Genomic DNA, 72,089 nt, shown 5'->3' on the forward strand with positions numbered 1-72,089 from the left:
TTTTACAACTATTCGTATATAAAACAACATGGCATTTCAAAACATTGTTGTAATAGAAAACAGACCAGGTGCATAAAATAAATACAATTATAATATAACCAAAACAAAACAATAATAATATATATTTTTTAAATAAACAAATGATAATTAATTAAACAAGGGGCTATGGTTTTTCTTGTAAGTCATATTTTAGAATACGTCACACCATATATCAAAGGCCATATGCCGTTTCCGGATCCAAATGCTCTGATTGCATAGGCAAAAAAACAAAAAAATGCGAATATACACTAATTGTTTGCTGTAAAACCACGATATTAAGCCTTATCACCACAACGAAATTCTAGAAGTGCAGACAGCGGTTACTTTTCACAATTCGACTTTACAAGAGGATCGTTACCGTACAACCCCGTGTAGAGCCGCAGTATATTTTTAAGCGTAGATAGCGTGACCGCACTTATCCGAACCGCAGATGGCGTGACTCCAGTAGATTACGCAGCCCGCGCTATCGTTGTCTGCAGCCTGTGTAGTGCTAGAATGCTACTTCCCATTACATTTTAAATACGTTAATGTGTTCTTCAAGAACCTTGTTTTTTACTGACAATGTACATCATATAACACGGATTTGTTGTATTTGCTTTGTTTGCGTTATATTTCTGGTTCATGTAGTGCTAATTATAAATGAAAAGCCTTTGAGGGTTCTCAGCGTAACGTTACCAGAGAGTGATTGACAGCACGACGTGATAATGTCCCACCACTTATAACAATGTATTAAAATATGGGTGCATTACTAAAAAGCACAAATCTCAGGACATGACAAAATTTCTCCAGGATTTAAAACCCACTCGGACCCCAGGGGGGATGCAGCATCATTGCTGCATCTTTGAATTGTCTGACATTAAATTGATAGCATGTAGAGTACTCATTTGTGCTGTAAACTATGATGCTGGACATATCAAATAACTGTATTTGTGTTCTTCTGTTACAGGTGTGGACTGAAACCACTGGAGCATGAGACAGGGGTGGAAAAAGAGCCCTTAACGCAGTCTGGACTGTCAGCAGTTTAAGCGTTCAAAATATTTTTTGTTCAGTTGAGTTTAAAGTACCCTTTCTAATCTGAAATCTATCAAAATATTTTTAATTAATTTAACATTTAAGACTGTTTTTAAGGTTGAGTTAAATATTCTGTGTTAAGGATCAGAAAATTATAATAAATTTGATATTGAACATCCATGTGTTTTTCATTTTCAGAATGCACCTATTATGTTTATGATGTACAGGCAAATATAAAGTAGTAGATTATTCATTTTGAAGACTAACATCTAACAAAGCAACATCCAAATGCTGCAGTTATCATGTAATCAGTAAAAATTGCATTGTATTTGGTAGAGCATAAGAATGGGAAAGGTCAATTACAATTTAGCAATAACAAAAATTGTACTGTCCAGGTAGGAAACCTCAAAAAACATAATCTAGAACCACTCAAGTATACACTATGCAGGGATCCTCCATTAAACATACAGGGCCTTGGTTTAATCCACATGGGCTTTATAAAGTGGGACCAATATGGGGCTTATGCATGTTGCCCACTTGGGTCCCACATGGGCCCCACTCAGATTCTATGTAGGATTCATATGGGCTAATTCACATAGGGCCGACATGGAACCCGTGGACAAACCCACTTGGGGCCCATGCCTCAAGCCCATATGGGGCCTACATTGGCCCCACAAAAAAATGTTGGCTGGGAAATTACTACACTTAGTAGGCAATGTGAAAGCTTACTATCTCTTTACTTCTTTTTTTTCCATCGCATTAACGTGTGGTTTAGATGTGAATTAAAATAATCGGATTAATTTGTGTAATAAAGTTCGGCCTAGGTTAGCGTATCTGTCCTTTTTTTATTCGTATATATCAGTCATCGTCAACTGGCGGACCGCGGCCGGATCCGGACCTTTGCTTCGTTTCATCCGGACCGCGAGACATTTAACATTTTGACTCTTTCAGTTGTTTAAATTGTTCCGCGCGTCTACACAACGGAGAATCACATCACGCGTACTCTCAGGAACATTTATGTAATTGATCTTTTATCACAGGATATAGCGACATCTTTTAGCTATAAACGCGCTTCATTTGAACCCTTTTCCTTTCTCCCGCCAAAGACGCGCCGCATGAAGAGCAGCAGACACGTGCTTATTTTAACAACACTAGTGCAGACACGCAGAGCAGATAAATGGAGACAACAGTAAACAAAATGCAGCAATATTAAAGTATTTGTTTCTGTCAGTCTGTTTACTGTTTGCTATATGTCTTCAACCTTTCAACCAGATTTGCGATATTTTATGAACCATAACGTTTTTATCTAGCCTACATTTAGCATTAGCATTATTGATCAGCATGTAAACATTTGTGTCCCTGTGAAAACCCAGGCTAAAGTCTCATAAACGAATTAATTATTAAATAACAAGCATCAAAGATTAATTTCAAGCATTAACAAAACTTTTAATCTTTGAAATGACATTATTAAGTCAATATTGAAGATATTGTATTTTCACAGAATTTTCTGTAGGATGATTTTATGTAGAAAACAGTAAAAAGACTCGCTGGGTTTTCACCAGCAGGATCACATTTTGTTCTAATTGGGAATTTAAAGATAGAAGTAGTTCTGGTATGAAAGGCATGAAAGGCTAATTTAGTAAGTAACTTTGTTTTCTGTTTATAATGAGAGCAATTTAATTCTTACATTAAATTTGTTGTTTGTAGCATTTTTGTTTACAAATATTAATGATCAGACTTAAGAGGGCATCCCCCTAAAGCCACAGAGCCTACAATACATATACTGTGGATATCAAAATATTAAATAAATGGCCTGATAAAAGATCATACCTTATATATATATATATACACTCACCTAAAGGATTATTAGGAACACCTGTTCAATTTCTCATTAATGCAATTATCTAATCAACCAATCACATGGCAGTTGCTTCAATGCATTTAGGGGTGTGGTCCTGGTCAAGACAATCTCCTGAACTCCAAACTGAATGTCAGAATGGGAAAGAAAGGTGATTTAAGCAATTTTGAGCGTGGCATGGTTGTTGGTGCCAGACGGGCCGGTCTGAGTATTTCACAATCTGCTCAGTTACTGGGATTTTCACGCACAACCATTTCTAGGGTTTACAAAGAAGGTGTGAAAAGGGAAAAACATCCAGTATGCGGCAGTCCTGTGGGCGAAAATGCCTTGTTGAGGCTAGAGGTCAGAGGAGAATGGGCCGACGGATTCAAGCTGATAGAAGAGCAACTTTGACTGAAATAACCACTCGTTACAACCGAGGTATGCAGCAAAGCATTTGTGAAGCCACAACACGCACAACCTTGAGGCAGATGGGCTAACAACAGCAGAAGACCCCACCGGGACCACTCACATCTCCACTAACAATAGAGAAAAAGAGGCTACAATTTGCACGAGCTCACCAAAATTGGACATGTGAAGACTGGAAAAAGTTGCCTGGCTCGATGAGTCTCGATTTCTGTTGAGACATCAAATGGTAGAGTCAGAATTTGGCGTAACACAATGAGAACATGGATCCTCATGCTTGTTACACTGTGCAGGCTGGTGGTGTGGTGTAATGGTGTGGGGATGTTTTCTTGGCCACCTTTAGGCCCCTTAGTGCCAATTGGGCATCCGGTGTAAATAGGGCCATAGCCCATGGCCCGGAGGGCACGTGGGTTTCATCGACGCAGGGTCCACAGTGGGGGGCTACCCTTATATGACGCACACATCTGACCATTTCAAATTGGTTTCTTGAACATGACAATGAGTTCACTGTACTAGAATGGCCCCCACAGTCACCAGATCTCAACCCGATAGAACATCTTTGGGATGTGGTGGAACGGGAGCTTCGTGCCCTGGATGTGCATCCCACAAATCTCCATCAACTGCAAGATGCTATCCTATCAATATGGGCCAACATTTCTAAAGAATGCTTTCAGCACCTTGTTGAATCAATGCCACGTAGAATTAAGGCAGTTCTGAAGGCGAAAGGGGGTCAAACACCGTATTAGTATGGTGTTCCTAATAATCCTTTAGGTGAGTGTATATACAGTATATATATATATCCAAGTGGGCTAAATTGATTAAATATTATTTTTTTGTTATTTAATATATAACAAAACAAAACATATTGAAGAAAGTGTAAAGACTGGACCTCTTGGAACTTTAATTGAATACCCCTGGTATATATGAACGCACGTACTACAAAAATCTTGTAAATATAATCATTGGAATGGATTATATTACTGTAATCGAGGATAGACTCAGCCTTCACGTGGTAGGCTATGCATTATGCTATTTCAATATATAACCAGTCAAAGCAAAGTAGTCTGAAACCAGCCTTGTGATTTGCCAGGATGAACATTGTAAAAGGTGTGCTCAGAGACAAGGCATCCAATCCACGACATTTGGGAGTTGTATAATTTAATAGTCACATATTCCACTGTCCTGCAGGTGTTGCTGGATTTATTTGTTTCTATTAACCTTACTTAGCAAATTGTGCATCTAACATAAAATAAATATGTACATAAAATATAATAAATATAATATAATACAAAATCTATAAAAATATAAATATTTTTCAAGAATACAACACTTATTTTCACACAGAATTTTTATGTTATTTTACGAAAACAAAACGATATTTACATACAATGTTAACATTTATAATATTTACAACATCCCACAATATTCACAAGTCAGGGTTGAAGAAACAAGACACACAGATATTTCTTTTGTCTCGTATTTCCTGCAAATTCCATGTCCTCTGAAAAGTGAATAAGAAAGGAGCCCGGATTTCTTCTTCGTCCATGTCACCTTCATATAATGTGTTTATAAATAAGTCACAAATTGTGATAGCCAACAAGGCATCATCCTCCTTCATTCTTAAAATCTTTGGCAGTTCAATCTTCCCAGCAAAGTGGCGTTGGTTCTCCTCCACCCACTCACAGGCCAGATGAATATTTCTCATGACCGCTGAATCCTTTGTGTAATATAAGAAATTCCAATAATAATGTAATTAATCAAGTGCTGCTCATAAACACTTAAACAAAAAAAGTATACAGAAACAAACAATAGTCAAGTAATAAATAAAGATGTCGTCTACATACAGAGATAGATTCTTGGTGTTTGGATAATCTCAATGACTTCTGACTCAGGTGGAATGACTTCTGTTTCATCTGGTTTTGCTAGTTTTCTTTCTTGGGCAACTGGCTGTGGGATTTGACTGTGGAAAGTGACGGACATTACAATGTTTTTAGGCGTGCATTATTTTATTTGTATATACTGCATGCATACTGGAAATGCACATTATGGAGGTTTTAACCAAAAATATAGTTATAAATATCATACCTTGTCAGAGGAAATGCCTGAATTAACTGATAGCACTACCACTTTCTGATTGTATGTCAGATTGATTAAAGATAGCAACTGAACATCTGAATCATTTTTTAATTCTTTTGATGGTGTTCTCAGTCCTTCTTGCTTAACAAATAACCATAAATGGATGCAAACTTACCAAAGCAAAATCAAATGGCCTTGAGAGCATAACAGTGTGCATACAGAAATACAAAACCAAAACTATATTAAGAAATGTTTGTGGTTAGCACACAACAAGACAAATGTACAGCAATTATAAGACCACTTACCATCAACATGAATACCTTTGACTAATAATGACTTTTGGTAATGACTTTTTGTTCCATGTTCAGGCAAACCTTTATGTTTGCTCATAGTTTTGTTAAAAAAATATGTACTATATTCTTTCACAACTCTCCACTACAGATATTAAAGAGGTACCTGTACATGCAAAGAAGTTAAAAAGCTGTACCTCAAAATCTGTCAGTACAGACATGTTCCAATGGCCTGGAGAAATGGAATTCACCAATTTTTTTAAGAAATACAACAAAACAATACATTCTAGATTAAATAACAATATGGGCATCCAAATCCAAATAAAGACATAATTGATCTTATTGCAATAAAAATGTTATGGTTTTAAAGAGAACTTCCCCTTCTTATGTTCACTATGACTGAATTATACAATACTGAAAATCACGGCTGGCTGAAAAAGGTATGATCTCAAACAGATCTGCCATACATTTCATAATGCATGACACAGTAATTGTGTCCATCACAAGTATTGTTCCATCACTCCTCACACCTGTAAAAAAATACATTTTGTAGCTAGTTCATTTAAAAATAAATACAGGATAAAACAAGGTGGTTTTCATAAGAACACAGACATTCATTTGTGTTAGTATAAACTAGTATAAACATATGCATGTTATTAGAGTGAATGCAGATGAATTCAAGTGCATGCGAACTTGCGAAGCTCGAAATGGAAATGAACGCATTTGCATATGCTTTGTTTGCACTTTTCACTCCCACTGAAAGAGTCACACTGAGAGAGGAGGCCATGACTGTGGAAAATATTTCAAAAATATATATTGAACAATGCCTAACGTTCACATACAATACTTTCCAGAGCTTACAGTCGACGTTTGTTAGCATTATTTCTTTTAATATGTGACATTTAAGTAAACAATTAAGTAGCTGGCTTGATGTGTAAATCCATAAATTACTTTTGTAATTTATAAATTATGTTATGCGAACATCCCCTAACCCCCCCGTAACCTCACTCAACCGAGTTCATTAGGTTCCCCCAGCTAAAACTATTGTCCTGCTATAGAGTAATTCATAAAAGATGTTCAGTTTGTGTTGAAACTGTGAGGTTTTTATGTAGTCATTTGCACTATTACATTACATCAGTTTAGGCTACTGTTTTTAGGTAACATGCCAGAACCTGTACCTCACGGAGGGACCATAATAATGTTGCAGTGTTCCCCAGAGAGCCTCTTTTCCGATATCTCGTGATATGTCATATTATTTAAAAACATTTTATGAATATGAAACATGTACAGCTCGAGCGAAGCGATTGTAAATGATAACTGATGGATCGCGAGATTCGCGAAGAGCTCTAGGCGCGCTGCCGCGCTCGCGCGCGCAGAAATCCGTGCAACATCACCAAAAAATTAGAAGAACAGTAATTATTTCGTTTTGGTTTATTTATTTATTGGATTTCCCGTTTCAAGATGAAATGAGAAGAAAAACATCGTTTTTTTTATTTTTGTGCATACAGAAAAACGGAAAAACGAAATATCGACTGTTTTTTTCTTTTTCCGTTTGTTATATTGAATGGTATAATCAAATGATCAGATGATACACGGACCTTATCTTTAATGGGCGCTTTTTTTTACCGTGCGATGCAAATTGTGTAAGTTCCGATGGCCTGTACAGAGTACAGAGTAGACTACAGAGTAGCTCAAGCTCCGCCCACTATGTCCCACGAGGCGGAGCTGGAGCTTTGCTCCACGCCCTTGGCTCTGCAGCGAGCACCCTCTCATGTCGCCCCGCCAACTTAAACTTTCATTGGTTCTTGATTAGGAACAGCTTATTGGTTTAATTAAGTGTTACGCTTTGGACGGGTTGAAATGAGGAAGTAGACAATAAACAACATAATAACAACAAGAGAACGAACGAGGATAATATGGAAAGTTCCATTTAGTAGAAATGTCAACAATAAAGCAAAGTTTGGGTTCCTAGCAAACATTAAAGAAATTCATACTCACGAACACAAACAGTGATCTGGTTATATCAACGAGCTACCGCAACGAAAGTGATACTAGAGCGGAAGAGTCTCCGTTTAAAAAATCATATTTTTTTATTATCATGTTTTTATTGTGTTAGTTAGCTGTATTTTCTGAGTTGTTATGGCTTAAATCAAAACAAACCAACTGCAGTTTAATTCATATTATTTGGAATGCACAATAAAAAAACATGAATTTTGAACATTTTTAAAAACGGAGTTACAAACTCTTCATATGTTCTTCATCTAGGAATCTGCATTTGACAGCAACTTCTGCTTTGTGTCTAGCCAAACTTAAGTTTTTGGCTCAATACGTTATGATACACAAATAAAGAGATGCAGAATTGAATTAGTTGTAGTCGTTTATTATATTACTTGTGATATACATCATGAATAACGGTGATATTGCAGGATATGTTGTTCATATACTGTACACGCAGTTAACAGGATTTGTGTGTTCCTGTGGCACAGTGATTGAGCAAATTTGATCGTGGGTTCGATTCCATGAACATACAAACTGTTAAAAACGTATAGCTTGGATAAGCTATATGGATTCTGCTAAATGCATTTAAATGTAAAAAATTTAAATGGCTTACGGTTTTATAACAACACGTATTATTAATAGGCACCGCATACGGTCACAATGTTGTCAATAAATGTAATGTCCGTGCCTTAAATAGGAGTAATGTGAAAAAAAACGTGAACAAAAAAACGGGTGTAAAATGTTAAAGCGGAAGTCCGTAGGATTGGCCTCTTTGTCGCCATCTCAGTTTGTAATTGCTACTGCAGGTGATGTGCGGAGGTATTTCTTTAAGTGAGTTAATGTGATTCGGCACTGCTCAACTGCGCTGATGAGTCTGATGTTTTGAGTCGTGGCCTGTGACAGTGCTCCGGTGAGAATCTTCACTGTACACCAGTAGCGCATAATAAACACAGATAACATGGCAGATGATATAACACGAAACAAATAAGAACATAAACAGACACAAATAGCGCAAATGGAGGCTGTGTTGAAGTGTTTTAATATTATTTCGGGTGCTGGGTCATTTCCATACCTGCCAACACTGCCGTTTTGACCGGGAGTCTCCAGTTTTGTTATTTCTCATGGAAACTCCCGTAACGCGAACCGGACAGAAGATCCCCGAACGCGGGTCTCAAATGCTGACAGGCACGGTCATAAATCATTATACTTCATACAACTATATATACTATATGCAAAGCCTTGCCATCATGTCCGGGATATAAGTCCGTAAGTTTGAGTAAAATCACAGGCTTCACTTGTCCGTGCTAATTCGCGCCACGGGAAATACAGATGTGGGGAGGTCATTTCTAAATCACACGAGGTCCCCAGATAATACCAATCCCGTGCCAAGAGGTGTTAAATTACATTTGTCATAATGACCATAACAAAGAGAGAAAGAACAACCGAAGAAACTACCCGTCTGTATTAACACAACAAGTGCGCTACGGGTGTCTTACCTGTTCAGAAGAAATAAAGCGATGTCTGCATCCGTTTACAATCCTTTCAGATCACGGAGTTCACGCCACCTTTGAAATGCCTTGCCAATATTAATTCTTGTTTTCGCACGAGTCCGATCACATTCCCCGTTTCTTTGTAAACTGTCATCAGTTCGTTCTTTCTTGTTTCTCACAAATGACGAATCCCCAGATTTAAACAGTGCTTGGCGTTTAAAAGTAAAAGTACTAAACGCCGCTATAAATAATACTAAACGTTGTATGAAATCCTACCCAGCAGTTGTGAGTACACGCTATCCTGTCACTCGCAGTATCTACGCGCGGGCTAGCAGCCGGATCCTCTTCGTTCTGTGTACGAATGTGACGAAATGACGCATAGACGAAAGACACCATATAAGGATCTCCGGGAAAGACGACCGGACAGGGCAAATTACAAACCATTATTACAAGCTTTCAGTGGTGAATCCAGCAAGGGTAATGACACAGTTTTAAACACAGTTCTTTCATGTACTTGCTTAATAATTGTTTTTAGCTAATTTTTACTCAAAAGAACTTGCGGACTGCCGCTTTAAAGAAGGTGATGTTTTCTCCGTCTTCTACAGATGTGTTATTTCCAAACAGGCTGCAAAAACCGGCAACGAGCGGCATATAGGCTGGCACCGAGCGGCATTGACTCGGAATCTTTCAACTGAACGAACATGGATAAGAATCCGAGAAATACAACACAGAAGCCTACGCAATGTCTCGTTCCCTACTTTCAGGGAACCGAGGTTACGTACGTAACCGGAGACGTTCCCTTTCAAGTTCCCTCGTTCACTCTCATTGCGTACCTATGCTAGGGGAATATGGAATTTAAATGGACCCAAAACTCACGCGCATGGAATCCGCGCGCGCACGCGCTATGCAAACGCGCATAATGATAACAACGCGCGGAAAGCTGCTCCGCGAGGGCGCATTTAAACTCCGCGAGCGAGCAGAACAGTATCCGCAAGCGGAAAAGAATCCTCGCGCGGGCGCATTTCTGCTCCGCGAGCAAAAACTCAGTCCGCAAGCAGAGGCTTTGACGAGCGCGCGCGCGATTCTCTCTATGCTCTCGCAACTGCTCAACACTTGCTCGCTCGTTGAGTTGACTTCTGAGACTTTGGAGGCGGGACAATGGCAGACTTCTCTGATCCTTTGATTGGTCACTTTTAACATGCACTCACCTACAGTCTCCGAGATGTACCCGTTGTACAGACGTCTTAATTTGGCATAACACGATACTTTTTTCCGTTTTTAAACTTGGGTTACAGTGTTATGTATGCCCTTGGCTTTGGATTTATATATTTGGCATCTTGACAGGAAGTTAGAAATAAATAGTTTGGTATGTGTATTCATAATTGCTTTTGTAGTGTTAATATTTTCTTATAATTTTAAGATGTACTCTCTAAAATTTAATTTAAATAATTTATTTGTTTTGCTTTATTTGTTTTGAAAATATTAAAACGGGCTATGCCAGTAAACAGATATTAGATAACTCAAATTTAATGACTACAGGAGACATTTAATTATATTATTATAGTATGTTTTAAATAGGTCATACATGACATGTAAGATTAACTGCTATATTATATAGCATAATTTTTGTTGACAGATGTAAGAAATCAAAATGTCACTAGTTAAAACACGAACACATAGCTAAGGCAAGGTAATACACTAATCATTCGGTAGTAAAACATGTAATCTGTAGGTGACTGCATGTAGGTGAGTGCATGTTAAAAGTTACCAATCAAATGCGCGGAGACCTCATTTGATTGGTAACTTTTAACATGCATTGTCCCGCCTCCAAAGTCTCAGAAGTCAACTCACCGTCGAGCAAGTGTTGAGCAGTTGCGAGAGCATAGAGAGAATCGCGCGCGCGCTCGTCAAAGCCTCTGCTCGCGGACTGAGTTTTTGCTCGCGGAGCAGAAATGCGCCCGCGCGAGGATTCTTTTCCGCTTGCGGATACTGTTCTGCTCGCTCGCGGAGTTTAAATGCGCCCTCGCGGAGCAGCTTTCCGCGCGTGGTTATCATTATGCGCGTTTGCATAGCGCGTGCACGCGCGGATTCCATGCGCGTGAGTTTTGGGTCCATTTAAATTCCATAGGGGAACGTTTAAAATCCCGCTGTGCTGTATCTCCACCTGCAAAAGACAGCCTAAAAGAGCCAGACTCGATACCGTTGAGCCAGTTGACTGCTTTTCCTGTAGATAAGTCTTTAAAATTGCGTGGAAAGAGAGTGCAAACTGTTATAAAAAGGCACTAAAAGCAGCAAAGGCTAAGCACCTCCGTAACCTCATAGAAACTAACAAAAACAATCCAAGGTTTTTATTTAGTACAGTTGCTAAACTAACAAATAAACAGACTTCACCTGACCTGGGTATTCCGCCGCACCTTGGTAGCAATGATTTCATTAATTTTTTTACAGAGAAAATTGAAAACATACGAGACAAAATAGTAAAAACTCAACCTCCAAGTCTGTCCTATAAATTAGTACCAACCATCGCCCAAAAAGAAAGGCTACAGTGTTTTTCACCTATAAAACAGGAAGATTTAATTAAACTTATTGCAACATCTAAACCTACAACTTGCTTATTAGATCCCATACCAACTAAATTATTAAAAGAGTTATTACCCGTTGCAATTGAGCCCATTTATAACATTATCAACTCGTCAATTAATCTAGGCCATGTCCCAGGAGCCTTTAAACTGGCCGTCATTAAGCCTCTTATCAAGAAACCAAACTTAGACCCCAATGAACTAGGAAACTATAGACCGATTTCAAATCTCCCTTTCCTGTCTAAAATACTAGAAAAAGTAGTGTCCACTCAGTTGTGCTCTTTCTTACAAAATAATGACATACACGAAAAATTCCAGTCAGGCTTTAGACCGCATCATAGTACTGAAACTGCGCTCGTTAAAATTACAAACGACCTGCTTATAGCATCAGATAAAGGTAACATCTCACTCCTAGTCCTGCTCGACCTTAGTGCTGCGTTCGATACTGTAGACCATAAAATACTTCTAGATCGCTTACACAATTATACCGGTATTCAGGGACAGGCACTACAATGGTTCAGATCTTACTTATCAGACAGACATCAATTTGTCCATTTAAATGGGGAATCATCAAATCTAACGCAAGTAAATTATGGATTACCTCAGGGATCGGTTTTAGGACCCTTGCTATTCTCCATATACATGCTGCCCCTTGGAAACATTATTAGAAAACATGGAATTAGCTTCCACTGTTATGCAGATGATACTCAGCTATATATCTCATCAAGACCAGATGATTCCTTCCAACTATCCAAATTGGCAGAGTGCATCGACGATATAAAACATTGGATGACTTGTAATTTCCTTCTTTTAAATTCTAATAAAACAGAAATATTACTTATCGGACCAAAGACACGTGAGCAGAATATTTCGGATTATAACCTGCAAATTGAAGGCTGCACTGTTACTCCAACAAATACAGTTAAAGACCTTGGCGTTATATTAGACAGCAACCTGTCATTTAAAAATCACATCTCAAATGTCACAAAAACAGCCTTCTTCCACCTTAGAAATGTTGCCAAATTGCGAAATATTTTATGTGTGGCTGATGCAGAGAAGCTTATTCATGCATTTGTGACCTCAAGACTTGACTACTGTAATGCACTGCTTAGTGGTTGTCCTGCAGCATCAATAAACAAACTACAGTTAGTTCAGAATGCAGCTGCCAGAGTTCTAACCAGGTCCAGAAAATACGATCACATAACCCCAATGTTATCAACCCTTCACTGGTTACCCATTAAGTATCGTATTGACTTTAAAGTTCTTTTAATTACTTATAAAGCCTTAAACGGTTTAGCCCCTACCTACATAACAGAGCTTCTACCACACTACAACCCATCACGCTCTCTAAGATCTCAAAACTCCAGACTTTTGATAACACCTAGAATAACTAAATCCACCAAAGGGGGTAGAGCTTTCTCATACGTAGCACCTAAACTCTGGAATAGCCTCCCCGATACTATTCGAGGGTCAGACACACTCTCCCAATTTAAATCTAGATTAAAGACACATCTTTTCAGCCAAGCATTCACTAATACATAGCTAATGAACAGCAGCTACGCTAATTATTCTCTTTCTGTTTCTGCCCTCGCCTCGGGATGCCCATCCCGAGGTAGGGAGAGATTCCGCCAGGCCCAGATGAACGTCATATGCCCATCCACAACTAGAGATTACGCCAGCTACATCTGAAAATCCCGTGCCATCCTCCTGCGAGAGCCTGCGGACTGACTGACCATCCAGCTCCATCCAAGGCAATTCCATCACCACCCAAGAAAAAGGCGACCATCTGGCCGGCCCAGCTCAGACAATTCCATCCCCAACCGAGAGCAAAGACGGACTACCTGTCACATAAATGCTAAATTTACAATACTTGGTATTTAATGCTAAACTTACATCACACGACAGCAGTTTGAAGTTATGGCTGCACTCAGTGACTTTGATTGGAGGTAGCTGGGTGGGTGTTGTAGGGAGTGGGGGGGCTTGTTGGTTGTGGTTCGGGGCGTTTCATTTGTTGGGACTGTGTGGGTCTGGTCTGGTTGGTCTTGTTTTGTGGTCGATGTCGGACAACAGAGGAATAAAGTTAATTATGCCATTACTACTTTTCCCTGGTTGTTCCTCTGTTGTCTGTTGTTGATCGCGGAATGGGACCGGGTTGGACCTGCACGGTTTCGGCGGGTGGGGCTTCCTGGGTCGCGGCTCGTGGGCTCTCCCTGTTCTTCGTGGACGTTGCTCGGTGGCTTTGGTCGGGGTCACTGAGTGCAGCTATGACACGTCAGAGGAGATCTGGCCCTCCCGGCTGAGCCTGGTTTCTCCCGAGGTTTTTTTTTCTCCATTATTCAGCATTGGAGTTTGGGTTCCTCGCCACAGCAGAGCAGTGCAGTGTTGGCTTGCTCACCGGGAGACTGCATTTATTTATTTATTTATTCATTTATTTATTAGATATTATTTATTATAATGATCTTGCTTGGTCTATAAACGCCATGCACTGTGCTGTGTTTTACCTTTCTGTGTTTTTCTTATTTGCTCCTGTAAAGCTGCTTTGGAACAATGCACATTGTGAAAAGCGCTATATAAATAAAATTGAATTGAATTGAATTGAATAAGTTCAACTCGAGCGGGACTTAGCTCGTTAACAGTAACCTCTCTGGCCGCAGCACCACTGGAGCCCTTACATACGTATCATATATCACTTGCAACCAAGGGATAGCATACACAGACTCCGAATCCGGAGGTGCAAATGCTTGCAGTGTAATGACCTGCGCTTTATACGAAGTAGAAAGCACTTTAGGCACATACCCTCTTCTAGGCTCCAGCCTGACCATACAGTCATCCTTCCCGAACTCCAAACAAGCAATGTTTGTAGACAGTGCATGTAAATTGCCCACTCTCTTACCACATGCTAACATGAGTAAAAGTGCCATCTTGAATGAGAGCTTTCAACTCCGCTGTACACAGTGGCTCAAAGGGCGGTTCGGAGAGTGCATTACTCACCAAGGAAAGCTCCCAAACTGGTATCATGTTGGGGCGGAACAGGCGCAACCACCGCACACCTCTCAAGAATCCAGCAACGAGATGATGTTTCCTGACTGCACGGCCATCGATGGGCAGATGAAAGGCCGAAATAGCGGCCACATACACCTTCAACGTAGATGGCATGCGCCCGCATCCAAGTAATCCTGTAAGAATGACCGATATGTTACAGCTAGCTGCGTCCTCGTTTCATGGTGTAAGACGGGAAACGAGGACGCAGCTAGCTGTAACATATCGGTCATTCTTGCCATTTCAAAGCGTACAGACGTCTGGTCGACGGGGCTCTCGCTTCCGCGATCGTCTCCAAACTCCTTGGGAAACGTTCAGCGATCGCTCCCCGCAACTGACCTGCCAAACATGCAGGCTCCAGAGTTCCGGCCTGGGGTGCCACACCGAGCCGCTCACATGCGAAAAGAGATCCTTCCGCAGCGGTATCGTCCACGGGGGAGCCGTCAGTATTTCTACTGGAAACCATGGCTGGTTGGGCCAATTTGGCGCAACCAAAAGCCCATCTGGACCCCCTGCTCATACATACTCGTGTTGAGCCAGGGAACCAGCATCCACCTGCAGCCGTGAGTCCCCGTGATGCAGATTTCAGCCATAGATGAAGTGGCCTCATAAGTGGCCTCATATGCAGATATCCGAGCCAGCAGACCACCGCCGCTGCCGCCATGAGCCCCAACAGCCTCTGAAAACTCTTCAGAAGCACCACTCTTCCCGGCCTGAGCGAGGCAAGAGCACTGGCCAGCGACTGCACTCATTCCTGAGAAAGACACGCTCTCATAGAGCATGAATCCAAATTCATTCCTAAGAATGCAATGCTCTGTGCGGGACGCAGCCTGCTCTTCTGCACGTTCATTGTCAGTCCCAGACGCTCCTTGTGCCCCAGAAACTGTCGCTTGTGGTACAATGAGCCAGTCGTCCAGATAATTCATGACGCGCATACCACTCTGTTTGAGAGAGGCAAGCGCTGCATGTACACACTTTGTGAACGTTCTCGGGGCCAAAGCCAACCCGAATGGGAGAACTCTGAAATGATACGCTCTGCCTTCGAACGCAAACCTCAGAAACTGTCTGTGATGGTGGGCTATCTGGACATGAAAGTTTTACGTTTATGTTTTACGGTTGTCATTTTGAATGAGCGCTTTGCCACTGCGCCAGGGGCGGATTTAGTGATTTGGGGGCCCTAGGCAAATCCATGTATGGGGGCCCCAACTATGCACCATTTTACTTTACTGCAACCCTTATTTTTCTTCCTCCTCAAAGCACACAACTTTCAACCCCAGTTAAAGTGACAGGGGAAAACTAAGCTTATAACACAGATACTGACTAATTAAAAATATATATAATAATGAATTCCCAAATGAAAAACATGGGATAAGTGTCTTAACAAAACACTTATATTAAAGTACTAAAAAAAAATGGATGAAATGAAAACTAATAAGTTATATAAAGCATTACATTTATTCAATCAAACAGAAAAGTTGAAAAATGTAATAAGCCTTTTTTATAAGACTTTTGAGCCCATAAGTAACCAGTCTAACTAAATGAGCAAAGCTCATTCACACCCTACGTTCTCTTGTAGTTCACTGAGCTTTGAACGATTCACTGATCTCTTACATTCTGTGTAAACGAATTGGTTCAAAGGAGTCATTTGTTTGCGAGTCATTGTGATCGCAATGTGCGTTCATACTGGCGAACTCAGTGTGTACAGAATAACGCTGATTCAACGAGCCAACTTCACAGCTAAAAACATTGTAATGATGTACAGCAAGTTAATTTTGGAAATCTTTTCAAGAAATTCAAGAAAATGTCAATTGAACGTAAAACTCCTGAACAGCCGTGAAACACAGCTAATACAGCTCCTAATATAGCTCTTTTACTGAACTCTTCAGTGTCTCACTGCTGGTAACGAAACAGCGCCTCCATTGTTTCGTAACTGCAGTTAAAAATGACAATCTGTTTAATAATGCACGCAGTGTTTTTTGTGAAGACACTCGACATATTTTTGACGAGAGTCTAAGGCGGCACGAAATTTGACTGAGGCGGCCGCCTCCAATTTCTTTATGCAGGAAAAACCCTGAGCTGGGATTACTATACAGTATACAAAGTGTGTCCTCTCTCCGTGTTTTTTGTGGTTAACGACCTTTCATGCATTTAAATGTGACCAAATTTCTGTACTAGTGCGTACAGTACAAATCGTTAGCACTGCACTGACGTTATTATATTATGTCTTTATGTGCCCATCGGTCTGCGCAGCAGAGTCAAACAACCTTTCTACCCTTGAACTGGCCCTCTCCTACCAGAATCAGAATCAGAATCAGAAGAGCTTTATTGCCAAGTGTGCTTGCACACACAAGGAATTTTCTTTGGTGTTGGAAGCTTCTAGTACAGACATTCAACACAATGACAATACAATATAATACGATTTACAGTCTAAAACATTCTAAATTGTGCATATATAAAATAAAGACTATTTTACAGAAAATGGGGGATAATAACATATAAGAGACATTGTACAGGGTAGTATATAGTAGAATAAACATATTAACAGATTGTATGTACACTTGTGCAAATGGATAATTTAGTAAGTAGAGGTAGTGTTATATACATGTATACATAAGATGTAGATATAATAAGGCACTATAGTGCACACTATAGGAGTAGTGGAAGTGGAATATTGCTCTTAAGGAGCAGTTATCTGTTTAGGAGGGAGATTGCCTGGGGGAAGAAGCTGCTTCTGTGTCTGGAAGTCCTGGTGTTTGGTGCTCTAAAGCGCCGGCCAGAGGGCAGCAGATCAAAGAGTTTGTGTGCTGGGTGTGTGGAGTCAATGATGATTTTTCTTGCCCTGTTTTTCACTCTGGAATCGTACAGGTCCTGAAGTGTGGGCAGAGGAGCACCAATAATTTTCTCAGCACTACGAACTGTCCGTTGTAGTCTTCGTAGGTCTGATTTGGTGGCCGAGCCATACCAAACAGTAATTGAAGTGCACAGAACAGATTCGATGACCACTGAGTAGAACTGGGTCAGTAGCTCCTGTGGTAGGTTGAACTTCCTCAATTGACGGAGGAAGTATAACCTCTGCTGGGCCTTCTTTACAATGGAGTCTATGTGGGACTCCCACTTCAGGTCCTGAGAGATGGTGGAGCCCAGGAACCTGAATGACTCCACAGTATCCACAGTGCTGTCCAGGATGGTGAGGGGAGGAAGTGATGGAGGGTTCCTTCTGAAATCCACTATCATCTCCACTGTCTTGAATGCATTCAGCTCTAGGTTGTTTTGACTACACCAGGCAGCCAGCTGAGCAACCTCCTTTCTGTAGGCAGATTCATCACCGTCTTGAATAAGGCCAATGACTGTGGTGTCATCTGCAAACTTCAGGAGTTTGACAGAAGGGTCTGTAGAGGTGCATTCGTTTGTGTAGAGTGAATATAGCAGTGGAGAAAGAACACATCCTTGAGGAGCTCCGGTGCTGATGGTACATGTGCTGGATTTAAATTTTCCCAACCTCACTAGCTGCTGCCTGTTCGACAGGAAGTTAATAATCCACTGACAGGTAGAGGTTGGCACAGAGAGCTGGGTAAGCTTGGGCAGGAGGAGGTCTGGGATTATGGTGTTGAAGGCCGAGCTGAAGTCTACAAACAGGATCCTGACGTAAGTCCCTGGTCTGTCTAGGTGTTGTAGGATGTAATGCAGTCCCATGTTTACTGCATCGTCCACAGACCTGTTTGCTCGGTAAGCAAACTGGAGGGGATCAAGAAGTGGTCTGGTGATGTCCTTCAGGTGGGCCAGTACAAGTCTCTCAAATGACTTCATGACCACAGATGTTAAAGCAACAGGCCTGTAGTCATTAAGTCCAGATATTTTGGGTTTCTTCTGTACAGGGATGATGGTGGAGCGTTTGAAGCATGAAGGGACTTCACACTGCTCCAAAGATCTGTTAAAAATATTAGTGAAGATGGGCGACAGCTGCTCCGCACAGACTTTCAGGCAGGAGGGTGAGACATTGTCTGGGCCTGGTGCTTTTCTGATCTTTTGTTTGCGGAAAAGCTGGCAAACATCCTCTTCGCAGATCTTAAGTGCAGGTTGAATGTCAAGAGGAGGTGTTAATGGTATAGCAGAGATAGGGTCAGGGCGGGTGTGAAGGGTGAGACTCTGCATTTCAAAACGACAATAGAAGTCGTTCAGGTCGTCAGCCAGTCGTTGATTACCCATAGACTGAGGGGATGATGGCTTGTAGTTGGTAATGTCTTTCAGGCCTTTCCACACTGATGCAGGGTCGTTGGCTGAAAACTGGTTCTTCAGCTTTTCAGAGTAGCTTCTCTTAGCTGCTCTTATCTCCTTTGTCAGTGTGTTTTTGGCCTGATTATACAAGACTTTGTCCCCACTTCTGTAAGCATCTTCTTTGGCCTGACGAAGCTGTCTCAGTTTCATTGTAAACCATGGTTTGTCATTGTTGTATGTTAAGCGAGTCCTGGTGGGAATACACATGTCCTCACAGAAGCTGATGTAGGATGTCACTGTGTCAGTTAACTCATCCAGATCAGTGGCTGCAGCTTCAAAGACACTCCAATCCGTGCAGTCGAAACAGGCTTGTAAGGCCCGCTCTGTTTCGCTGCTCCATCTCTTTGCTGTTCTTGCTACAGGCTTGGCAGATTTAAGCTTCTGTCTGTAGGTCGGAAGAAGATGAACCAGGCAATGATCAGAGAGACCCAGAGCTGCTCTGGGAACAGAGTGGTATGCATCCCGTATTGTGGTGTAACAGTGATCCAGAATGTTGCTGTCTCTGGTGGGGCATGTGATATGCTGCCTGTATTTTGGCAGCTCACAGGAGAGGTTTGCTCTGTTAAAGTCCCCAATAATAATAATAAGAGAATCCGGGTGTTGCTGCTCCGTGTCAGTGATGTAATCCGCCAGCTGTTGCAGCGCCGCGCTCGCACAAGCATGTGGAGGAATGTAAACATTCACGAGAATAAATGAGCACACAAGCACACAGCACTCTTTGTTTGACAGATGTTTTGGTCATCAGTCATTATAACTGTGTTGTCGGTGTTCATGGAGAAATACTCACCGGCACATTATCATTGCTCATGGCCGGGAGAGTGCTGTGTCTGGCGGGAGAGAGATGCGCTACTGCTGTAGGAGCAGCGGTGGAGTTTGTGTGGGGAAAAAGCAGAGACTTTGGCAACAATCTTTTGTAAATCATCTTTTTTCCTCTCCGCTGGTGTAGCTGGGTTCTTTGTTGTTTTATTTCCCTGCGACTTTTACTTCGTTTTGCAGCTAATGTACCACACAATGACACTCTCGCTGTGGGCAGTTCTACTAATTCCGCCGCTGCGTTAACTTTCTCTAGCTGGTGTCGAACTCGTCTCTCGCATATACGGTGCTAATGGAATACCACTCTAATCTATAATGGGGGGAGTGCCTTCGTACAGATGTAATAACGTAAAACGTTAACAGGGATATCCCGACTATTTTGATGATTACTTGGGGCTCTACGTGGCTGCTGACATGGCTTATTGTTTAAGTCCACCCCTTCCTTTTGGGGGCCCCTGGTAGCTCGGGGCTCCAGGCGATTCCCTACCTTTGCCTAATGGTAAGTCTGCCCCTGCACCGAGTGATTCAGCAGCCTCAAGTCCAAAATAGGGCGAAGACCCCCTTCCTTTTTGGGGACTAGGAAGTAGCGGCTTTAAAGACCGCTCTCCACATCCTCCACGTGAACTTGTTCTATTGCCTGTTTCTCCAGAAGAGAACGAATCTCTGCTCCTAAGACCGGCGTGTCCTTGTCCGGCACGTCTGACATTATCACACCGCTGAACCGGGGTGGTCTGCGTGCAAACTGAAGCATGTACCCGACCGTGTTCATTACTCAATCCGACACTTCTGGAAGCGCGCGCCACGCGTCCGCATAGTGCGAGAGGGGTCGAAATCGTGTTGTGACACGTCCGGGATGGGCCGCCATCTGGTGACAGAGAGCGGCTGACCATCCGATTGATAAGGCTGCTGACTTCCACATTGGCTGGTCCATCGGCGTGTGCCGAGGGAGCACTCGTGCTCAGCCCGAGACAGTGCGCAGGGCTCGTGCCCTACGGAATGCCGCTCGAGAGCGCAACTCCGCTTATACATTTTTAGTATACAATCACGTCGTTTATATGTATAATATGTTGGTAACACTGGCAATTATATTTTAGCTTTATTTTTTTTATTATACAATTTAATTTTCCTAGTTTGGATATAGTCATTTTAGACTGGTGTAGGCAGTTGAATTTGTCTGACCTTAAAAACTAATAGTTGGTGTACTTTTTATGTGTGTAGAAGTAGAACACAAAAAGAAAATTGTTAAGACTTTGATTTTGTTCTTTACACACACAGCTCAGTTTCTCAGCAGGTGACATATTAATGGTTCATGGCAGAAGTTCAGATGTGTGGTGGTGAGCTGAACTGCAGGGTCTCTTTGGTTATGTGCCATCTAGCTATTTACACCAAAAAAATGAGGACGAGGAAGTGGAAGATGCTTGGCAAGATGAAGAATACTTCAGCAATTATGGGACATTAGTAAGTCCTAAATTGTCAAGAAAGAATTAAATTAAATGAAGTGGTTTTTGCTTAAAGTAATGTGGCGCCTATCTGGCATCTCTAGAAAATGTCTGAATAAAAGAAGCAGTTTTTGTATTAGGATGAGAGCCATGGCCATTGGTGTTCTTCTGTAGGTGTACGCTGTGGAAGCCAGCTCAATAGTACAACACACTGAGAAACTAGTGAGACAGAATGCTGTGAGGGGCTTGTAAGAGTATTTCAGGAGCGAGCTGAGAATCTCACACTGCCTGGGAAAGTGGATGTGCTTGTGTAACGGAGGCCAGCTAGTGAAGAGCTGTGCAGTGTGTAAACCTCACTCCCCGGCCAACAGAGACGCTCTAGCGACAGACGCTAGAGAGCTAGAGTCTTTAGCCTCCTCGTTAGAGCGCCCGTCTCCCATTCGGACCGATGTCGGTTCGAGGCCCGCGCAGAGCTGGGCGAGTAGGACCGGTTACACTTGTATCAGTGTGGATGGGCAACTGTCTTCTGGTATGAGAGCATCTTTGAACTACAGCATAGCACACACTACAAAACTTAAACTCACCCACAAAATCAATACTTTTTTCATTTGTGACCCTTACAGTACATAACTGATGCATTTTGATCATTTTTTCATGTGTTCATGGTGGAGTCAGTTTTGCTGGCACTTGATCGGTGGCTGAAGGAGGGAGGTAGGATGTTGCCATCCTCCGCCTACCTGACTGTTGTTCCATGCCAGGCCTTCTCTGACTACAGACAAAAAATGTGTTCTGGGAGCAGCCATACGGCTTAGACTTCAGCTATCTGCAGTGTATGGAGGACTAAACCTGCAAAAATTATAAATAAATAAATGTACTGTATAAATAAATAAATATATAAACGAATAAATGTAATAATATGAAAATAAATAAATGAATGAATGGTTTGATAAAACAAAATAATTCGTTTTAGCTATTATTGATCTTAGCTTTAACTTTTCTTTAAAATTTTAAAATTGATTTATTATTTTTTGTGTCCATTTTTTAATTATTTATTATTATTATTATTTATTTTTAGATTATTTTATTTATCATTTCCTTTTATTTTTACATTTATTTATTTACACGTTTATTTATTTTTATATTTATTTATTATCGCATGTATTTATTTCCACTTTTATTTATTTATTCTTGAATTTATTCTTACTTTTCTGTGTCTTGTATGATAATTAGATGGGTTGGTCTTGCCTACTATTGGTTCAGCGTAGATTGAAGCGTTTGATCGATTACTCTTGACTTGTTTTGGACTAACGTCACGTCACTCACTGATCGTTTGCTTCGTGTATAACGTTAAGTAACTATGGCGGGCGCACAATTAGCTAGAGAGTTACAGCATTTAGCCAATGAAGTCGATAACCATGCATCAAATGACTATGTGTCATTCAGATTAGATGCATTTATTGAGGATTTATTACAGATTGACGGAGAGATAAATGACAAAGTTCTTCAAAATCTGTGCGAGTCAGGGGGTGCTAAGGTGGTGACCAAGTTCCGGTTACAGGTCCTCTGCCAAAGAGGTGCATGAACGACCTCAGCAGATTCGTCGATTCTGAAAGCACAAGACGACTTGATATTAAGATGTCTAATAAACACAGACTTTCTTGTTACATGATTTTGACATTCTTGTTAAGATTGCAAATTATTGGTATGATCGCCCGTAACGGCTGAAGCGAGGTGAAAAAATAAATAAAGCGATTTGACACGGGATTCGTACCCATACAATAAAGCGAGGCAGCGTGTCACTACGGTAACAATCACACTAAGCTATTTCGCAATGCTAGCTGCTGCGGATCTTTGCAATAATATCAAGATGTCACACAACAATATGCAGCTGGATGAATCAAGGGAATATGCCCGTCTTAACTTGTGACCTCTGTGTTATTTATCTCTTATGAAATGTAGTTTACGAGTACCGTTTAGTAACCACGTCTTTTTAGAAGGAATGGTTTCCATTTGATGGCCCCTGTAGTGAAAGAACGATGCTCATTACTACCGTGTTAACTTGTGACTTAAGTTCACTATGTCTCAATTCATTTACATTATGTTACATCAAATCTTTACGCTTTTTCTAACCGAAAGGCTGCTTATAACTATCACTTTGACAAAGCGTTAGCTTGCGACTTCGGTTTACAAGCTCATCTGTGTAGTTAAACCTTATTACATTTTGTGCTTTATGATTTTCACCAGTTGAACTGTAACGCCACCATAGCATCCTCTGACTCGCACAGACTTTGAATGTGCTGCAAAGAGGCTAACAACCGAGGGAGAACTTTGTCATTTATCTCGCCGTCAATCTGTAATAAATCATCAATAAGTGCATCTAATCTGAATGACACACAGTCATTTGATGCATGGTTATCGACTTCATTGGCTAAATGCTGTAACTCTCTAGCTAATTGTGCGCCCGCCATAGTTACTTAACGTTATACACGAAGCAAACGATCAGTGAGTGACGTGACGTTAGTCCAAAACAAGTCAAGAGTAATCGATCAAACGCTTCAATCTACGCTGAACCAATAGTAGGCAAGACCAACCCATCTAATTATCATACAAGACACAGAAAAGTAAGAATAAATACAAGAATAAATAAATAAAAGTGGAAATAAATACATGCGATAATAAATAAATATAAAAATAAATAAACGTATAAATAAATAAATGTAAAAATAAAAGGAAATGATAAATAAAATAATCTAAAAATAAAAAATAATAATAATTAAAAATAATTAAAAATGGACACAAAAAATAATAAATCAATTTAAAAAATGAAAAGAAAAGTTAAAGCTAAGATCAATAATAGCTAAAACGAATTATTTTGTTTTATCAAACCATTCATTCCTTTATTTATTTTCATATTATTACATTTATTCGTTTATATATTTATACATTTATTTATTTATAATTTTTGCAGGTTTAGTCCTCCATAGCAGTGAGACCTTTCATACTGAAATACAATTAATTCTGTTTTTTGTGAAAGGGATTAGAAATGAAAACTTGAAAAAAGAATGTTTCAGAACATATTTGCCACACCCTCAAGACTAGAAATGTATAAATGTCAAGTAGCATTTATTTAAAACAACGTCACAAGCTAATTTTCTTATACATTGGAATTTTTATAAATATTAATTTGTTTTGCAGGCAGAGTTTTTCTCCAAGCCTAAGTTTGGCCATTATCCCTTACCTGAAGACTGTTTGTCCACCCCATCTGATGTTATCACTCTTGATATGATCACAATACAGGTCTCAGACTTAGAGGTAATTGTTAGAATATGGAAAATATAAATTGTTATGAATGCACACAAAACCTTTTACCCTACATTACATTTTCCTCACTTCTGTTCAGAGACTCAACGGAGAGTTTAGATTTACCATCGAGAAATCTGGAGTGTTGCATGGCTTCACTGTCTGGTTCAGTGCACATTTCCAGAGTTTGGAAGGGGATGGACCATTATTGGAATTGAACACTGGACCATATTCAGAGTATGTCATTGTGAGAATATACCATACAAATTAATTTATTACACAAATGCAAGTTACTAAAAAAGATTTTCCACAGGATCACTCACTGGAAACAGACTCTCTTCATGTTAGATACAGTGATAGTTGAGAAAGAGGATGTCATCGTGGGCTCCATACGTCTTCAGAGATATCCGATCAGGAGATGTCACATGTCAATCACATTTCCATGGAACATAAACAGCACAGAAATTTCTAAGGTGAGTATTTAAAGAAAACATCCTTTGGAAAAAGGGGTTCATCCTCTCATTTATTAAAGAGGTTGAGTCAAGTTATTAGCTTTGCCTCATTTTATTTGTCATTCAACATGTTTTTACAGGTCCAGACAAAGAGTTTTCCAACCTTGGGACCTATGAACTTGAGCTTAAAACACAGCCCTTTTTCATTGCATTTATACAAACAGAAGTGCACAAAACTTGAATCACCACAAATCTTAACCATATAAAGGTTTCAAGGGGATTTGACTAGATTAAACTGACAACAGTATAGCAGCACTATAGCGTCTTTTGAATGCTACATTCCACTGAACTGTTTTTATAGACCTTGAAAGTAAGGAACTTATTTCCATATTGTCAAACCAGAATACTGCACAAACTCTGACACAGAGTATTTATCTGCCCACAAATTTAACATCGCATTATATTGTACAAAACAAAATAAATCGTTAAATAACCCAACATATTTGTATATGTACAACATACACAAACTCTTTGATCTGCTGCCCTCTGGCCGGCGCTTTAGAGCACTGAACACTAGGACTTCCAGACACAGAAGCAGCTTCTTCCCCCAGGCAATCTCCCTCCTAAACAGATAACTGCTCCTTAAGAGCAATATTCCACTTCCACTACTCCTATAGTGTGCACTATAGTGCCTTATTATATCTACATCTTATGTATACATGTATATAACACTACCTCCACTTACTAAATTATCCATTTGCACAAGTGTACATACAATCTGTTAATATGTTTATTCTACTATATACTACCCTGTACAATGTCTCTTATATGTTATTATCCCCCATTTTCTGTAAAATAGTCTTTATTTTATATATGCACAATTTAGAATGTTTTAGACTGTAAATCGTATTATATTGTATTGTCATTGTGTTGAATGTCTGTACTAGAAGCTTCCAACACCAAAGAAAATTCCTTGTGTGTGCAAGCACACTTGGCAATAAAGCTCTTCTGATAAAGCTCTTCTGATATTGCAAAACAATAAACATGGATTTTATGCATCATTTTGAATTTCTACCGTTATATAGTTGACTTAATTTCGTTTTAAATGTGTAGCAGTATGTTTTAATTTTTATAATTTAGAGGGTGAAAATACATATTTTACGAGTTCTGTATGACTCATAAATATTTGTGTGAAAACAGCTCTTCATTATTATTCTATGCAATGATGAACATCAAAACATTTTGTGCATAAATACACTGTGCATTATGTACATGACAATGAAGCTGCATAGAAATTAGTTTTCCATTGTACTCCTAATTTTGGCTCTTGTTTTAGAACGTGTGTTGACTTCTGATTTCGAGCATGTTGATGAATCGGTGACATAAGGCTGAAATGGGGGATCATGCTCAGCTTCCTCATTTTCGCTCTCCGATTGTCCTGCATCCGTCTGCTTCTGGTGCATTCTGCAGTGTTTCTCAAAGGTGGACATCTTTATAAATATCTTGTTGCACACCTTGCAATGATAAAGTTGCTCTCCGTTGCGTATGTGCAGTTTCAGCTGCAGATAAGAGGAGCGTGCGAATGCACCCGAGCACACGCTACAACAGAGCGTCCCGCTGTTCTGGTGGCTTCTTTCATGTTGTTTCAGCATCGACACTGACCTGAAGCCCTTGTGACATGTGGTACACATGTACCTGCCCTCACCCAACTCAAGAGCTTGATGGTTAAGCAGGTGGGCTGATGTGCGGAAGGCCTTCCCACACTTGTCGCATTTAAAAGGCCTCTCGCCTGTGTGCAAGCGCATGTGAATTACAAGTCCGGCCTTCTGCGTGAAAGCCTTGTCACACTGTGCACATTTAAAAGGCTTTTCACCTGTGTGGAGCCTCCGATGGGTTTTCAAGTGTGAAGCTCGGCCAAAGCTCTTGTTGCAGTCGGGGCATTTGAAGGGCTTCTCACCGGAGTGGGTAGCCTTGTGGCACAAAAGCTGGGACGACTGCATGAACATTTTGGAACATATACTGCATTTGTACTTTCTTTCTCCATTGTGTGAGCGCATATGGAGTGCCAAGTGGGAAGATGAAATGAAGGTCTTGGAGCAGATCCGGCACGTATGAGGTTTCTCCCCAGCATGGGTGCGTTTGTGCAAAACCAAACCGGAAGACAGGCTAAAGCTTTTGTCACAGTATGGGCATTTGTAGGGCTTCGCATCAGTGTGCATTCGCTGGTGCCTGTTGACCGTAGCTGACCTTTCCTGGGGAGAAGACTTGTCACAAATCGATCGAGGCTTGGAAGAGTGGGACATTGCGGAGTGGACTAAAAGATCATCGCTTTGTAAACCCTACAATGGAAAAACACTGCTTGAGTTAAGATATCATTTGTTTATCATGTGTTTAAGTTGGTTGGGGATGGGATAAAGACACCTTAAATCTTAAGACTACCTTGAATATTTTAACCACAATTACAAAATTATTTGTCATTTTTTACAGATTTGCATAAAACGCTTTATAATAGGCTTGTGTCACTGCATGAATGCTGGAGGAGCCAAAGTCTCCTGATGCAGAAACTGACCAGTCATAGCAGTCACAGTCAAGCAGCACTGTCAGCTCAAATAACAGAAAGGAAAACAATGTTTCAAGGGTTGAAATGAGAGCAGGTTTGACTAATGCACCCAAAACTAAAAGCAGCGAGAAACGCTCTGATCAGTATATTTTCATATCTCCAGTAGATTAAACATTGGGCGTGGTATGAGCCACGGGATGAATATACGCACACAAGCGTGGGGTCATGAATCTGACACATTGTGGACTAAACCGCTGCTCATCCTAGCTGTCATATATGCGCCATTTGGGAGGAGAGAGTAAATATGACCTACCTCAATTTACACACACATCGAGGAAATCTGCCATAAATAACGAATGCGACTTGTATGTAGAAGGGACCAGTCGAGATGAGACAACTAACAGTTATTTACCGGCTAAATATTACGGACAATAATGTACTGTAAACGTACAAAACGTTTGAGTTTGGTGCGAAAATACGACCCGAGAATGAAACCACTGATAAATGTGATATAACCGTGAAATATTTCACTTCCATTCGTGTGACGTAAACTATAAAATAGATTTAATTCTGCCTTGCTATCAAAATAAAAGTCTCTGCTGCTCAGGTTATATTCCTTTAAACCATAATTAGCCGTTTCACTGTTGTTCGCTATTGTTATTCGCCATACTTCTTATTTTGGACAAAACCTCGGCACGTTACTCGTCCCGCCCGTCTACCACCGTCAAATCGAACGGCTAACTGAGGAGACTTTGCTGTGACTTGATAGGGCGAACCCATAGACTTTAAGGGATTGTTTACCCAAAACCGAAAATTTTGTCATAATTTAATAACCCCCCTGTCATTTCAAACCAATATGACTTTCTTCTGCAGAACACAAAATAAGATATTTTGAAGAATGTCGGTAACCGAACAACAGTACCCATTCACATCTATTGTATGGACACAAAACCAACGCAAGTCAATGAGTAGCGCTGTGGTTTAGTTACTAACATTCTTCAGAATATCTTTCCCCAAGAATTAGATTTATGACTACATTCTGCATACACTACATTTACTAAAACTGTTTCGTGTGCTATCCATCATACCCACAAACTCATTAAGTTAAACATGTGTTGCTCAGTTATTAATGTAATACAAAAAACAGACACAAAGTGTCATTAAATTTATTCAAAATAAATATGCAGTGTTTGAATATACTGTACAGTCTTGGCTTAACGCGTTTCATTTTTCCAAGAAATACAATACAGAAGATAACAACAGATAAAATCAGACTGACAATGTATATTGGTCCTCTACAATAAAATCCCAATCACACACCAAAGATGACCCTGAGATCTGCTAGAGACAGTTTAATGAATGATGATCCTTTTCCAGACAAGACTTTCTGGGCCAGCTCCTTCTTTTTCTCCTGTAAAGAGGAGATCTTGTCCTCCACTGTCCCTTCACAGACAAACCTGTGGGACATTCAACCACATCACATTATCCAGTTACAAATTTAGTGTTTGGCCTTTAAAGGGATAGTTCACCCAAAAATTTAAATTCTGTCATCATTTACTCACCCTTAAGTTGTTCCAAACTTGTATAAATTACTTTGTTCTGCTGAACACAAAGGAAGATATTTGGAATAATGTTAGCTATTTTCAGTTCTGGGACATCATTTTCTTCCCTACTATGGTGGTCTGGTAGTCAGAGGTGCCCTACAACTGTTTGCTTTCCTAAATTCTTCAAAATATCTAATTTTGTGTTCAACAGAACAAAAAAATTCTACTAGGTAGTAAATGATGTCTCAGAACTGAAAATTCCTAACATTCTTTCAAATATCTTTTTTAGTGTTCAATTTATACAGGTTTGGAACAACTTGAGGGTGAGTAAATGGTGACAGGATTTTCATTTTTGGGTGAACTATACTTTAAACAGACATAAATCTTCACCTATGTATTGTAACATCTCTGTGTTGTCCCACCCTGTAGATTCGATCACAGGCCTGGTCCTCAAGTGCTGGGTTCCTGTGAATAAAGGCACAACTCATGAACACAACAAGAGAATTCAGACCTGAGAACTGAGTTTGTACTTCTAGGCGAACTAAAGTTCTTTGGTAAACAAGTCTGTCTGTAGTTGCAGAGTACCCTGTAACACTGACGTCTCAGCATTCACAAACGCTAACAAGTGGAAAGGATTCAGATCTTCAATGGTACAACACTGTTTATGATTCACACTTTTAAAAGCATCTCACCAATGCATGTCCATTAGGAAAAGATGATTTCCTCCGATCAGATTAAGACCCACACCTCCAGCACACAAAGATACCAGCATCACCTACATTACAAAATACCCCAATGTTTCTTAATGTAAGTGGGCAAAACCCCTCAACCAGTTATTGAGATTACAAACTCTTTAACACATCATAAATAAATGAAAATCAATGACATTCTTTGACCTTAATTATATGACAGAATGAGACACATACCTGAGGCCCTTTAGGGTTAGTGTTAAACTCCTCTACTAGATCCATTCTGCGTTTGGGATTGACCGTGCCGTCAATTACAGCAAATTTAAGGCCCATTTTTTTCAAGTGACCAGCAACAATGTGCAGCATACTGGTCCACTGAGACACAATCACACTGCCAACCAATTAAGAAAACATTAGAAGATCATCAATGATAAATGGCTTTAGAAATGATAAATCTGAATTATGTGATGTTTTTATAGAACTTTATGTGATTTTACAGCTGCAGTCTCCATTGAAGCCTTGAAGTGTGCTTTTTAAAGCAACAATCGTAAATGATTATTTAAAATTACACAGTGTGCATCCGGTTTTACTTTCATAACATGGAAAAGAACAGTATAAATAATACAAAAACATGAGAGTAAATGAGTATACAATGTACATGAAGTATCAAAGAGTTTTCATTTTTGAGTGAACCAAAATACTTAAAATCGTTGGTTTATATAAACTGCAGGTTACATACCTCTTTTGATCTTTCTTTCGAATCACTCTTAACTCTGTCAAAATGGCTGATATCTAAAATAAAACAACATCATCAGTAGATCACACATATTATTGAACATACAGTTAGGGCCATAAATATTTGGACAGAGGCACATTTTTTGTTATTTTAGCTGTGTATCAATATGTTTTCGAGTTACAGTTTTATAATAGATATTGTCTTAAAGTGCACACTCTCAGCTTTATTTAGAGTGTATTCACACTTTTGGATTCGGGATTTAGGAATTACAGCTCTTTAATATGAAGCGCCCCCCTTTTTCAAGGGACCAAAAGTAATTGGACAGTTGAATAAAAAGCTGTTTTATTCACATGTATGGGCTTTTCCTTAAATAATTTCTTCATAAATGAAGCATGTTAAAGGTCTGGAGTTGATTCTACATGTGGTGTTTGCATTTGGAAGCTGTTGCTGTGAACCCACATCATGGGGTTCAGGGAGATCTCCATGCAAGTGAAACAGACCATAGTTAGATTTTAAAAACACTACACATCCGTCAAAAAGATGCCAGGAACATTAAGAGCGGCCAAATCAACAATTTGGTACATTCCAAGAAAAAAAAAACACACCGCTGAGCTCAGTAACAAAACAATCCTGGGCGTCCATATGAGATAAAAGTGGTGGATGATGACATTATCCTCTCCATGATAAAGAAAAACATCCGGACAAGTGAAGAACACTCTCCAAGAGGTAAATATGTCAATGTTTGTCAATCAAAACAATAAAGAGAATACAAGGAAAAAATAGAGAGGGTTCACAACAAGGTGCAAAAGCCTCAAGAATAGGATGGGTAGATTAGACTTCTGAAATAGCCGAACAAGCTCTAGAAAGCATTTTTTTGGAGAGATCAAATTAATTTCAGCCTGCATAAGACTAAAAAGAATAAAAGATATGGAGAAGGCTTGGAATATCTCATGATATGAGCATACAACATCTTCAGTGAAATAGTGTTCAGGCAGTGTGATTCCATTTCCATGCATGACGTCCTCAGGCACTGGGTCACTGGTGTTTTTTGGTGATGTAACAGAAGACAGAAGCATCCGGATTAATTCTTCACTTGTCTGGAAGTTGTGAAGATGTTTTTCTTTATCATGGAGAGGATAATGTCATCATCCACCACTTTGATCTCATAAGAACACCTAGGATTGTTTTGTTACTGAGCTCAGCGGTGTGTTTTTTTCCCCCCAGAATGTCCCAAATTGTTGATTTGGCCGCTCTTAATGTTCCTGGCATCTTTCTGACGGATGTGTAGTGTTTTTAAAATCTAACTATGGTCTGTTTCACTTGCATGGAGATCTCCCTGAACCCCATGATGTGGGTTCACAGCAACAGCTTCCAAATGCAAACACCACATGTAGAATCAACTCCAGACCTTTAACATGCTTCATTTATGAAGAAATTATTTAAGGAGAAGCCCATACATGTGAATAAAACAGCTTTTTATTCAACTGTCCAATTACTTTTGGTCCATTGAAAAAGGGGGGCGCTTCATATTAAAGAGCTGTAATTCCTAAATCCTTCAGATAATCTGGATGTGAATACACTCTAAATAAAGATGAGAGTGTGCACTTTAAGACAATATCTATTATAAAACTGTAACTCGAAAACAAATTGATACACAGCTAAAATAACAAAAAATGTGCCTCTGTCCAAATATTTATGGCCCTAACTGTATTATTGTAACATACATGAGCATATACTGCAGAGGCTTTAAACACAGTAGTACGTGTGTGATAGGTCACCTTAGTGCTTTCACAACTCTCCTGGAAGACCTCTGAACGGAAGCGGCTGCCATTCAGCGAGACCATGTCCTTCTGGTCAGAGTCTGCAGGCTCAGACAGAGATAAAGCACACAGCTGCTCTTCTAGAGACAGAGCCACACCATCCCCCTGCATCTCTGACTGATCCAGGGTCTGTCGAACACACATCATTTTGTGTCAGTCAAAGAGGTCACCTAGAGAAAACTATCAGAGACATCTTTCATTCATCTCAAATGGCACCTGCTTGGTTGGACCTCTGAAAGTTTGTGATTTCAAATCTTATTTTGTTAGAATGCATGGGTATTGATAACCGTAAATGGGTAGATGATTAATTATATATGTGAAAAATACACATATTTATGTAGGGTGAAGTCTGAAGTTTCAGAAAATATAAGGTATCATTTAATTAGTCAACTCTTTCACTGTTATTTTTTTTAGCATTTTTACTAAAATGTCCTATGGTGTGACATGGCAAGAATTAAGACTCTAAACAACATGTACAAATAGCATGATAGAGATCTATATTCATCATTGGACTTGTGTTATTTATTTAGTATGAAATTACATTATTTTTTCCCTATTACTTTTTCAATAAAAATGAGACAAAATTTGCTGTCATCCTTTCAAAACTTCTGAAAATTATACTATTTTAAGATGAGAGTGATGACTATAACCGCCCTACTGCAATACCCAAACTGTTCTTTAAAGTCACCATGAAACGGAGGTTGCAATTGACTTCTTTTCCGTATCGTGACGTATATCCGAGTGAAACGGCTTCTGAAATTTGGAAAAAAAAAAGTTGGGCGGGGCTTTATTTTGCCTTTCCCTTTTTGATTTTTTTTTTTTTTTAAGTTGGGCCTGGAGGGGAGGGCTAAAATGCCTGGCCATTGGACAGTCAGTATAGTCCTGCCTCTTTTTTGTTGATGACATCATGTGGTGCAGAGGAGCTTAATGTTTTTTATTAAAGATTACAAGTGCAAATTAATTTTGAAAAAATAATCATGTGCACAGATAAATCATTTATAATAATCACTGCAACACTGTGTAAAACACTTAGAATTGTCCTGTCTGATTTCATGGTGACTTGTTCTTTTATGTGCGTCACACCAGAGGACAGAAATGATATTTATTGCATTAAATGAGAAAGTGAGAGGTTAAAAATGTATAGATATAAATGAATACATTTTTGGACAAAACATTACAATCTAAGGTAAAAAGGAAGAAAAATTCCAAATAATTTCCCCCAGAAAACATGTTCTGTTACTGAAACTTTTCTAGTGTCTCCCTACTGCACAGCACAGCTAATTGCTATTCAAACTATATTTATTAACATGTGAATTAACTGTATAAATTATAAGGCCGCTATTTCTATAAGGAATCATTTTGATTCTATTTTATTTCTGTCATTCTCTAAGGATCTCCTCCCTTCTGTGTGAATCATGGTACATTTTCCCTCTATATATCAGTGTGCTCGCTCTTCCATTCATTTTTCTCCCTCAATTCTTTCTGTCTCAAAACGAAAGAAGAACCACATTTTATTTATTTTCATGACACTTACAACAATACATTTTCTGCAAAAACAAATGAGTTAAACAATTATTATTAAATTGTTTAAAGGGGTCATATGACACGGCTAAAACGAATATTATCGTTTGTTTTAAATGTAATGTAATGTGTATACACGATTTAAGGTTCAAAAACGCGATATTTTCCACATACCGTGCATGTTTGTATCTCCTCTTTGCCCCGGCTCTCTGAAACGTGCAGATTTTTTACAAAGCTCATCGCTCTGAAAAGCGAGGTGTGCTATGATTGGCCAGTTAACCAGTGCGTAATGATTGGTCGAATAGTGCAAGCGTGTGACGGAAATGTAACGCCTCTTACCATATTTGGAACATCAGGTTCCAAAGCAATTGTACTGACAGGTACGGCCACCTTACTTACATATAAATTTGGGTGGTCTTAGTCAAATCATACCACAAACTGACGTGGATTTGTGGGGTTGTGGTTACACAAGGCTTCTCAGGCAGGTCTGGGTGAGCATTCGCTTTTAGATAGAATGCATCTTTTGTTCCGACACTTTAAATTTTGCAATTCTACGTGTCTAATACATGCATGGGCAACTTATAACACACCAAAGACACAGAAAAACACGTATTCGCGCCATATGACCCCTTTAAAATGCTTTTAAAAAAGACCTTGTCCTCTTGTGTGACAGTACAGTTCACACCAGTGGACATTATCCGTCACACCGAAGGACGTTTCAGCCTTTTGTCTCAGCTAATGACGTTGCTGTTTCCAGCTAACCTGTCAACAGGATAACAGACAAAAATTGACCATGTACACACGTCATGTGCCTCACATGGGCTTCAGTAACATGATCTTGAATGGGGTCTTTTTAATGTAATTTTAAAAATGCATGTTATTGTGGATTTGCCCGATTTTAAAATCAGGATCTGGTGTCACACCAGAGGACATGGTTTTCAGTGACAAAATGTATGAAGTTCCTACACAAGTAGAAATATACGGATGAAAAAAATGATGGCCATTTCCTAGAATAGACACTTGTAAAATTATGACTGATGTATTTATTAACATTTTTATGCTTTAAGACAGTCACACCATAGGACAATTTTGAGATTTGCATCAAAATTTTAAAAAATCTAAAAACAAAGCAGTTTTAAAACAACAGGTCCATGTAAGATAAAGATATGCTTGACCATTTACTGCATTTTAAATTATGAAAATACTAATCATTTAATTTTTATCTTGTGTGACAGTGAAAATGCCAATGTCAACAATCCACATGCAGTCTCCACCAGATGGCGTAGTTACAGCAGCTATCAGCTGGGGCTATTGTAGGACCCAGAGTCCTTGATGTCTGTAAAAGTAATGTGCATGTGTGAGAGGGAGACTGTCACCTTTTTGAGCAGAGACAGGTGACAGCAGCACTGTCGAAGCCGCAGCAGGAGTGAGAGAATGTGGATGGTGCTGGAGGCCTGAGGCTGCTGTGAAGAAGACAGCGTGCCCTGCTGAGACATCCCGAACTCCCGAGCGACTAAAACACAAGAACAAACCAGCTGTCTATTACCTCTGAATTATAAATGAACACTCCGACAAACCCCTTGATCTTTATTAACTATAATAATAAACTCACACCTAAAATAAGTATTAAGTAGGTGATGTCACCTATAGAATACTTGGTATCCGTATCACTTTATTTTATTACACTGTAACAAAGATGCATTCAAAGTACTTGAAAGTGACAGCAAGAATTAATCATTAAAAAAATGTTTTTTTAGCTGCAAAACATTTTTTGTTGTCAGTATTGTGATTGTTCACATGCCATTGTGGGTTTTTAATAAAACAGCAACTGAATGTGAACAAATTGCCCCCATCTCAGTCGACTGATCTGTCAAGCAGTCGTCAAAATGACCAAAATGCACAAGTAAATAATTTAAATCGACTGAACAAGAGAACATGATGTCCATACTAAGTCAGTCCATAACATTAATGGATGGTACAACAAAATGCCCATACCTTTTTCAAAGGGATTACAATGCTCTCCCTTTTTAATTTCTCCTCCCTCATGTCTTTTAAGATAGTTCTGTAGTGTGGACCTATAAAAGGACAAAACAAGCCACAAAGATTTCCACATCACGTGTACAAATGTCAAGAAATCTACAGAATATGCATTTAGATGCCAGGCTGGATTGTGGTATACCTGGATTGTGCAAACACAACATCATACACGGCCTGATCATCTTCAGACAGCTTTAACCTGTGGATCTCACATGTGCGATCAGGCAGACAAACCTACAACAGCAACACAAAGGTTTTATTGACCAAAAGGCTAGGCATATGTTAACTGGGACTGTTTAAAAGCTCACAGACATGCTGTGTTTGTTTGCATGTGTGTGTGTGCATGTACCAGTGGTTTGCCAGTAGAGTCCAGCTGGTTTTTGGTTCTTCGGAGCAGCAGCGTTCTGGTAAGAATGTTCAATCTTTCTCCTCCTCTCTTTGAGCCATTATCCACCTGAGCTTTCCAAAGCTTGTACTCATCGAACGGAGAACATCTCAGAAATCTGCACAGCACATGAAGACAGTACTACAAATAAAAATCTTATCAATTTAAAAGCATTGTCAAAGTCAAGCCCCGCCCATCACGGGAAGTTAAAATGTCTATGCATAGTAATGTATCTTGTGTAGCTAGTAGGGCTGAAACGATTCTTCGAGTAACTTGAGTAATTCGAATACAAAAAATCATCGAGGCAAATTTTGTTGCCTCAAAGCTTTGTTTAATCCATTTAACTACAGTACACACGGAGCACTGCGTTTCCCCACGGACCGTTATTACTAACGCACAGCCCGCTAAACTCTGTTCATATTACAGGGCTCTCAAGTCTCACGCATTCACCGCGAGACACACGCATTTTAGTCTGTTCACATGCATTTCTCATGCTGATAAATAAGTTATAGCTTATTGAAATGGTGAACTTCTATTTTACTTAGTTTTAGTCTATTTTGCGAGTGAAACTTGTTTTCCGGCTGTATTGAGTCCATAAAACTAGATGCGGACTTGTGGACGCCGAATCCTGTTATTTACACATGTCATCTGTCTGTTCTGCGTGAATGAACTGCACAGTTTAACATGCTACACGCATGATGCTCATGAATTTGTCTGCGTCTGCGTTGAATGAGGACATGAACTTCACCTCCACAGTTGCTCTAGGAGTTTATTTCACGAACATGTTATTGTTTGAGTGAAGAAACGGACATACTAAAAAATAAGTGTCTTCCGACAACCTGCCAAAATAAAAGTCATAGGCTATATATTACAAACATTCAAAAAAGTTGGGACACTGTACAAATTGTGAATAAAAAAGGAATGCAATAATTTACGAATCTCATAAACTTATATTTTATTCACAATAGAATATAGATAACATATCAAATGTTGAAAGTGAGACATTTTGAAATGTCATGCCAAATATTGGCTCATTTTGGATTTCATGAGAGCTACACATTCCAAAAAAGTTGGGACAGGTAGCAATAAGAGGCCGGAAAAGTTAAATGTACATATAAGGAACAGCTGGAGGACCAATTTGCAACTTATTAGGTCAATTGGCAACATGATTGGGTATAAAAAGAGCCTCTCAGAGTGGCAGTGTCTCTCAGAAGTCAAGATGGGCAGAGGATCACCAATTCCCCCAATGCTGCGGCGAAAAATAGTGGAGCAATATCAGAAAGGAGTTTCTCAGAGAAAAATTGCAAAGAGTTTGAAGTTATCATCATCTACAGTGCATAATATCATCCAAAGATTCAGAGAATCTGGAACAATCTCTGTGCGTAAGGGTCAAGGCCGGAAAACCATACTGGATGCCCGTGATCTTCGGGCCCTTAGACGGCACTGCATCACATACAGGAATGCTACTGTAATGGAAATCACAACATGGGCTCAGGAATACTTCCAGAAAACATTGTCGGTGAACACAATCCACCGTGCCATTCGCCGTTGCCGGCTAAAACTCTATAGGTCAAAAAAGAAGCCATATCTAAACATGATCCAGAAGCGCAGGCGTTTTCTCTGGGCCAAGGCTCATTTAAAATGGACTGTGGCAAAGTGGAAAACTGTTCTGTGGTCAGACGAATCAAAATTTGAAGTTCTTTTTGGAAAACTGGGACGCCATGTCATCCGGACTAAAGAGGACAAGGACAACCCAAGTTGTTATCAGCGCTCAGTTCAGAAGCCTGCATCTCTGATGGTATGGGGTTGCATGAGTGCGTGTGGCATGGGCAGCTTACACATCTGGAAAGGCACCATCAATGCTGAAAGGTATATCCAAGTTCTAGAACAACATATGCTCCCATCCAGACGTCGTCTCTTTCAGGGAAGACCTTGCATTTTCCAACATGACAATGCCAGACCACATACTGCATCAATTACAACATCATGGCTGCGTAGAAGAAGGATCCGGGTACTGAAATGGCCAGCCTGCAGTCCAGATCTTTCACCCATAGAAAACATTTGGCGCATCATAAAGAGGAAGATGCGACAAAGAAGACCTAAGACAGTCGAGCAACTAGAAGCCTGTATTAGACAAGAATGGGACAACATTCCTATTCCTAAACTTGAGCAACTTGTCTCCTCAGTCCCCAGACGTTTGCAGACTGTTATAAAAAGAAGAGGGGATGCCACACAGTGGTAAACATGGCCTTGTCCCAACTTTTTTGAGATGTGTTGATGCCATGAAATTTAAAATCAACTTTTTTTCCCTTAAAATGATACATTCTCTCAGTTTAAACATTTGATATGTCATCTATGTTGTATTCTGAATAAAATATTGAAATTTGAAACTTCCACATCATTGCATTCTGTTTTTATTCACAATTTGTACAGTGTCCCAACTTTTTTGGAATCGGGTTTGTACTATTTAATAGTAAAAAAAGAAACTAAAACTAATTTATATAAACTAAATGCATCATGCATAAGCTGAAGTTAGTTGTTTACCTTTGAAATTATTATTTCAATTTTTATTCATGTTTATTATTTATATATTTGTATTATATTGCATTTTGAATGTAATATGGCAATGGAATGTACTAAATGGGTTTAGTTTTCACAGACATTAATGTATGCAATTTCAGCAATAAAAACTTTAATTGTTCTAAAAAGCAAACAAATTAGTTGTTTTACTCATTTTAAGAGACCTGTCTTATTTTCTCTTGTACTGTATATTTAGCTTTTCGATAAAAGAAAAATGACTTATTATCCGAATACCCTATTAATCGATGGAAAAATCAGTAGAATACTCGATTAGTAAAAGAATCGATAGCTGCAGCCCTAGTAGCTAGTGAGCAATGTCATCATATGATCGTACTTCAGCAGTGAATACATGTCCAGCAGGTTGTTCTGAATGGGGGTTCCGGTGACAGCCCAGCGGGATCTGGCCTGCAGCTTACACACCGCCATGGACGTCTGGACTTTAGGGTTTTTAATGTTGTGGGCCTCATCAAGAATCACGCGTGCCCATGCAACTCGCAAAAGGGGAGGCATTTCTGAAGTCTACAACAACAACAAAAATATACATCTAGTAAAACGTGTTGGTTAAATAAATCTATCTATCACAAGTATCCAAAGTAAACATTTCATACCACACGATCAGAATCCTGAGAAGGCTTTTCTGCGTTTTCCTTCTGAACGGGGATCTCCTTTGAGGCCAGACTGTACGTGGTGATCACCACATCATGCTCAGCAAGGCTGGTGGAGAGACAGATAAGCTATCTATTATAGCAACTGAAAGTATGTATATGCAAGCTTCTAAAACCACACCCAAAAACTGACATCTGTCATTTTCGAGCGTGACATCCCCAAAGATGTACGTTTTTGTCTACAGAAGGGAAACTCCAATCTGAAGAAGAGTATTTACGATTTACAGTATTGGGTGTACTATTCCTTATAGCACTGCCGTAAGGGTGGAGTCCCACAATATGAGTGCTGTCATAAGCTCCATTTATGAATCAAAACCAACCGCAATTAAGATTCTAAACGACCAAAGATATCACACAAATATATCTGGTGTGTCAGTAAGTGTGCACCCTACACGCTAGCACTCCTCTGTCGGTTGGGGCCATGGTACAAGTACACACTGAGTCGATTGCTCTTCACACGCTTGTCAATCTCTATCTTCCAGTGATGCACCAGAGAAGCAGGACAGATGATCAATGTCCCCTGAGAGGCCACAAGGGTTGAATCTGAGGACGACAAGTCATTATTTACCATCTGCACATACACTTGGAGTTTGTGTGGGCAATGATTCAGGGATAAGTACCATTTTTAGAGATCCATTCCTCTAATTTTTCATCTTTCTTCTTCTGAGACAGAATGAGAGCGATCATAGTGAGGGTCTTGCCCAGGCCCATGTCATCAGCTTAAGACAAAAAAATGTTGGTGACAGACCACTCCAAAATGTACTGAAATGGTTGAAACTTAGCTTTCAAAGCATTGTGAATAATGTCACATTACAGATTTCCAGATACTTTATTGTGGTTGATTAAATTGAGAATTACCCAGAATTCCTCCACGCGGCTTCTGTGTCTCTCTCCACAGCAGCCAGGCCAGAGCTCTCCTCTGATGGGGCATCAGTTCCACCTAGCGAGGTAAAATCATCCTGCTACTGTCACTACACGTGCACATCACATATATCCTGCACTACACAGGATGGGATAAATACAGAATAATGCTGTACATGTACACTTGCCTTGATTCCTTTGGGATCCTGTGCCTCCGTGTCCTCTGAGGGACAGGACTCCAGCGAGTTGTGCAGATGGTCGATAGCCTCAGTGGTGGCATTGCGGACAGCTAGCAGTCTGTTCTCAGTCATCCGGCCTCCGTAGAAGGCCTGGTCCTGAACATTCACTGCACACACGGCCAGCCAAACCATCATTTAATACATTTGCAAATGAAATGGCATGGAAAATCAATTGGGAGAGGAATATAATTGAAACCCATACCTCCAAACACCTGTGAGTAGGTCTGGCTCATGTTCAGGCCCAGCGAGCTGCCTGAGGTCTCCAGGGCTGCAGCTATGGGCAAGAAGTTGGTGCCTCCAGGTCGGCTAAATGGATTGGACTGGATGGGTGTGGGTTTCTGTTCTGCCTTGGGTTTGTCTTTATCTTGAGACTCTATAATTAAATAACGAGGATTTCTTCACATATTATGAAGCAACTAAGAGTAACTGTTAGGCCTGTTTCACACTGCTTGCATAAGCTCCATTCACCTGTATTAACACTGACAGCAGTACAGAGATAATGCAGAGTGAAAATGTGTTGGTTGGCCAATTGTGGTTGATATTAAAAGTATGCAGTGTTGATATTAACACCATCTTCTGCAAAAATATAATTTTACAAAAAAACATAAAATATGAAAGTAATTAATTAAAAAGAATTGCATATGCACACCAGCAGTGGTTTCTATTGGGTAAATCTTACTAAAACTGGCTGATTAAGCATTTAAAGCAACACTTTGTTGTTTGGGTCCCAAATATATGAATTTTGGAATGCTATTGTAGTTCCTCCACTACAGTGAAAACACTTCTTTATTTATATTTTTCCACCTTTTAGAATATACTAAACTCATCAAAACTAGAGTAGCTCAATTGTAACTGTGGGAATTATGTTACAAATAAAAGCATCTAAAAAAATGTTATATTATAGAGCTTTTTCTATTCAGGGCTCATATTGGCTGTTTTTCCTTCATTATCTGGTCCAAGTCATCAATTTCCCAAAAAAATTAAGACATTTTTGTTTGCTAATTAAATAAATTGTTGTCGGCACAATTTTGTCTACAAAAATAATTTAGCAGATTTAAGCATACACCTTGAGATTAAGAGATTAAAAGATTATTAGAAATTAATATGAACAATTATTAGAAACATTTCAGTCAAGCATTTCCAATCTTTTAACCGGTACTGTATTAAAATTCACCAATAACCAAGTCTTTATTATTTCTCACTACAGTCGTCACAATATTTTCAGATTTTCACTACACAGTTATCACAGCCCAAAGAATTATGAATACAATCACGATATCTACCGAATTTAATGTTTTTTTAACAGGAATAAATTAATTATGCTATCAGTTCAATTAATCTTTAATTTTGTTCATTTTGTGTTTTCTCAACAATACAATTAAGTGTAGCCAGGCAGAGAGAGAGTCTGTAACCATTGTTTCTCTTAAAGCAAATCATTTAACAGGTGGTAAATTATTTACGATTATATTACATTAAGCTGTATTTATTTTAGTATGAAATCTCTATGCACATCTATTGTACCACTTATGGGAGCTGTGTGAAACCTGCCTTAAAGAAATAAAGTCAGTCTCACCAGACAGAGAAGCTGTGGTCAGACTAAGAGACTCCAACGCATCTTCAAGCTCCTTCACCTGACTTTTCAATCGCTCTCCATTATCTGGCAGAGCAGATACATTCACCACTGATAGAGTAGCCTAAGAAACACATGAAAAATACAGAGATTAAAAAAGCTTTCATAACCATCTTGATATACTTGTTGAATTTGATAAGAATGCGATAAAGAAAGAGTAACCTTCTTCTGCTTGAGCTGGGCTGTCAGATGACTGTGAATGGCGACTGGGTCCTCAGATTGACCTTTGACTTTAGAAGCAGGCTGGAACCCGGTGTAAGAGGTGAGTGTTTTCTGAACAGGTGCAGGTGGAGTCTGAGCACTCTGCTGGGGGGCAGGATGTACAGACACAACTTGAACATCATCATCACTCCACTCACCGAACTGAGAGCTCACGACACCCTTGTGGCCATTCTCCTGACTGTGGTTTGGTTCTGTCTTCTGACCATTATATGTCGGTTTTTCAGAAGCTGGTAAATCTTGTAGAGAAGAGCTTGGGGTTGGTTTGCTCTTGCTTTGAGTTTTATCTGAGCTTTGCTTATTTGGAATGACATCGTCCTCTGCTTCATTCTCTACTGCAGTTTTCTTATCAAGTCCACATGAGCTCTTTGAAGCACTTTGAGAAGAGCTGCCTGTTGCTGGAGACTTCTGCCCCTGCTGGTCTTTGAGGCTACAAGATTCACTCGCTTTTTCCGCCAGCTTTTGAACACTTGTACTTTCCTCCACAGCGTTTGGACTTTCAGGGCACTTTGTGTCCTCCGCCGGTTCCCTGTGTCTCTCATCATCAGACACTCTCTTCCTTATCTTCATCCCAGCAGGGAGTTTCTTGTTCCTCCAGGAATCTGAAACTGCACTGTTTCCTCCCTCACCATTCAATCCACCTTGACCCTCAATCCTTCTTTCTGTCTCAGTTGTTTTGGCATTTCCTCCCTCATTTTCAGTCTTTTCATCATCTTCAATGTTCACGTACGTATTGTCTCGTTTGACCTCTTCTTTATGCAGTTCCTTATCTGGATCTGCCCTACATCGGGTTTTGTCCTGTTTGTTGGCGTGTTTGAAAGGGTTTCTGACTGGAGGGAGGATGGAGGGTTGGTTTTTGTCTGATAAATCAGTTCTTCTCTCAGGACCTTTCTGGATGTGTTATTAACACAAAGATGCTCAAGACTTATTTTATTCTAAATGTAAATATGCTAAACTTTTATTTTATGTAATATATTACCAAATAAAATTTGTGTACCTCTTTCCATGGAACACACCCGCACCACTTCTGTCCCTGTGTTTTTCCCACTGTGCAGCGATAAAACAACCTGAATATGAAATGAGTACAAAACAGCACAACATTCAGTAATCGCAGCCAATTCTAACATACATGTAACTTGAAAACGTTTTACTTGTTCTGGTAATATTTACTTGTGTTTGTCCTGTTTGTCATTGTACATCACTGTTTGTAATTCAACCATGGAGTCCTCATGCTGAAGGCAGTGAGATGGGGGAATTCTACTCAGACAAAAAAAACTGCTTATTTTCAAACAAATGTGTCAATAAAACACGTGACATTGTCTGATCGAACATAGCATGCATGTCTCTGTATACTCACTCAGCAGGCAGTGCGAAGTTGCAGGGTGTTGAATCACGGACAGTACAAACATAAAAGCTCTTGCCTTTACTCGGCCCGTCCTTTACACCAGTCTTCAACAGGCATGCGCTGCCTGCGTAACACAACTTGTCATTTTTCCATTCAGTCATCAGGCACTGCAATACACTACAAGGACTTTCAAATCTAGACTTGTAGGACAAATCATTTCAAACTCGTTGTGCTCTGCAGTACAGTACTTACCGTGAATTTCACAAAGAATTCTTTCCATGTTTATTTGGCAGCTTCCAACGTCCACTGCTAATCACCGGCTTCAGTTTCGCTATGACACACCCGCCGTTGTCGCAGTTTTGATGACGTCATGGACGTTTTGCAAAAAAAGCAAGCTTTTTAAATCATATTTAAGATGTGAATTTCCCCTGCTTATGTTCATACTTAAATATTCCTAAGTAGAAATAAATAATAAAGTCAAATATATATATATATATATATATATATATATTGTACATAATGCTTTTATTTGTTTGTTATTAAAAAAAGACAAAAAAAGACTGGTACTCATTGGTTAACAAAATGTTCTTCGACGAAATACCATAGCAACCTTGAATTTGCCACCACTGCCATAAAAGAAACCGACATGACAGAAAGTACAGATAACAAAACTACAACGACCTTTTTTTACTTTGAATATAACAACAAAACTGTGCTATATAAGGTATTTTGGCAGAAACTACTATGTTCAGAAAGGAGTATGCAGCCTTAACATTTTATCAACAAATTATAAAACCGTAAGTCTTTTTTTCCAGCAGGTGGAGCCATGGGTAAACAAATGGAGCGGTGTATAATTGTTGTTTCCAAAAAGAGGAAAAACAATGAAGCTTTTCAATGTGCGTAGCCTATAGTAATAGGTATTCAAAATATAAACATCAAACATACAATAGATAATGCATTTGATTTACATGTTTTATGTGAGAAACTTTTGTTGTGTAAATTATTGTTGCTTACCGGTCTCCAGTAATGCCATCATTCAGTCATAGGTTCGTTATGACACAGTATAGGTTCAATGTTACTGCTATTATTTGTGGGTCTTCTCTAAATAGGATTTATAAGTTCAGAGCATGACTTATTTGCAACGTATTGGAGTCTAAACACATCACAGTTTTTGACAAACATGCTGACAATGCAAATGAAGTATTTTCTGAGCTTACACTTCATGTTTTCAGGCAGGTAGCTGTAGCTAACATTTCTGCCTGCTCTCTAAAGAAAAAAAATGTTGAATTACATGAAATGCCATCTGGAGCAGCAATATTTCATGTCGTCAATAAATGACACAAGGAGGAAAGCGTATCATCTGAAAAGGGATTCAAATTGTCCATGAAATTTTTGAAGTTTCTGTACATGACTCATACAAGTGTGTTTGCATTATTAAAAAACTTCGTCTATTCATCCAACTTTTGCATGGATGCACATATAGTCAAAAACAATTTGATGAATGCACATGACACATGTAGAACTTCTTCATATTTATATAGACATGCAAAAATGTCAAGGCCACACACTACATGTTACACATGACAAGATAATATTTCGGGGGGGGGTAATATTGGCGCAGGATCTGTTTTGCCCAACTGCCAAGATTCTTCCAACAAAGTGTTTGTGTGTGTGTGTGTGTGTGGGGGGGGGGGGTGTTCATGTTTTTATATCCCGGTGGGGACCTATACCTGAATGCACACCCACACATGGGGAATCTGTCACTGTGGGGACCAAAATTGAGGTCCTCGTGGGCACAAAAGCTTATAAATTGTACAGAACAGTATATATTTTTATTTAAAAATGCAAAAAGTTTTCTATGATCTTTAGGTTTAGGGGTTGGGTTAGGGGATAAAATATACAGTTTGTACAGTATAAAAAGCATTACGCCTATGGACTGTCCCCACGGAGATAATAAACCAGACGTGTGTGTGTGTGTGTGTGTTCATGTTTGTATATCCCGGTGGGGACCTAAACCTGAATGCACACTGTGGGAATATTTTTTAGATAAAAGTATGATTTAAATATCAATATAATCAATAAGTGTTTTCTTTCATTTGTTTCATTAAGCTGTGTGTTTTGGTCATGTGCTTTCTATTTCACTCAGTGGAAAGTTACTGGGGCAAACAAAGAAAACAGAGAAAGTTGGGGGTTGGAGTCGTAAATTATCTAGATAAACACACACACATATAAAGAGTCACAAAGAAAAATAAATGTTATGAATCAATCCACTGCATATGTTCTAAGTATAATCATGAGTTGTGATGTGTTTTAATGAATCATAGGATTAAGAAACAACGCTACATAATTAAAAGTATTAGATGATTAAGTGTTTTCTTTTTACTAAAAGAATGTTAAGAATGTTGGTATGTTGTCCGGCCACAGGGAACTGTTTCTAGGAGACCGCTCCCCAAAAAGAAACTGTCCTGGAGAACATTCCTCAGGACTGGCGATTGACCACAGGATATACGTTTTGAAATGTTATTTTACAGGAACTAAGAAAAAGGACTTCACGGTGATTGGTGGAAAGGAAGCAAAAAGCAGAGGAGGAGTCAGAAGATAGAACGACGTCACATACTTTATAAATAGGAGTGTTTTGAATATTTTGGTGTTGTTGGTTTTTCGGAGGTCGTCTGACAACCCAAAGCTTTGTTACAGCTTTTCACATCTGATAATAAAACCTCATATTACTTTTGAGCAAATTGTCTCTTCAAATTTCTGAACATGCAGGACTGCCTTTAAAGTCCAACATCACTCACTCATTTACTTAAACAGGCAGTGATTGCCATGTAGAATTACATCATGAAGATCCACAAGCTTTTTAATGTATTACTAAACTGATTTAAAAAAAGATCTGAAACAGTGTGGCATTGCAGAAGGTGGTGTCTTTTTAATTGGTGATAAAGCTCACACCATAATGAGAATTTACACGACATAAGAATATACCAGAATGCACTTTTATCAAACAAATATTACAATATCACAGAAAAACCAAAATATAGTAACCTTAACATTATGGGCAAGCATTTCAAAAATATTCCTTTGCAATACTTTGCATATTATCATTTGGCTGCCAACTGCCAACAAAACATTTTAATTCCCTTTCAAGGATATGACACAGACAGACCACCACCATTAAGCTAAATCAGCACTGAAAGTTGACATTACTTTTAATGGCCTTCTACAACACTCTTTTAAATGACACTGACACAGTGAAACTGTTTATAGCTTGCGACTTTCATACTGCTAAGTTAACAGCCTAAATTACAAACTTTACCATGTCTGTTTCAACTTCAGCACGCCAGCCATAATATACTCTACATACATTAAGACAAGAAACATTTCATACATAGTGAATAAACTTAATTCTTCTTGTTAACTTAACTGTGACCTCTTCTCTCGCGGCGGGAAACAGACAGTCCTCCGACTGCACGCGTAGAGTCCGTTGGAGCACACGCGAACAACAACAACACTACTTCTTCTTCTTCTGTAATTGTGTTGGTGGTTGAAATTCAAGTTGAGTGTATTACCGCCACCTTCAGTTTGGGTGGAGAAGTACTTGTTTGAGGTGCGCTGTTGAAATGCGTCCATATGGGAACAACTGTGTACAGAAATGGTTCCGAAAAAAAGTTGCCGGCAAAGCGGTGGGGGGGCCGGGGGGTTGCCAAAGATTAATTTATGGTGGCCTTAGCCACCATTGGTCACCCCCTGGCTCCGCCCCTGAACGTCCCTAAACAGCGATAAAGGAAAACCAAATTTCTGTCAAATTTTACTTCTAATAAACACATGCTGCTGTCAAAAGAACGAGCTCTTGGTCTGCGGATAAAGTGAATATCATGTTAAGCGTTCTCACCATAGAAGTCCATTATAAGAGAAAACAGCTTAACGTGACAAATTTCTGTCATTTTAGTTGTAATTAATACTTCAAAAGCCACCGTGCATTGTGTTAAAAAGTGCAGTAGGGGGCTCTTTATGCCCTGTCTGAAACTAATATTAAGAAATGAGGCTGAAAGGCAATGAAGTTGTTAACTCCTGGCTTCAGTGTTGTTACATCGTGCTGACTAGCCTGTGTAGCAAACTAGAACAAAACAGCAGAAATGTTTCTAAAAGCACTGATAAAAGGGACAGAAATATAAATGAGATGATACAGCGTGTTCTTGTGGCACGTATGCTCGCGTGGCTATTGCGTCAGTAGTCTAATTGGCGTTGCCGTTTATCCGCGGACCAAGAGCTCGTTCTTTTGACAGCAGCAAGTGTTTAGTACAAGGAAGGTTTGACAGAAATTTGGTTTTCCTTGATCGCTGTTTAGGTACGTTAAGCGTTTTTCACGTTAAGCGTTTTAGAATGTACCACATTTAGTTGTGAATGAGGCCTTCCACACTGCTTGATCCACGTCCGGCATTTCTCCCCTTGGGTTTTAGGTTTCGGGAAGGGAAAAAATTCCACCACCCCATCCAAACTTTTAGGATACTGGCTATCAGATTTACACAATCCATACGCACAACGCTTCGGCATGTTTCCCTCGCTCGAAAGCTTGACAGACCTCCCGCGCCTAGTTACGGTTGCTAAACCATGATTGGCCTGTGGCGGTTTTCGGCCGTGGCTTAGCGAAGGGTCAATTGATCAAGGTCTTAGTGCGTTACATTTAAACCTTATTCACGAGTTCCGCCTGTAGTGGGCACTCGTGCAACGTAAGCAATGACGCACATCCGAGTCAACGAGACTGAGGGAAGTTTCTTCTTATTTTTTTATTTTAATGGCGGATGGCAACTTACTAAATGCATGTTTTTATGTCATTGGTTGCAAAACATAAATAAATTATTGGATGCAAATAAACATTATTGTTGCATTATTGGATGCAAAAACAAATCGGTCTCCCATAAGGACCTCAAGGAAGGATACCGTAGCGGTGCCTGTCTGCAAAACGTGACCTAGGCAGTTTTTCCACAAATTAAAGACACAAAAATGATAGAAATGTACATCAAAAATATTGTTATAGTGTTTCGATTTGTTTGGTGCAACACAAGTCATGTTTTACCCGTTTCACGCACGCTGGCGGTGGATTGTGCTCGTTGACAGGCACATAGTGTGTAAAATTACACAGCATGTAACAACAATGGGGGTGAATTCTGGGCTCACCTCAAGGGCTTTAAAAAAGATGGACCTCCACCGGGTCTTCAGCATGCTCTCAATCACGCATCTGCCCTGTTGTAGCGGGCCTGAACTGGAGAGGCAACATGTTGACTGTAAGGTGTCATGATGGTGATGGGCGATGTCAGGCAGGGGTACCCTCCATCTCCCAAGATGCACCAGCCCTCAGATGGATACAACTGCCTGTTGTAAATGGCACTGTTCTTGAGGACCCTTGCATCATGGACAGATCCAGGAAAGCAGACACTGATGTCCAAGAACTTTCCCCTGTGATCACACACAGCCTGGAGCAGCACTGAATGGAATAATTTCCGGTTAAAATAACAGGATGCATTGACGGCTGGGGGATTTATGCGGATGTGGCAGCCGTCAATAGCTCCGACTGCCATGTGAAAAGCAGGCAAATCCTGCACCAATCTCCTCCACTTCTTCACCCTGAGGGTGACGCATGTCATGGCGAAAAGTCGATCAGCCAATGTAGAAAGAATTCACGAAGACCAGAGAGACAGGTTTCAAGAGGTTTCAATCTTTATTTGCTCGAGCAAGCAAAGTGAGACACACAGAGTTCATCTGTAGATGCCCAACGAATACATGTCTGACTCCATCTTTTATACATTGTTCTCAAGTTGTTATCACAGTTCAAACCAATCATGTTTTACCTGATCTCATCTTCTACCAACCAGTTTTTACATGACATCACTTATTTTTATTAGTCCAGCCCCTTATGCCTCGTTACAGTTATATTTCATCCTGCACTTGCTACAGTTATATTTCCGGCCTACCATATTAAGATCTCTGGCCTACCATATTAGGATCTCCGGCCTACCATATTAGGATTTAATTGTAGGGAGCGCTCTCAATAACACATACGTACTGTATATCATGTGCAATAACACATACGTATATCATGTGCTCTTTATCTTGACACCTTTCGGGATTTCCAGCCTACCATACTAGGATTTCCATCCTACCATTTTAAGATTTAATCGTATGGAGTGCCTCTCAATAACACATACGTATATCATGTGCTCTTTATCTTGACACCTTTCCGGGGGCTTTCGGACGATACATGATTTAACATTGGTTTTATTAAAAATGAACTCATGGTTTAGCATGATAATGATAAACAACCCAGCGTTCTTAATTAAACTTCTCTACAAAAGTGTGTGTGGTGTACGTGCAGTTCTTGTCTTTAGTGTGATAAGATATTTGGTGTGTACGCAGGTGTTCAAGTGTTCAAACTCATACATGAGGCCCATAGCCCTTGTTACGATCAGAGAAGTATATGAACTCTATAACTTCCTTTAAATGTATTCGTTATATAAGAAAACTATTTTATATAAGAAAACTCAGTAATATATTTAGAATATAAGAAAAGTCAATAATATGTCTAGAAAAACCACCATATGCACCACATTTTTTAGCAGGGCAAGGACAGCCACCACCAAAGAAACATCACCACCTCAACATCTTTTGACCATCCATGGTCAACATCATAAGGCAGTGCAGCTATGACACTATGGATTGTCTGGTTAGGCGCAGATGGGGGCAGAGGTCAGATTCTCTGTCTAGAAACAGCCTGAGGATGGGGACAGTTTCATTCAGCTGGCAGTATGGTGTGATGTTGTCAGTCTACAAAAGTAAAAGGAAAAAAAGTAAATGAAAAACTCCAGTACAGTGCCAGTGTCATGTCTTTGTGTATTATATTTATATGTATGTATTTCTGACCTACATTATGCCTTGCATGTGCGTGCGCGAGTTTGTGTGTGCGCGCGCGGGTATTTTAACTTAAAAGTTAAGCGTTACATTAGGGGCTGTGCCGACGTGTTTTTTTCAATTGTTTTAAACGGAAACGCCGGGCTTTTTAAAAAAGCCATCAGTTGACGTTTTTTTCCGCGCTCAGCGCTGGTGCTACGCGTTTTTCCCACGATCAGCGCCGGTGTTTGACCGGGCGCCCGGAGTTGAAAAATGCTTGTGCTTGTGCTAATGCAGCTCGTCTCTTCAAGGTAGGACTCATATTAGAATGGTGTAAATTAAATGTGGAAAATATATGTGTAACGGGAATAGTAAATTACATTGGATAAATAATGAATAAAAACGCGAATAGTAAATGATTGAAAAAAAGTAAGAATAAATGAAACGTCACAAGCTATGTTTATGGTGAGTGTGCGTAGCTAGGCAACAACGTTCGTTTCCGTTATGTGACGTCCTCGTAGTATGTCCCAGAACGTGCATACTGTTTTGCTACACACTCAAAATTATATACGTTTCCATAACAAAAACAGTACATACTTGTAGTACGTAATATAACTAGGCGAATTGGAACGCAGCAACAGTCTCTCTAATTGGGAAGACGAAAGCATAAGCTCCGCCCCTCTTGAGAAAGTACCAGTGGAAGCAGAACAGGTAGAATATAATATAGATGCGCAGTTTGCGCACCGCAATGGAGCGGAGTTCGAGTAGTCGTTGTGATCTAGCAATAAATTCACGAAACAGGTGGAAAACTCAAGAAATACAGCTGCTTTTTAGTTAAGACTTTGAGAAAGGCATACTTTGAAACCGCGTTAGAAGACGCGATGATGAGAGACTGAAGGGATTGAGCAAAATCTTTATAAATATTTATTTCTTTGTTCTTTAGTTTAAATATCTCCTTGGTGAGTACCATTGTTTTTATGAGAATTGTGTTTATTGAAATCGAATGCTGAAATTTACTATTTGAGGGGTAGTGAACAGAAACCGATTTAAATGCAATGTATGATGTAAAATGCGGTTCGAAATGCTTTGTTTGAGTTTCAAAATGTATATAGTCATGTTTAGAGGTTTCAGAGAATGATATCTCAATATTGTATCTTGAGATGTGCATAATATTTGCTGTGAGGTATGCGCCATGTGACGCTAGCTTTGCTAGCTCTCCGCATATGCTCCATTGTAAATTTAATTGAGCACATGGCGATTAGCCCGTTTGTTATACATGTGCGTATAAATTGCGCATGGTGATTACGATTAGTGTGTTTGAAATGTTGTGAATTTTAAAACATTCTTGATTTAAACTTATTTTACCTCACATAATAACAGTAAAAAAATGTTTTTATCAAATAGAATACGATCAATAATAACATATTTCGAAATAGATTAATAAACAAATGCTGATTAAAACAATACAGCCTAACCATAATAAATTACATGCAATATGGATGATTTAATTTTACTGCAAACAGCCAGTGAAATAAAACGATGATGATTTTATGTTGAAGTGCAGAACACAGGCAGATATAGGCACGATTCACATTTCGTGTCTTTTACGCACGCATATTCGTTATTTTAAATTTAGACGCGTGGCAGCCGCGCGGAAATACGGGGCGACGTGCATGTGGTGCGACTATGGGATTACTTTTGTGTCATCAAAAATGAACGCAAACTTTAAAAAACGAACAAAAATATACAATAAGAAAAAAAAACTTTGATAATGAAATCAATAAACTCAAATGCAAGAATGTGACATGATTTTCAAATAAACTGCTATTTTTCTTAACAATTTTCTAAGTTTCGTTTTTGCAAATAATAGTTTTGAATTCGCGGCTAGAGTTTTCATTTATGCTTTTTCCGAGTTTTCGTTTACGTTTCCAAGTTTTCATTCACCTCTCTGGTACAAATCTCACTTGTAGGTGGGACTTATGGCTGCTTTACGCTGATTGGCTAGCGAGTTTTTGATTGACAGCTCCCTGACAAGGAAGTCGATACTGAAGACAGTACAGTACAACGAATTTTAGAGAACGATCTGCATGCTGTTATCTTTATTGTTTGTACAATAAACTACTAGTAGCAGGGCTCTACAGTGCGAACAATTTGGTCACACATGCAACCTAATTTCTCAATGGTGCGACTAAAAAAAATCTGAGGTCGCACCGGTGTCACTCATTCAGTCACTAACTTTCGTCTCCCCCCCTTCAACCATTCACTTATCTATCAGTGCCCCCGCCCCTAAAGACGTAATTCGCGGGTTACGGGTAAGAGGCGAAGGACCGAAAGAGCAGACGAGTGAAGCGCTCAATCTTGCAACTTAAATAAATATGCAGAATACAAGAATTTCCCCTGCTAAGGTACAAAACAGCAAAGATAACGAAATGTGTTGCAAGTATTGTATGCATGTGAAGCTAATGCAGGAAACGTGTTTAAACTTTATGCACTAAACTATTGTATAAAGATCTAAGTATTTGGCGGTTGTATTATTGACAGGTAAAAGCCTAAACCTTAAATATATGATGACCCAATTTTTTCCGATGTATTTCCAAGAAAAAAGCATAGTCTTGTAGGGATGTAACGATTCACCGTGAGCCGGTTGAAAATCGGTTATAATGAGTGACTATTCAAATCGGTTGAGGTGTGAACTGAATCGCAATACATTTTTTGAACAGCAGGGGCCGCTATTTTCACTGCAAATCTAAACGTGGATGCTGATATTTCTTAAATGCAAAAAAATCCAAGAAAAGCACAGACAGTATTAGTTTGTTTATATTAAAGAGACTTTTTCTATTATTAATTTGTTATAAAATTGCAGTTTAGTTTTGTTATTTGAAATAAAACATTATTTTATCATACAAAGAAACGTGAAGCATTTAAGAAATAATGCAAGGGACGTTGTTCATTTCTAATTTGTTTCAACTCATTTTTTCAAAATAAATCGTGAATAAATCGCATCGTGAGATCAGAATCGTGAACCGCATCGCATCGTGAGCTAAGTGAATCGTTACATCCCTATAGTCTTGTATTCAGAACAATATGGTCGTTTCAATCGCTGAATCAAAAATGTATGAGAATTAAATGTCAAAGCTCAAAAACAGACAATTAATCGCCATAATCGCCAAAGCCCCGAAACAGACAATTAATCGTCATAATCTCAATGATTTATTAGACAATTAATCGTCAATCAAATTTCATAATCGTGACAGCCCTACATTTTAATGAAGTTTTAGTGATTCTTTTTTCTTACCTCACCCCACGACTCTGGTGCTATCAAATTAAGGGCTGGTGCCACCAACTGAATAACTTGGTAGCACCAGTGCCACCTCTCTCAAGTGTTAGTCTAGAGCCCTGCTTTCTTGTAGAATTGTGCTTCAAATAAAGAACTTTATGTTGACCAGATTGTTAGTTAATCATTTACAAGTCAATATTGCCTATATGGACAGCGATTTTTTTAAAAAGTGAACTTGTAAAACTGCGGTGTTAAATGCGATGCGGTCGAAAATTTGGGTGCACCTAACTTTTGTGCTGGTGCACCTAAGAAAAAAAGTTAGGCGCACTAGTGCAACCAGTGCAAAAAGTTAGTCTAGAGCCCGGAGTAGTTTAACTACTGTAAAACTATTTTCTTATTTAGTTAGTATATTAGTAATTGGTAATTGAAGTTGGTAAGTCATGCGCGGTGTGGATCCAAGGGTCTTTCTCATCATCGTCCTCCTCACCCTCAGGTAAATGGATGTAATTCAGGCCACAGAAAACAGAAAAGTTTTTCCTTTGCGTTTTTGAAAAGTTTCACGTACACATGACAGCGTTATCAAAACTGACTGCATTTACACGGATCCAGGATAACGTATAAAAATGATGTAGTATGCATGCCAGGCCAGTGGATGGCGATGTTGTTGTGTAAAGAAACAGGACGTGCCTTGGCACATACACATGCACAGTTATAAGGCAAAAGTGCTTTTTAATACCGTTGGTCGGCATATATGTGTGTTTAAAGTCTGGCAAATGTAAATAGTGTGTCTCCGCTGGTCTTATTGGTGCAGCATGGATACGGAAACGGCGGCGTTTTCAAAAGGTTGTACTTTGAGAACCATCTTCAAAAGTTTGCGTTTTCAGTCCCCCAAAACGTCGAACCGTCTAAACGAACGGCCGAGACGCATAATTTTTTGGCGTTTTTCAGTTGAAAACGGTCTCGTGTAAACGACCCCTCAGATAATAAAGAAAATCGCTAAAAGTTTTATTCCTTTACAGTAGCAATTCTGTCTTTACTTCGCTCGTTCATTGTGTGCTTTATATTTTTTGTCAGGTATTATTTTATGGACTATTATGATTATTTTCTTAAAAAGGAACAAACAACTTCCATTATATAACATCCAATAAAGACACGTGACAGATTATTGGGTTGTGCTAAATGAAAACATTGCTGCATAGTTACTGTACAGTAGGGGTGTAACGGTTCACAAAATTCACGGTTCTGTTCGATACGGCACAGTGGTGTCCCGGTTCGGTACGTTTTCGATACAGCAAAAAGAAAGAAATGCCAGAAAAATTTCCTTGATTTTTTTTCACATTTATATTTATTAAAACTAACATCATAAAGTATGATATTTTTTACTTTGAACAATGAGCTATACTTGACCCAACTTCTGTGGTGTTTTCTCAGCAGCATATAAAACAAAAAAATGAAATGTAATTTTGATGTAGACAGACACAAATACAAAGTAAAGAACAATTTTTATATCTGTTTTTACTAAATTTTTAGGTTTTTCCAGAAAGATGAACTGAACAAAGGAATTGTGTAATCATAATAAAATATAAAACTTTTAAACTTTAAAGTCTATCCCACATTTGTGTTTTTTACTTGGCCAGTCATGTAACTACAGAGGCCGTCCGAGGTGCGCAGTTTAAAAGTCAGATGTGGTTCTCCGAAACGATTCCTCGAGTAACTCGAGTTATTCGAATACAAAAAATCATCGAGGCAATTTTTGTTGCCTCGAAGCCTCGTTTAATCCATTTAACTACAGTACACACGGATCACTGCGTTTCCCCACGGACCGTTATTACTGACGCACAGCCCGCTAAACTCTATTCATGTTACAGGGCTCTCAAGTCTCGTGCAAATGCATTCACCGTGCGACACACGCGTTTTAGTATGTTCACACGCTCACACGTATTTCTCATGCTGATAAATAACTGATAGCTTATAGGGCTGTGACGGTTGCTGTAACAACCGCACCACCGCGATGGTAAAGTGCCATGACGGTGGTGAACTGCCACCGGCGGTAGTGCACGTCTCTCTGACAAATATAGGTGTAATAAATATGAGAGTTGCGATAACGATTGCTAGTTGTAGCCTTTCAGTTGTGGATGGTTTTATTTAAAAGATTTTAAATTAACAGAAATTATTGGCATACGTTTCCGTTGGTGCGTTCGAGCGCAGGCCTGCACGGCAAAACCCGGGTTTTGCAATGGATCTTGTTGTGAAATTAACAGATACGTAAACTCAAAACTGGCTATGACCCGCTTGCTTTTTTAGTCTGAGCGCGCGCAGGTTTTGCCGCGGTTGCGGAGAGACATCTCTTCGTTTGAGCTCATGTGCACATCTTCTGAACGCGCATTTAGTGCAGCTGTACACATTTTAATCTGGACAATGTCAACAAGTAAGTTTCACATCAACGAGTCGGAAAAAGTAAAGTTTTTATGGCAATCTGAATAGGAAAGCCAATGTAGGTTTAAACAGTTTGTTTCAAATGGAATTGTTAAGGACTGTAAGGGTGTCACGGTCTGGCAGAAAGAACCCAAATGCAGGCAGCAGTGAAGGGGTTAACACAACAAAGCTTTATTAAATGAACAAAACAAAAGGCCCACGATGGGGGTAAACCAAGACAAGACTAATACTGTAAGTAATAAAACAACAAGAAACAAAACACTTCCCTCGATGGGGCAAAATAAAACAAAACAAAACACGACACGTCAAGGCAGGACAACATAAAACAACTACTCGTACAAACTATGACACGACTGAGAACAAGAACATCCAAGGGCAAGGTAATCCACAGGGAGAGCACGACACGCATACAAGCACAAAGCACAACGAACGAGCACAGGACAAAGAAACAAGAGGTATATATAGGGAACACAAACGAGGGATAATTCACACAGGGACAGGTGTGGGAATAAACACTATAGGGAAGTATAACGAGGAAACGAGAGGCGGGAACAGAGACGAGACACTGGAAAAACACATGAGAGGCATAAACATCTCATGGTCTTCCCACATAAAACCCAAGAACTCTGCCCCGATCCCACCACACGACTAGAATTTCATAAACAAGACGGTGGGACCGTGACAAGGTTAATACGCCATGACTGAAGTTACTGCAACAAGAGCTTTTTTATTTAGTATTTAGCTTTCTTATATCATTAAGTTTTCATTATTTACTGATGTTTATTTAAATGTTTTATATGCTGTAGGTGCGTTTCACTGATGGATTTGCCGTTAAACATTGACGGATGTTTCATCCTCATTTATTTCAGAATCATATTTCAATATTTAACAATTTCAAGTATTTAAATAAGGTCTATATTTCTCTTCCACTCGTCATGTGGTTGCTACACGCAAATATAATAATATAAATATTATTTATATAAATAATATATATTTCTCAACCACCGCACCACCGCGGTCGATTTGTCTATTACCACCGTGGTGGTAAAAAACTGCCACCGTCACAGCCCTAATAGCTTATTGAAATGGTGAACTGATATTTTACTTAGTTTTAGTCTATTTTACGAGTGAAACTTGTTTTCCGGCTGCATTGAGTCCATCAAACTAGATGCGGACTAGTGGACACCGAATCCTGTTAACACATTTCATCTGTCTGGTCTGCGTGTCTGAGTGAATGAACTGCACAGTTTAACGTGCTACACGCGTGATGCTCATGAATTTGTCTGCGTCTGCGCTGAATGAGGACATGAACTTCACCTCCAGAGTTGCGCTGAGAGTTTATTTCCAAACATGTTATTGTTTGAGTGAAGAAACAGACATACTAAAAAATAAGCATCTGACAACCTGCAAAAATAAAATCATAGGCTATTGTTTGAAATTATTATTTCCATTTTTATTCATGTTTCTTATTTATATATTTGTATTATATTGCATTTTGAATTTAATATGGCAATGGAATGTACTAAATGGGTTTAGTTTTAACAGATATTAATGTATGCTATTTCAGCAATAAAAACTAATTGTTCTAAAAAGGAAACAAATTAGTTGTTTTACTCATTTTAAGAGACCGGTCTTATTTTCTCTTGTATATTTAGTATTGCTTTTTAATAAAGAAAAAGTACTTATTATCCGAATACCCGATTAATCGATGGAAAATCAGTAGAATACTCGATTAGTAAAAGAATCGATAGCTGCAGCCCTAGTCTCTCCGTGCAGCGCGAGTGCGCAGTTTGAAAGTCACACGTGTCTCTCCGTGCGCGCGAGGTGCGCAGTTTAAAGTCACACTAGTCTCTCCGTGCAGCGCGAGGTGCGCAGTTTAAAGTCACACGTGTCTCTCCGTGCAGCGCGAGGTGCGCAGTTTAAAGTCACACTGTCTCTCCGTGCAGCGCGAGGTGCGCAGTTTTAAAGTCAGACGTGTCTCTCGGTGGTGCGTCTCTCCGTGCGCGCAGGTGTGCAGTTTTAAAGTCAGACGTGTTTTCTATGCATCTCTTCAAGCTGCGCAGTTTTAAAGTTTAAAGGGGAGAGGTGTTTTAAATGACAAAATTAAAGATTATATTAGTAAAACCCAATTTGTGGCGTTTGCACTTTGCAAAGTACATAATAGGCTAATACCCTGATTTGGTGGTTTATTTAGTTCAGAGGTGGGTAACGAAGTACATTTACTTGAGTACTGTACTTAAGTACACTTTTTGAGTATTTGTACTTAAGTATTACTTTTTCTGTTTACTTTTTACTGTACTTCACTACATTTGAATGACAAATATCTCACTTTTCATGGCACAAAAAATGATTTCCTTGGCCGACCCTCCCCTCGCTCCCACGTTTGGGAAGACTATTGTCAGTTGCTTCTAATATGACACACCTGAATCAACTCACCAGGTGTGTTAATTATGGAGACATTCACAACATTTTGGGAGAAGGCTAATGAGTTCAGTTGTGTATACTTTCCCATATCTGATTTACTTATATAAGCAAAAGATGTAATTACATTTATATCCGATTAATCGAAAAAATAATCGTCCAACTAATCGATTATCAAAATAATCGTTAGTTGCAGCCCTAGTAAATACTTAGGTATATAGTAATTCAAAAACACTATAGTACAGGAATTTTACGTGCAGTTCTACTCATCAGCTAAATACACTATAGTATCTACAGTAATTTATGTAAACGAGATAATAAAATCGCCAAAGTTTTAATCTCTGTAAGTAGAGGTGTAACGATACGCGTATTCGTATTGAATCGTTCGGTACGAGGCTTTCGGTTCGGAACGCATTACAAACCGAACGGTTCGTTTGACTAATCCTAAAATAAGATAAAATTGCTTAAATTGTGTGAAATATGATGTTCTCAGTGCGACTTCTCTCAACAAGGCAACCCACGCGACGTATAAGGCAACGTGCTGTCTGCCACTCCCACCCACTCCAAAAAAAAACACAATTGCACTTACACAATTGCGTTACTCCAGTCAGGCATATTAGCGCGTAGCAATATGGCTAGTAACGTGAATGCGATTACCAGACCAGAAATAGAAGATCCTCCAAAAATCAACAGGTCTGGTTTTTGGGACCACTTTGGTTTCCCTGTAAATTATGAGGGGTTTGGCAAGAGAGTGGTGGATAAAAACACTATGGTATGTCGCATCTGCTACACGACAATAAGCTACATTAGCGGGAATACTTCAAACATGTCAACTCATTTACGCCGACATCACCCCAGTGTGTCAATAACTGGCAATCGACGAAAACAAGGAGAAACACGCACGCTACAGACTATCCCCGCAGCATTTATGCAGGCATTTCCAACTGATTCGAACAAAGCAAAACAAATCACTGCGGCGATTGGTACATTTACAGCCGCGGATATGAGACCCTACTCTGGTAGGGTTTTAAAAACATGCTTCATGTAATTGAGCCCCGCTACACTATTCCTTGACGAGGCCATTTCAGCAACACTGTAATTCCCGCTTTGTATAAAAAACAAAAGCCCAAATTGAGAATCAATTGGCCGAGGCACAAGCCGTTGCACTAACAACTAGTGATGGGTTGTTCATGAACGATTCGTTCTTTTTGAACGAATCTTTAAAATGACTCGGGAGTAACGAGTGTCTCAGCGAGTGATTCGTTCATTTTGTGTTGACCGCGCATGTGCAACATTGTACCAGAAACAGTAATGAAGTTCGTCTCTCGAGTCATCGGGTCTGAGTCCTTTCGTTCTTTTATACCGGAAAGAGAAATGATTAGTTCGTCTCTCGAGTCATCGGGTCCGAGTCCTTATACCGGAAAGAGAAATGATTAGTTCGTCTCTCGAGTCATCGGGTCCGAGTCCTTTGTCTATACCGGAAAGAGAAATGATTAGTTCGTCTCTCGAGTCATCGGGTCCGAGTCCTTATACCGGAAAGAGAAATGATTAGTTCGTCTCTCGAGTCATCGGGTCCGAGTCCTTATACTGGAAAGAGACATGATTAGTTCGTCTCTCGAGTCATCGGGTCCGAGTCCATTTGTTCTTTTGTCAAATGGTAGCTCCGCAGGCAAACCTGCAGCCTGTACCTGAGTCTTCGAGTCTGAGTCTTTAACGTTACGTGACCACTTCCCTGATCATCAGTCAAATGCATGATGTACGTGTTATATGTTGTATTATAGGAAGACATATAAAATGATCAAAAGATATGTGCAATAAACATCTTCTCTAAAACGTACCGTTCTGTTCTTTTATCTGTCAGTATATTCATAAATGTTTCTTGTGGATTTCTGCATGTGTTTTTAATTTATCTTAATAACTAACTATTCTGCATAAGAACTGTGCTGGCAAAATATAAACATAAGCAACACTAGTAAAGTCAGTGTTTATGTCTAATGCATATATTACACAAATGATCTCTTATTAAATAATTGCACATTTAAATGATTTCAATAGCCTATTATTATTTACTTTGCAAACTGCATGAGACTTTTTAGTAAAAAACAACAACCTGTAAATCTTATTGCATACCTGAGTGACCTAAACTTGTTAATGAATTATAAATACATATCTTTACAGAAATGCTTTCAGGAAATAATTAAATAACTGTTTCTCATAACTTGTCCCTAACTACAATATAAGTTATTTCTTATTATATATCTGATCAAAACTAACATAAATAAACATTATGGGGTAATTTGGCTATTAACATGCAACATTAATTTAACTCTGCTCAGATGAACGAAATGACTCGAAAAAAGATTCGTTCATTTTGCTGAACGAGATTCAAACATCCGAATCGCAAAAATGACTCGAACTTCCAATCACTACAGACAACNTTCACAGACAAGGCTTAAGCTTGTCCAGACTAAAATCATGTCTGAGCTGTTTAACTGAAAAAGAACAACCTTGCACTGACAACTAAAAATATGTCAGAGTGTCATTTGTGGGAATATTTTTAGATAAAAGTATGATTTAAATATCAATATAATCAATAAGTGTTTTCTTTCATTTGTTTCATTAAGCTGTGTGTTTTGGTCATGTGCTTTCTATTTCACTCAGTGGAAAGTACTGGGGCAAACAAAGAAAACAGAGAAAGTTGGGGGTTGGAGTCGTAAATTATCTAGATAAACACACACACATATAAAGAGTCACAAAGAAAAATAAATGTTATGAATCAATCCATGCATATGTTCTAAGTATAATCATGAGTTGTGATGTGTTTTAATGAATCATAGGATTAAGAAACAACGCTATATAATTAAAAACATTAGATGATTAAGTGTTTTCTTTTTACTAAAAGAATGTTAAGAATGTTGGTGTGTTGTCCGGCCACAATGAACTGTTTTTAGGAGACCACTCCTTGGGGGAGGGAGAACATTCCTAAGGACTGGCGATTGACCACAGGATATACGTTTTGAAATGTTATTTTACAGGAACTAAGAAAAAGGACTTCACGGTGATTGGTGGAAACGGAGCAGCACTCCTTAAAAGGCAGAGGAGGAGTCAGAAGATACGAGCGACGTCACATACTTTATAAATAGGGTGTTTTTGAATATTTGTGGTTGTTGGTTTTTCAGAGGTCGTCTGACAACCCAAAGCTTTGTTACTCCTTTTTACATCTGATAATAAAACTTCTGCTTAATTTCCGGGAGCTAATGTTTTAGGGTATTGAAATTAGACCCTTGTGTCCATCTGTTTGTCTGTGTATGTCCCTTCACAGAACTTAAAATATATTGATATACTGACAGCAGGGAAATGTTATGAGAATGTTATGAAAGCATAGAACTCAATTGAAACTGGTTGATCCATGCTATTAGTGAGATGAAAAGGAGTGAAGTTGTGTTGTTGTTTACATTTTTGTTCTTAATTTCCTTAGCAAATTCTGTCATGCCACAGAGAACTACTCCCCTTCAGGATGCCATTAATCACATCCTTGCAGGAAGAGACAAGAATTCAATGTTAGAAATCAAATATATTAATCCAGTTAAAGGTGAGTGACATTGACACACTGCCGGCTAGACTGAGGGGTTACACGTCACTGGTTCTTGAATTGATGTTATGAGCAGTGGTTTTCAGTCTATGACTATTAATTGTACAAACATCAATATAAATGAAAGTTGTTAATAGTATTTTAATAATATTTTAGTTAATAGTGGGCCTGTCTGTTGCTGTATTCTACACTTGGACATGTATTCATTATTCTACATGTAGAATTGAAAAAAAAGCACAACGTTGCATAGTAGAGATTTATAGGAATAATTGATTATGATTATTTGCAGTGCTGAGTTGTATCCAGTGGATAGTCTGCTACCCCCGTGTCTCTAATAAGGTTGTGTCTGCAGGTCGTGGTATCTTCACTTTAGCTGTTTTCAATCAAGGAGACTTTGTGGTGGAGTATAGAGGGGAGCTCATTGATGCAGCTGAAGCTGAACATAGACGTAAACTGTACCACAATGCATGTTCGATCTTCATGTTTGACTTCATATGGAAGCGGAAGACATGGTGGTAGGTTCAGAATGACTAATATGTTTAGATTTCTATAGTGAGAAGTCAGGATTTCTGAAGTAAAGATCTCATGTTGCTCTTTAACTTATCAACTATGAATCGAACAACTATACTTGTATTGGATGTTGGCATTAGTGTAGTTCCTTACAAATTGAAGTACAATTCAAAAGTGTGTCACTATAAACGTCTGTTTAGTGCATGATGTTTGTAAATTTGCAGTATTGATGGAGCACTTGAAGATGGGTCATTTGGGCGACTGGTAAACGATGAGCATAAGGCACCAAATTGCAGAATGAAGTTGATCGAAGCAGAAGGGAAGCCACATCTCTGCCTTTTTGCACTGAAGGAAATTACGGCAGGAACTGAAATCACTTATGACTATGGTGGGAAAGAATGGCCCTGGCGTAAAGAGGTGGGTCATTTTTATTTTTTTCCTATGAATTGGTGTCAAGGTTTAAAGCCTATACATCTAGACATCTTGATAACAATGAAATCATCTCTGTCTTAAAAGCTACTGTGTGTTAACCTGTGTGAGTTTCATGATGCCACAGAGATTACACAATACCTATCGCTTGTTAGTGCCAACAATTCCAACAAATCCGGTTTTCAGTCAATCTTGTAAGGTTAATCTTGAACTTGCATGACTCTCCCAGGTGATGCCAGCAAGCTTATCTTTATGTTTTGTAGATTCCCCCTACTGTTACAAGCACTGCTGCCCAAGAGTCTATTAAAGACCGTTTCCAAGACCAAACCATGTCATCCACAGTCTCTATTGAAGGTCAGTGACTGTTTGACTTAATGTTTTACATTAGTTATGGTGGGCATATAAACCTATTGTGTCTATAAAGCATGTGAACCAGTGATGGTGTGGTTGCTTCTAGAGTGATGCACAACCCCACCCTCCCTGGCCTTCCTCATATTCTTTCCTGTATTCTACAGAGACCAGAGAGAGACCAGAAGTCCAGTCCTGCAATATAACATCAGGCAGTTCTGCTTGTGAGGTTAGGTTGAATACGACTGTCTGTTAAAGCAATAAGTCCCATTGTTTCACAACAATGGGACTTCAGTCAGGTCAACTGTACAATAACACAATTGTGTAGATGATGTCCAAGTTCACATGGGCATTTTACTGTTTAACTTGTTTAGACACAGCTCAGTGGTGCAAGCTTCCCTTCTGGCCAACACTCCGTTGCAGAGCTTGGTGACCACGCCCATGACTTGGAACCCAATGTTTTCTCTACAGACTTATTCAGAGGTGAGTCCCTGCTCTAATAAGCAATGCCTGGTAAACACTGGGGTCTTGCAAAGCACTGTGCCTTCATGTCCTGTGTTCTCTTCAACAGACACAGAATTGAGAGCAGAGTGTCAGTCATCCAGTCCCACACCAGACAGTCCTGAGCATGAGGTTAGTTTGAATTCAGCTGTTTATTACGAGATGTATGAATGTTTAGTTTCGTAAATGATGTAGAAATGATGTAGTTTCGTAAGAGACATACCGTATTTATCAGTTAATTACAATTATACTGCAGGTACAGTCTGAAAATCTTTGTCGGTACAGATACTCATCATTTAACATTGTGTTCCCCTGTCTACATCATTTTGAGTGTCATAAACTTAAAGGTTTGAGTGAGGGTGTCCCTCTTAGGTGAAATGGACACTGTACCAGTTGATGCCTGTTCATCTTTGCATATTGCTGTTCTTTTTTTAGGTGCATTGTGTCAGAGGTCAATGTGGCACTTCTTCTGCGAAAGAGGGGATTGGAGAAGTTGGTGTCCAGCACCAGGAGGTGTCACCCCCTGTGTTCTCAACAGACCTTACCAGTGGTCAGTTAAAGTTTTGAGTAAATGTTGTTAACTTCTGGCAATGCATGGCATGCCTGAAGGTTTGCAGCATGAAAACAGCATGTGTCAATATCAGGCCATTTTTAGATGGATATTTTGAGTAGAATTTTGTTTGTCAGGGATGTGAGTTGAGTATGTTATGCCTATATGTGGTTTTATGACTTAGGAAAGCCAAGCACTGAATCTCCCTGTGTTCCCTTGTACAGAGACCGAATCGAGCTCAGCGTGTCAATCATCCAGAGCCACGCCAAACGACTCTGCTTGTGAGGTGAGTTTGAATTTACCTTTGTTTTGAAATTGACCAATGGTTAGAAGTACTGTGATGTTCCATGGAACACAATTTTCAGTGTTTTAGTAAACATCTTGCAGCTGCGGTGGAAATGTCCTCTATTTAGTATAGATGGTCTCTTCTAACCACGGTGTCCCCCCAACACGTATGTTTTTCTGAGTGTGCCACACACTGGGAGTTCAACAGTGGAAGACTAAGGGTTTGAGCATGGATGTCATTACAAGTCCAAAGGACAGTGTCCTTGGATACCTTGAGTTTGTCTGTGTCACACACACGTGCACAGATCTTTACCTTTTTTTTCACAAAATTACTTTAGTTTCTTAGTATTGTTTTTACTTTTGCTTTACTTAAATAGATTAGGGTTAATTAACCTACTTCCTTGCTGTTAGAGGTTATGTAGTGCTGTGGCTAGGAAGAAGAGAATAATCAGTTTCCTTGCCCCTATCAGTTAGTTACCCGCTGTTTCGCTAGTGGTCTGTATTGTAGAAAATTGTCTCATTCTTCTTCCTACCTACCGCACTCGCTGTCTTCAAACAACAGGGCTATAGGTTGATTTACCCTGGACCTTGGACCTTTTTTTTTTTTTTAGATAATAGAAGTTAAGCAGGGTGTAATAAGCTCAATAAAACGGAAGGAAGGAGGTGGGAACCGGCGAACATTCAAACATTTTTAATCAAAATAAATAAACAATAAACAGCAGCGAAACAGGCCGGCAGCCCCTCACGGACGACTGCCGGCCACACGAACATAAACAAAACTTAAATGTCCGGGCCCGGTCCTCTCTCGCCGTACACTCCTGTCGCTCGGCCTTTTATGCTTCCGATCTCCTCCGTGAGAGATACGAGGCGTCCAGCTGACACTCATTATCAATCGCGTCACCGGCCTCGCTTCCTCCTCCCACGGCTCTCGTCACGCCTCCCTCGTCACACAGGGCAAATCTAAATTTGGTTCAGAAACTAGATGTGTTGTGTTTTTTAAGTGCCAGATGAAGGTTTACTTCATTATTTAGAGGAATTGTCTTCTTTGCCATCGTCACAAGAGTTCCAAGTAGAAGCATATCTTTCTCTTGTGTGTGTGATGACTGACGCCCCAACAGTTAGGCAGTCTTAACATAAGTCACAGGAATTGAATAGATATGCTTCGCTATTATATCTCAAAAGTAACTTCTTTCCCCCTTTTCATCTCTCCTGAAGGATTTGTAGAAAAGGTTGTGTGAAAGAAAAACAGCCAAATGGTTTTTTTTTTAATTCATGATATAATTTGTGTGTGTAAAGGTGTTTTATGTATTTCATGTTTTGATTTTTTTTTCACAGTGTACAATCCATAAGCTGGTTTTTGAATTGGTGAGAATTGACAAATGCTGGATATGCCATTCACCTTTGACATCTATCAGATGGCATGGTGTTAGATGCAAACGTAAGTGTGTTATTCATCTTCTTTTAATTAATGCATTTCTCAGTATACCATAAGTAGTTTAATTTCATGCCATGGGTCAGTTCCAGACTCACACCTATAAAGCATAAAAACATGTTGCTTGAATGTTTTATCAGTTCAAACCATTGCGGTGAAAAACACTGTAGTGGCAGATACTATGACATACCACGCAAGTGAGTTTGCAAGCTGAGGCATATGGCAGAGAACAGAGAGCATACTGCAAACTAGTCACCTTTTTGCAAAATTTACCATTTTGGAATCAAAATAGGCCATTGACGTGAAGCGAAGGAGTTTTTCTTATTTTGGGGTGGGGAGGGGGGGTCGGCGAGTCGGAGAAGCCGCATCACAAATCTGTCACGCAGGGTTTCCCTATCCCTGGAGACATTCGCCTTTGGATGTTGAACAAGTCCTTAATTCCTTTGCTGTTATCATTTATATTATTAGCCTATCTATATTGTCCTATTGCTCTTTGTTGATTAGACTTAGCCCTAAGTTAGGCTACAACCTTAAATCCTCGCAAATGTTTCGCTCTTTCATTCAGTTCGCTGCAGCTCTGCAAAATGCGTCTTTCATGGACTTTATTCATTTGCAATGTTAACCCAATTGCACAATAAGCGAAACGCCACTGTTTGAATTGTTGTATAGACGAATTTCAATAAGCTCACATTTGCGTCGTTACCAATGCAAAAACCGCAGTTCTTGGTTTGATCCGCTATGTGAACACAGGGCAATGTTTGTGCTGCTCCATTAGCATTTTAAAAGATTAGCTTGGCTGAAAAGCATAATGCACAAACGTTTCATTATGTCTAAGTGAGTATCAAAACAAGCAAAATGCCCTCAAGTCCGTGGTGCGCTCAGGTCATTGCTGAAGTCATTCTGTAATTACGCATACGCTCACAAACTTGGAAGATGATGTTAAACCCTTCGAGCAAACATTGCATCAAACTTGCAAATTTCTTAGAACGTCTATGTACACAAAGTGTCTGTCCAATAAGCATTTCCAAGTGTTTTTTTTCTAACTTTTTTTACTTTGTGCCTTCCAATAAGTCACTGGGCCTATCTTTACGCATCTGAGTTGATAATAGATCGAATGGGCTTTTCGAGTGGACTTCGAATTTAGTTTGGCTAATTGAGATGATAAATATACTGTATATAAAAGTCATGATGAACAAAAACTTTAGGCCTAATAAATCCAGACCTAATTCAATAGATTCACCAAGCAATTGGCAATCCAAATGCTTGAAGGTGTCTCCACACCTTTCCAATTACTTTTTGGAAGAATTCCTTTTATTCTCACAAGCCTTATTAATTAATGTAGGATAAACATTTCAGCATTTCTGTTCCACATTAGACCATTCTGCCAGAAGTCTTTGGGCCAAGGATGCATTCTGAAACATAGCCTATATGGCCTCACACCTTGCATATTACACATTAAAAAAAGAATGTGTTTGGTCAGGTCAGGCTACTAATGTGTCTGTTTTTACAATAACAATGTTTTATAATCAGAATCTCAAATCTCTTGATTGTTAGGACAATGCCATATATCATATTTGTACGTTTAAATCTGTTTGTATCTGTCTGGAAATCCCATCAGAATGCACCATTTGAACAGTCATTTTTCAAAAAATTCTGCTTTTCATTCTGAACTCACTTTATGCTTTAGTTTTCAGTTCACTTTATGCTTATGTTTAGTTGCGTTAGTGAATTTAATGTGTGATGTGTGGGATCACTACATACTTTTTTTAACTTTGACTTTGAATGGGTAATGTAAATACTCTGCCACTCCAGTGAATTCTACCTTAATGGTCGAAACCTGTGTACATTTGTCTAAATGGAAAATGTTAGCCATCACTCAAACTGTGCATTTGTACTGAACCGTTGCATTTCTTGATTTTGTATGTTTCTTAAGTGTGAAGCTGTTTGCATTTAATAAGAAAATTAGTATATAATTGGTCAGCATGGGAAACTGATCAATTGTTGTCTAACGCTGTGGTTTGCTTAATTTTGTCTGTGAAGAATGCTGTGGTGTGTGGCATAAAATCTGCCTCCAGAAATCCTCAGAAGACTGGGATATATCAGATGTAAGTGTACATTGAAGTATAATATGCTTAATATCAATTGATGGCTCTTAGCAGTTTGTTTTTGACATCCATCCTTCCCATGTGTATTTCTGTTATTTAAAGTATGCTGTATTTAATTAATTTAATTAATTAATTAATTAATTTAATGCACTTTACAGGATGATGTCTCATCTGATGACGAGTACATCCCAGAGTCTGTATCGGATTCAGAAAGCTCAGGGACAGAGTTGACTGTTGAGTTGCCTGAACCATCCAAAAAGTCCCATACCACTAATATGCCTGATTTAGGCGTTACTTTTGCTGAACAAGAACAGACCATAGATATACAGGACAACTGTAAGAATATCCTGATGGATCTAGAAACTACTGGTGATCTCCAAAGTGACCCAGAACCAGAAAGCTCAGAGTCATACCAGCAGAAAACAAAAGATGCGAGTAACGAAAAGGGTACTGTGGATATTCTTGGCCAAAGTAAATCCCCAACCAAATCAGCAAAATTCCTTAAAAGCCAAGTCAATTATTGTTTTGTATGTGAAAAACCTCAAACAAAATTTGCACGTCATCTCGAGAGGCATGTAAATGAAAATGCTGAAATCGCACAGGCACTCCAGTTCCCCAAATCATCAAAGGACAGAAAGGTTCTTCTTGAGAAATTCCGAAACCTTGGCAACTTCAAGCACAACTCAATTGTTAAAACCACAGGATCAGGCTGTCTTAAAGTGAAAAGGAGTTCCAAACAGAGCAGCAGCCCTGAGACGTATGATTACTGCTTGTACTGTAAGGGTATGTTATCCAGAAAAGAACTTTCTCGACATATGAAAAGATGTGCTCTAAGACCAGAGAATAATGTTGAAGAGGGACCCAAGTTGAGAGAGAGAGTCTTTGGTATAGCATCTGCTCAATCCACAATGTCCCAGCCAATTTCAAGTGAACTTTGGTCAGTGCTGGGCAAAATGCACAAGGATGACGTGTCCACTGCAATAAGGAATGATCATTATCTCATGCAGTTTGCCCAGTCCCTCTTTAATAAGCATGGGAGTGACAGATCAAAGCATGAGTATATAAGACAGAAAGTAAGGGAACTTGGGAGATTACTTGTGACTTTGCGCCACACAACAAGAATCCATAACATGGAAGAGGCAGTAAAACCAGGCAACTTCTTTATTCTTACTAGTGCTGTCAAGAGAGTTTCAGGTTTTGATCCCGAAAACAGCACATTCAAAGCCCCAAGTTTGGCCCTGAAAATTGGGCATTCTCTCAGAAAGATAAGTGACCTCATTATGTGTCGTGCTCTCATGGAAGAGGACCAAGAGGTGATCGATTCCATCAGGAGGTTTCATACACTTCATGAAACAAAGTGGTCTGAATTAGTTTCCCATTCTGCCTTATCAAACCTGAGTGAGGCAAAATACAACAAGAGCAACAGGCTTCCACTGGCCAAAGACGTTCAGAAGTTACAGTTATATCTTGGTCAGCAAGTGGAATTGACTAAGGAGAAACTAGCCGATAACCCAACAGCAGGCACTTATGCAGCACTAGCAAAGGTGACCCTCTGTCAAGTCATTTTGTTTAATAGGAGGAGGGAAGGTGAAGTGGCACGGATGACTGTAAAAAATTTTGAAGATCGTGACATGTCCCAACTAAACGATGACATAAGCACTGGGCTTACAGAAGTTGAGAAGAGACTTTGCAAACAATTCGCGAGAGTGGAACTGAGGGGGAAAAAAGGACGAAAGGTTGCTGTGATCCTTACTTCTGATATGACTGCTAACCTGTCACTCCTCATTAGTAAGAGGAAAGAGTGTGGAGTAACAGAAAACAACAATTACCTCTTCGCTATTCCTTGTAGTGATGGTCACTACAGAGGGCAGTTTGGTCAATTTGCAGATGCTTGTGGAGCCGAAGATCCTCAAAACCTCAGATCAACTAACCTTCGCAAACAGATCGCCACAATAAGCCAAGTCATGAACTTGAAAGATAATGAACTGGACCAGCTGGCCGATTTTCTCGGCCATGACATTAGGGTGCATAGGGAGTACTATCGACTGCCCCAATCAACAATTCAGCTGGCTAAGATCTCAAAGCTGCTTATGGCTATGGAGAAGGGAAGTGTGAAGGATATTCAAGGAAAATCTCTGGACGAAATTGGTGGTATGCATCATTTACATGTTGTTAAATCTACTTGGTGTATGTGTATATGGTTGGTGTAATAACATTTAATAACATTTTTACAATGTCATTTAATAGATGACATAGACGATATGGATACCGGATCACAGCAACTCCCTAATGTTTCCACATTGCAAGGTACTGTTAAAATTGGCTCACAAGGCTACTGCAATTGTTGTATTCTGTGTTGTGGATTTTGCAGTTGTATTGGTGAAATATTTAAAATAGGCTTTTTTATACATTTAGATAACAGCCTACTGTTATTTCAAACATGTATGAACTTTTTATTGCCTACCCTCCTTGCTGTGTAGTTGATAACATTGTTTTTTTTTTAACTTGTTTTGTTTTTAGACAATGAAGAAATGTTGGCTTCTGTGACTTTTGGATCGCCTCACCTCTCCGAGACTGCAGCTCAAGGTATAATCTCAATGATGGACCCAAAGTTTGCCCAACATATCTCATGTAATGAGCTGGGATCTGTGGGTTCATTAGAATATATTAAAAATGTTTTTGTCAGGAATTTACCAGTAGTACGATGGTTAGAAACTTTGTTAGAAGCTTAACTTTTTGTCATCGCTCTTCATTGTGACTAGGGATGGAACGGTATGAAAATTTCATATCACGATTATAATGACACAAATTATCACGGTTTTGTTAAAATGAGATGAAAGTGTTCAAAAAAAACAGATGCACACACTGAAAACATTTCAACAAGTTTAATATTTCAAAATCAACAAACAACAAATAAATCAAGCAGCTCTATGCACTTTTTTAAAGCAAGATTCTATTCTGTGGCATTTCCTTCCTTATAATGACCGTCGTCAAGTCAAGTCACCTTTATTTATATAGCGCTTTTTACAATGCAGATTGTGTCAAAGCATCTTTACAGTGATAACTGGTGAATAATTTTGTCCAGCTTAAGTAAATTCAGTATTGATTCGTTCGGCTGTAAAAAATCAATAATTAGTTCATTTATCTATATATCAGCACTGTAAAACTAAAAACAGTGATGTCATTGTCCAGCACAGTCCTGTTCGCATACAATGGTGTCAATGCAGGCAGATAAAAACATGGTTGAATATCCAGTGAAATGCGCAATAACGCATTATAACAGCGCACATCCACGTATCACAACGGACACGCTCTCTCGTTTCATTAATGCCACGTGCGTCTTTGTTTTTCATTGTATTGAAAATGAAATCAGACTTTACTATTAATACTACTATAATTATTACTATAACTTGTTGTGATCAT

The 72,089-nt window shown here is 39.3% G+C and overlaps 4 protein-coding genes across 7 annotated transcripts; 2 read left to right on the forward strand and 2 right to left on the reverse strand.

Annotated features, from left to right (window-relative positions):
- The first annotated feature begins 20,937 nt into the window (after nucleotides 1-20,937).
- Nucleotides 20,938-25,340, forward strand: prmt2 (protein arginine methyltransferase 2). Its single transcript, XM_057328736.1, is given in 10 exon segments — nucleotides 20,938-20,943; nucleotides 21,149-21,331; nucleotides 21,373-21,544; nucleotides 21,547-21,622; nucleotides 21,968-22,095; nucleotides 22,098-22,148; nucleotides 24,503-24,624; nucleotides 24,713-24,849; nucleotides 24,926-25,085; nucleotides 25,205-25,340. Coding segments are annotated over 10 exon segments (1,161 nt in total). The 3' UTR covers nucleotides 25,331-25,340.
- Nucleotides 25,341-26,359: 1,019 nt separating this feature from the next.
- On the reverse strand, nucleotides 26,360-28,341 carry LOC130551198 (gastrula zinc finger protein XlCGF64.1). Its single transcript, XM_057328735.1, has 2 exons — nucleotides 27,938-28,341; nucleotides 26,360-27,403 (listed from the first exon to the last, which is right to left on the reverse strand). Exon 2 carries the CDS (start codon nucleotides 27,365-27,367, stop codon nucleotides 26,360-26,362), a length of 1,008 nt encoding a protein of 335 aa, XP_057184718.1. The 5' UTR covers nucleotides 27,368-27,403; nucleotides 27,938-28,341.
- A 443-nt stretch (nucleotides 28,342-28,784) lies between these two features.
- ttf2 (transcription termination factor, RNA polymerase II) lies at nucleotides 28,785-44,251 on the reverse strand. 4 transcript variants are annotated; one of them, XM_057328739.1, is made up of 23 exons: nucleotides 44,148-44,251; nucleotides 43,908-44,019; nucleotides 43,721-43,807; nucleotides 43,548-43,617; nucleotides 42,494-43,441; nucleotides 42,275-42,395; nucleotides 40,904-41,074; nucleotides 40,651-40,808; nucleotides 40,460-40,541; nucleotides 40,222-40,320; nucleotides 39,994-40,144; nucleotides 39,545-39,650; nucleotides 39,271-39,455; nucleotides 36,321-36,474; nucleotides 36,114-36,205; nucleotides 35,930-36,009; nucleotides 35,311-35,447; nucleotides 32,372-32,542; nucleotides 30,597-30,649; nucleotides 30,095-30,248; nucleotides 29,861-29,943; nucleotides 29,559-29,633; nucleotides 28,785-29,081 (listed from the first exon to the last, which is right to left on the reverse strand). In XM_057328739.1, exons 1-23 carry the CDS (start codon nucleotides 44,173-44,175, stop codon nucleotides 28,937-28,939), a joined length of 3,462 nt encoding a protein of 1,153 aa, XP_057184722.1. In that variant the 5' UTR covers nucleotides 44,176-44,251; the 3' UTR covers nucleotides 28,785-28,936. The 4 variants fall into 4 exon arrangements, with proteins under 4 accessions (XP_057184722.1, XP_057184723.1, XP_057184721.1 ...); XM_057328740.1 differs by having other exon boundaries at nucleotides 43,908-44,015; nucleotides 44,148-44,232; XM_057328738.1 differs by having other exon boundaries at nucleotides 43,908-44,072; nucleotides 44,148-44,216.
- Nucleotides 44,252-62,176: 17,925 nt separating this feature from the next.
- LOC130551200 (uncharacterized) lies at nucleotides 62,177-71,314 on the forward strand (the record flags this gene model as incomplete). Its single annotated transcript, XM_057328737.1, has 14 exons — nucleotides 62,177-62,506; nucleotides 62,859-63,021; nucleotides 63,241-63,433; nucleotides 63,709-63,799; nucleotides 63,961-64,022; nucleotides 64,168-64,276; nucleotides 64,365-64,426; nucleotides 64,730-64,844; nucleotides 65,069-65,130; nucleotides 66,465-66,567; nucleotides 68,602-68,666; nucleotides 68,825-70,817; nucleotides 70,914-70,973; nucleotides 71,187-71,314. Coding segments are annotated over exons 1-14 (3,375 nt in total), but the record flags the coding sequence as incomplete, so codon positions are not given.
- Nucleotides 71,315-72,089: the final 775 nt, after the last annotated feature.

Source organism: Triplophysa rosa, unplaced genomic scaffold (genome assembly GCF_024868665.1).
Source record: "Triplophysa rosa unplaced genomic scaffold, Trosa_1v2 scaffold78_ERROPOS2324277+, whole genome shotgun sequence".
Taxonomy (NCBI): Eukaryota; Metazoa; Chordata; class Actinopteri; order Cypriniformes; family Nemacheilidae; genus Triplophysa; species Triplophysa rosa.

Coding starts and splice junctions, on each gene's coding strand:
- LOC130551198 (XM_057328735.1), bottom strand. CDS start 27,367: ATGTCCCACTCTTCCAAGCCTCGATCGATTTGTGACAAGTCTTCTCCC.
- ttf2 (XM_057328738.1), bottom strand. CDS start 44,056: ATGACTGAATGGAAAAATGACAAGTTGTGTTACGCAGGCAGCGCATGC. Junction 36,010..36,113: donor GTTGTGTTTGCACAATCCAG/GTATACCACAAT, acceptor GTCCTTTTATAG/GTCCACACTACAGAACTATC. Junction 30,249..30,596: donor CGAAAGAAAGATCAAAAGAG/GTATGTAACCTG, acceptor ATTGGTTGGCAG/TGTGATTGTGTCTCAGTGGA.